The sequence below is a fragment of the Pristiophorus japonicus genome, chromosome 22 (assembly GCF_044704955.1).
Source record: "Pristiophorus japonicus isolate sPriJap1 chromosome 22, sPriJap1.hap1, whole genome shotgun sequence".
Lineage (NCBI taxonomy): Eukaryota > Metazoa > Chordata > Chondrichthyes > Pristiophoridae > Pristiophorus > Pristiophorus japonicus.
In genome coordinates, this window is record NC_091998.1 from 60,395,555 (window position 1) to 60,467,643 (window position 72,089).

Here is a 72,089-nt window from a genome sequence, read left to right on the forward strand (position 1 = left end):
GACCTCTAGTGCTTCTCCGGCCGTTCCCGCCTCAACTATGGTGGTACCGGGCTCAAGCACCTCGCCACAGGGAACCGAATTTGTCCCCAGGATGGCGCCAACACTGCGTAGGTTTCATGGATGCGGCAGGTCAGGTCCACCAGTGCCACATGAGTGAGGAGAGATGGTACAGTTGTCCAGGAGGACTGTAGACATTGGTGACCAGATCTCGATGCCTTGGGGGCATATCCCGACAGCTGACCACCATGACTGTGTATGTTCCACGGAGGCGGAGGCCTTGGAGGCAATAGCCAGGACCACTGTTCAGCGTCCATCCCCTCGTCCTCCTCTTGGTGGAGCATCAGTCCTTTCTGGCAATTCTTGTCCTCACCTGATATCTAGGTTGTGCAGCATGAAGCATACGACCACGAATTTAGCTACTTGCTCGTGGTTGTATTGTACCATCCCTCCTGAGTGCTCCAGGCATCTAAAGCGCTGCTTAAGCAATTATTGTTTTCTGGACTACTTTGCTCGTGTCTCTGTGGCTCTGCATGTATCGATTCTTGGCCTCGATGTGGGTGTCACCAGCAGGGGGGTCATCAGCCAGGAGGCTAGGCCATATTGTATTGTCACCAAGCATCCAGCATTGTCCTTGTGGCTGACTATTAAACATGTCAGGGACAGCGCACTCATGCAGAATGTGAGCCTCATCGAAGCTGCCCAGACAATTGGCATTCACTGCCATTATTATCTGGTTGTGGTCCACAACTAGTTGGACCTTCAGGGAGTGAAATCCTTCTCTTTTACAAAAAAGCTCTCAGTCCTGAGAAGGTGCCCGCATGCAATGTGAGTGCACTGTATTGCTCCCTGCACCTTGGGAATTTAGCAATGCGGTAGAATGATCCAGACCTGTCAGCCTGAGTCTCCGTGGTCATGGGGAAGCTGATAAAGTCCATCCTACACGCATACAGGGCCTCTGTGACCTGTCTAATGCAGTGATGTGTGGCATGGTGAGCCAGAGGGGAAATCTCGACCGCGGAGGCCCGAAACGAACCGGATACATAGAAAGACTGTGCCGCGATGACCTTGGCCTCGACCGACAGTGATGTTCTGATGGCAGCCTGCATATCTGGGCTGATGAGGTCGCATATTTCAGTGGTCACCACCTTGTGAAAAGGCAGTCTCCGAAGGCAGGTGTGCTCAGACAAGTCGAGATAAGACCTCTTCTCCCTGTAAGTGCAGGGTGTATATGGTCTGGGCCTCCTCCTATTTCTGGTACGCCTTAGATTTGGCACATAATGATGTGCATTAGGCGTTGTGCTATTTGCACTCTGCAGCATCAGCGTATAATCGATGCAGGCTGAGAAATGGCTGGCTCCTTTCCAATGAAAGTATAATAGCGATTGATCAGAAGCAATAATTTCCACACTAAAAGACACCTACAGTAAAACTCAATCATTCAGAGTCTGAAAAGATGTCTGTTGAGATGGTCACTTCACCTGAGAAGATCTCCAGAGTCAATCCAAACTCCCTCAAAGTTGAAGCAGCCTATTCAATGAATCGGCCTGCGATTTGAAAAATGGCGTCCACACCGCTGTGATTCCTTCAGAACAGTTCCACTTTTTCAGAGCGGTGTTTTGGGCAAACGAGACTGTGGGCAAAATGGTGAAAGTGATGCTGGGCGATTTCCTGGGTGTTAGTTTCGGCAAATGTGACCTTTACGACAAAAAAAGTGGCCGGTCGGTATTACTGAATCTCGGCATTAATTACATGTGAAAGTAATGCTGGCCGATATTATGGGAGTTGGTTTTTGCCATTCTCATGATTCCGCCCAAACAAAATGCTATAAAATGTACATGACGAAAGTAATGCTCGGTAATAAGTGTCCAACAAATGGGCATCAAATTTTGTGCCTAAATGGGTGATATCTGGGCATTATTCCCCATTTCAGCAGAAAAATGGACGCTAAGTGGTAGTTCTGCATGCAAAAATAATGACAAATCTAGTCCATTCTTACATAATGTAAACTTGAGTTCCTTGTTTCTTTCCAAGCTGTCAAACTAAAATATTCTCTCAAATAGACATACCATCCAGCCCCTTAATTATTTTATAGACCTGTATCAAGTCACCTCTAAGTCTATGCTACTTCAAACTAAATAGACCAAGGCTCTTGAGATTATCCGAGTAGCTGAGGTTCTTTAAGCTTGGAATCATTCTCATAGCTCTCCTATGGACATTTTTCAAGGCCACTTCATGACCCACCATGTTGGCGTGGAGTTCAGAACTGGGCACAGTGCGCAAGATGCAGACTGACCAGCAACCTGCATAATGTCAAAATGCTATTCTTTGAATAATACTGAAATGTTCAGTTAGTACAACACAATATCCTGCCTGCTTTATCTATCGTTTTTCTACATTGATCATAAACTTTCCGTAACCTGTGCACATTAACAGCTATATATCATTCTCTTTCAAATTGTTTCAGTACTATTTCCTGAAAATAATGTGTGTCTGCTGTGTTGGCCCTACCAACATGCAAGTCACTACATTTAACTAAATTAAACATTTTTTTCATTTTATAGCACCATCACCTAGCACATTTAAATCTCGTTTCATTTGATTGAACTCAGCAATTGCTTTAATCCTTGCACAGATTTTGGTGTCATCTGCAAATATAGTGACCAGGCTCCCGACACCACTGTCCAGTTCATTAATATGAACAGTGGCGGGCCGAGGACTGATCATCATAGAATACGAGAGGTACTTGATTTCTGATTATCAGGCATGTGCAACAACTCAGGAGCTGGAACCCAAGACCCAATTCCTGTTGAAACCCAGGTGGAAATTAGGTTCCAAAAGTAAAATACTGCAGATGCTGCAAATCTGAAATAAAAACATAACGTGCTGGAAACAATCAGCAGGGCAGGTCAAATATGTGGAGAGAGGACCCGAGTTAACGTATCAGGTAGATGCCCTTTCATCAGACTGCTGTCCCAAGTCATACATTGGTGACCATATCGAATCCGCCATCAACACAATGACATTTCCTGTTGTTACGACAAGTAAACCGATGGATTTCCTTCGGCTCTCCATCTCTGTGTCACTGAGACTCTCCCCACTGCTGAGGCTCCGGAGTCTCCTGTGGGCTCTGCTGGCCACTAAAATGTGTCGGCTCGTTAAAGCGTTGACCAGAATCAGAAGTAATCAAAACGGTTTGGAACATGTCAAAGAAATTTGACTGCTGCCCACACTGTGAAACTGTTACTTATCGAAACCAGGGATTATTACAAAGGGTGTATTCATTTGTATACAGAACAGTCCCAACAATGTTCTTCACACAGCACAGTCACAGCTCCTAGAACTACAGCCACCATTTGTTCGGAGCAATATTTCATTTTCAGCTTTTGGAAATAAATAATAATAACTTTAATTTATATAGCGCCTTTAATGTAGTAAAATGTCCCAAGGCGCTTCACAACAGTGTAACAGACAAACAGATAAATTTGACACAAGCCACAGAAGAAATTAAGGCAGATGATCAAAAGGTTATTTAAAGAGGGAGGTTTTAACGAGCGTCCTGAAGGAGGAAAGAGAGGTAGAGAGGCGGAGAGGTTTAGGGAGGGATTTCCAGAGCTTAGGGTCCAGACAGCTGAAGGGACGGCCACCGATGGTTGAGCAGTTATAATGAGGGATGTTCAAGAGGCCAGAACTTGAGAAGCGCAGACATCTTGTCGGATTGTGAGGCTGAAAAAGATAAGAAAGATAGGGACATTGGTAACATTGATTTTACATACAATTCAACATCATATGAAAATCTCACTGGCGTTTCAGACACTGGGAGCCACCTTCTGGTAAAAGTCTGCAGGAACAGCCCCAGGTACAGTCCAGTGAAAGATTACTTTTAACATGCAGCACCGAAACAGGCTATTCGGCCCAACATGTCCGGTGTTTATGATCTACAAGAGCCTCCTCCCACTCCTCTCCATCTAACCCAATTAGAATATGCTTCTTTCCTCCCTCATGTGTTTAGCTAGTGTCCTCTTAAATGCTTAAACAGGATATTCACCTCAACTACAGGCCAGCATTTATTACCCATTGCCTGCTGCAACCGCTGCAGTCAGTGTGGTGAAGGAATTCCGACAGTGAATTTGTCGTAGTGGTTTGGTACAACTGAGTGGCTTGCTCGGCCATTTCAGAGGGCAGTTATTAGTCAATCACATTGCTGTGGCTCTGGAGTCACATACAGGCCAGTCCCAGTGAAGGCAGCAGATTTCCTTCCCTAAAGGAGGTCAGTGAACCAGATGGGTTTTTATGGCAATCCGGTAGTTTTATGGTCACCATTACTGATAATAGCTTTTTGTTCCAGATTAATTTAATTAATTGAATTTAAATTCCCCAGCTGGCACGGTGGGATTTCAATGCACGTTTCCAGATCATTAGTCCAGGCCTCGGGATTACTAGTCTAGTACCTGTGCTGCCGTTCCCGACAATTGTGCTAGCGAGCTTCACATTTCTTACCGCGTTTTGGGTAAAGATGTTTCTCTTGAATTTCCATTTGGATTTATCACTGAATTTTCAATCTTTCCTAATGGGTATAACCTCTCTGTTCTGGTATCAATGATAGGAGAGATAACAAGGAGAAATAAAGTTCTAGCTAAATTCCAAAACACATTTTATAATTTCCAAAGATTCAATGTGGATTCTTTATGAAATAATACTGGTGACGTCAATAATTATATCGAAATACCAGTTTGGACGAATAATACATATTGAAAAAAATACAGAGAGCATTGCAGCAGGCTTTTCTAATGGAGAGGCAGTTGCAGATATCGCATTCTGTGGTGGAGGCAGTGTGGTAAGGAATCATAGCATTTTATATGAGAGAAGGAGGTCATTGAGTGCATCGGACCTATGCCAGCTCTCTGAAAGAGCTATTTACTTTTCCCCATGTTCCTGCCATTCTTCATAGAATGATACAGTACAGAAGGAGGCTATTCAGCCCATCATGCATATGGCAGCTCTTTAAAGAGTGCTATCCAATTACTCACACTCCTCTGCTCTTCCCCCACAGTCATGCAAATGTTTCCTCGTTCAAATATTTATCTACTCTCATTGTTAAAGCCGCCATGGATTTTGCATCCACCATTGATTCTGGCCGGGTGTTCTGAGTTCTGACGCTCCTCTGCATGGAAAAATGTAAGCCGTTTTGGGTTTACATTACCAACAGCTCCATAAGCGATGTTTGTCAAATCCAAGCATTCACCAAACTATCCTTAAAAGCAAATAGTTATCAATTTTGTGCTGCTTCATCAAAGCCTGTAATTTTCTCATACATCCCCTTAACTATTGATGGCTAAGTGGTAGCATTCTCCTCCCACCTCGAAGTCAAAAGGTTGTGAGTTCAACTCCCAATCCAGAGACCTGAGCACAGAATCTAGGCTGATACTCCCAGTGCAGAACTGAGGGTGTACTGCATGTCGGAGGTGTGGTCTTTTGCATGAAACATTTAACTGAGGCCCGTCTGCTCTTTCAGGGGGATGTAAAAGATCCCCTGGCATGATTTTGAAGAAGAGCAGTGAAGTTATTCCCAATGCCCTGACCAATATTTATCCCACACCAACAACAGTAAATCACATTATCTGCTCTTTTATTTGCTCAATGTATGTGGCAGTTTGTTGGGCACAAATGGACGGCCCTGTTTCCTACATTACAACAATGACTGCACTTCAAAAGTGTGAAGAGTTTTTGGACATTCTCACATCATGAAAGGCACGATATAAATTGTAATATATATAGCTCCACCCAGTGCAATACTGTGGCGTTGCAGCCATTGCTGTTTACAACAATAAAGAGGGAACAAGTCATGTGATTGTCTTCCTGAAGTTATCAGCCATTTTACAACCTGTGTGTTTGTGAGGTCGTACCGAAAACATAACAATGGCGATGAGGAAACGATAATCGAATAACCAAGATTAAATTTTTGTTGGTGGCTGATTCAGCCAACCGACAGAGAGACTTTGAAAACATTTCTGTTTTGATTAACAGCTAAAAATCTAAGTTAAATTACATGCACACTTGGCTAAACTGGCAGGGTCCAGATGGCCGCGCCTATGGGAACAATAGGGTGCTTGAGGGAGATTCAACATGACTGTGAAAGATTCATAAGAATATAAGAAATAGGAGCAGGAGAAATCCATATGGCCCCTCGAGCCTGCTCCGCCATTTAATACGATCATGGCTGATCTGATCATGGACTCAGGTCCACTTCCCTGCCTGCTCTCCATAACCCCTTATCGTTCAAGAAACTGTCGATTTCTGCCTTAAATGTATTCAATGCCCCAGCTTCCACAGCTCTCTGAGGCCGCGAATTCCACAGATCCACATCCCTCTGAGAGAAGAAATTTCTCATCTGTCTTAAATGTATGGCCCCTTATTCTAAGATTATGCCCTCTAGTTCTAGTCTATTCTCTCAGCGGAAACATCCTCTCTTCATCCATCTTGTCAAGCCCCCTCATAATCTTATACGTTTCCATAAGATCACCTCTCATTCTTCTGAATTCCAATGAGTAGAGGCCCAACCTACTCAACCTTTCCTCATAAGTCAACTCCCTCATCTCTCGAATCAACCTTGTGAACCTTCTCTGAATGCCTCCAAAACAAGTATATCCTTTCGTAAATATAGAAACCAAAACTGGACGCAGTATTCCAGGTGTGGCCTCACCAATACCATGTACAACTGTAGCAAGACTTCTCTGCTTTTATATTCCACCCCCTTTGCAACCAAGGCCAAGATTCCATTGGCCTTCCTGATCACTTGCTGTACCTGAATAGTAAACTTTTGTGTTTCATGCACAATACCTCCAGGTCCCGCTGTACTGCAGCACTTTGCAATTTTTCTCCATTTAAATAATAACTTACTCTTTGATTTTTTTCTGCCAAAGTGCATGACCTACACTTTCCAACATTATACTCCATCTGCCAAATTTTTCCCACTCACTTAGCCTGTCTATGTCCTTTTGCAGATTTTGTGTGTCCTCCTCACACATTGCTTTTCCTTCCATCTTTGTATTGTCAGAAAACTTGGCTACGTTACACTCTTTCCCTTCTTCCAAGTCTTTAATATAGATGGTAAATAGTTGGGGTCCCAGCACTGATCCCTTCGGCACCCCACTGGTTTCTGATTGCCAACCCGAGAATGAACCGTTTATCCCTACTCTCTGTTTTCTATTCATTAGCCAATCCTCTATCCATGCTAATATATTATCCCCAAACACGTGATCTTTTATCTTGTGCAGTTAACTTTTATGTGGCACCTTGTCAAATGCCTGCTGGATATCCAAATACACTACCTCCAATGGTTCCCTTTTATCCACCCTGTTCGTTACATCTTCAAATAATTCGAGCAAATTTGTCAAACATAACTTCCCCTTCATAAATCTGACTCTGCCTGACCAAATTTTGCTTTTCCAAATGTGCTGCTACTGCTTCTTTAATAATGAACTCCAACATTTTCCCAACCACAAATGTTAGGCTAACTGGTCTATAGTTTCCTGCTTTTTGTCTGCCTCCTTTTTTAAATAGGGGGGGGTTACATTTGCAGTTTTCCAATCTGCTGGGACCTCCCCAGAATCCAGGGAATTTTAGTAAATTACAACCAATGCATCTGCTATCCCTGCCGCTACTTCTCTTAAGACCCTAGGATGCAAGCCATCAGGTCCAGGGGATTTATCCGCCTTTAGTCCCATTATCTTACTGAGTACAACCTCCTTAGTGATTGTGATTGTTAAGTTCCTCCCCGCCTTTCGCCCTTGACTATCCACTGCTGGAATGTTATTAGTGTCCTCCACCGAAAAGACTTAGACAAAATATTTGTTCAGAGTTTCTGTCATCTCCATGTTCCCCATTACTAATTCCCCGGTCTCGTCCTCCAAGAGACCAACATTTACTCTAGCCACTCTTTTCCTTTCTTATCTACCTATAGAAACTCATGCTTACTGTTTTTATATTTCGTGCTAGTTTACTTCCCTTTCTTAATCATCTTTTTAGTCATCCTTTTCTGGCTTTTAAAAGCTTCCCAATCTTCTGTCCTCCAACTAGGTGGTGTTCCAAGCTGTAGCGTCCGCAGTGAGAGTAATGTCAACCTGAGGTCAGTGCATAAGATTTTTTTTTCATTGCGATTTATGTTGTGCTGGCGTGAGTTATTTATTGGGAATGTTTTTGGTGTGCTCCCCCCCTCCCCCCCACCCCGAGGTCTCTCTTAGGTCGCTCGGAGACCAGCTGTTTAGCTCGCAATTTTGATCTGGTCAGCCGGCCTAGAGGCCTAAAAGACATGTGCAACGTCTCCCTCAGTGCTCCACTCCAAACTCAGGGCCCAGCTGATGAATATTGCGATGGCAGATACAAACCATTTGCCAGCGCCAAATTTACCGCTCTGCCCAGGTTGACGCTGAAACCAAGGCATGACCAAATTTCCACCCCTGTGTATTTGAGACCTTTATACATTTCCTGGTTTGCCTTCTTTCTATCTTTCGGTTATTTTGCCCACTTATCATGGTGACAATGAGCTTTAGGCTGAGCGCTGAACTACCTGTCGATTCTAAATGCTGCTTTGTTATTTTGGTGAGCAGTTGCCATGAAGACAAGACGATGACACAAATTTCAGGACAGTTCTATCGAAGCTCGAGCATCGGGATAGATTTATTCCCCCAGTTATTATCCCCATTCTCTTCTCAACCTTTACTCCAAGTGCTCGTTCACCTTCATTGGCTCCGTTCGACAATGCCTCAAATTTAAAATCCTCATCCCAAAGATAGAAAGGAAAGATAGATTACGAAGGTAAACTTGTGCAAAACATAAAAACAGATAGTAAAAGCTTTTACAGATATATAAAACGGAAAAAAGAGTGACTAAAGTAAATGTTGGTCCCTTAGAAGATGAGAAGGGGGATTTAATAATGGGAAATGTGGAAATGGCTGAGACCTTAAACAATTATTTTGCTTCGGTCTTCACAGTGGAAGACACAAAAACCATGCCAAAAATTGTTGGTCACAGGAATGTGGGAAGGGAGCACCTTGAGATAATCACTATCACTAGGGGGGGTAGTGCTGGACAGGCTAATGGGACTCAAGGTAGACAAGTCCCCTGGTCCTGATGAAATGCATCCCAGGGTATTAAAAGAGATGGCGGAAGTTATAGCAGATGCATTCGTTATAATCTACCAAAATTCTCTGGACTCTGGGGAGGTACCAGCGGATTGGAAAGCAGCTAATGTAACGTCTCTGTTTAAAGAAGGGGGCAGACAAAAGGCAGGTAACTATAGGCCAGTTAGTTTAACATCTGTAGTGGGAAAAATGCTTGAAACTATCATTAAGGAAGAAATAGCGGGACATCTAGATAGGAATAGTGCAATCAAGCAGACACAGCATGGATTCATGAAGAGGAAATCATGTTTAACTAATTTACTGGAATTCTTTGAGGATATAACGAGCATGGTGGATAGAGGTATACCGATGGATGTGGTGTATTTAGATTTCCAAAAGGCATTCGTTAAGGTGTCACACAAAAAGTTACTGCATAAGATAAAGGTACGCGGAGTCAGAGGAAATGTATTAGCATGGATAGAGAATTGGCTGGCTAACAGAAAGCAGAGAGTCGGGATAAATGGGTCCTTTTCGGGTTGGAAATCGGTGGTTAGTGGTATGCCACAGGGGTCGGTGCTGGGACCACAACTGTTTACAATATACATAGATGACCTGGAAGAGGGGACAGAGTGTAGTGTAATAAAATTTGCAGTTACAAAGATTAGTGGGAAAGCGGGTTGTGTAGAGGTCACAGAGAGGCTGCAAAGAGATTTAGATAGGTTAAGCGAATGGGCTAAGGTTTGGCAGAAGGAAAACAATGTCGGAAAGTGTGAGGTCATCTACCTTGGGAAAAAAAACAGTAAAAGGGAATATTATTTGAATGGGGAGAAATTACAACATGCTGCGGTGCAGAGGGACCTGGGGGTCTGTGCATGAATCCCAAAAAGTTAGTTTGCAGGTGCAGCAGGTAATCAGGAAGGCGAATGGAATGTTGGCCTTCATTGCGAGAAGGATGGAGTACAAAAGCAGGGAGGTCCTGCTGCAACTGTATAGGGTATTGGTGAGGCCGCACCTGGAGTACTGTGTGCAGTTTTGGTCACCTTACTTAAGGAAGGATATACTAGCTTTGGAGGGGGTACAGAGACGATTCACTAGGTTGATTCCGGAGATGAGGGGGTTATCTTATGATAATAGATTGAGTAGACTGGGTCTTTACTCGTTGGAGTTCAGAAGGATGAGGGGTGATCTTCTAGAAACATTTAAACTAATGAAAGGGATAGACAAGATAGAGGCAGAGAGGTTGTTTCCACTGGTCGTGGAGACTAGAACTAGGATGCACAGCCTCAAAATATGGGGGAGCCAATTTAAAACCGAGTTGAGAAGGAATTTCTTCTCCCAGAGGGTTGTGAATCTGTGGAATTCTCTGCCCAAGGAAGCAGTTGAGGATAGCTCATTGAATGTATTCAAGTCACAGATAGATAGATTTTTAACAAATAAGGCAATTAAGGGTTACGGGGAGCGGGCGGGTAAGTGGAGCTGAGTCCACGGCCAGATCAGCCATGATCTTGTTGAATGGCGGAGCAGGCTCGAGGGGATAGATGGCCTACTCCTGTTCCTAATTCTTATGTTCTTATTATGTTCTCATCCTCGACTTCAAATCACTCCATGGCCTCTCTCCACTCACGCAAACCTCCTCCAAATCTGTAGCCGGACTGGGAGCCAATGTATGTCAGCTCGCATGGGAATGATGGATGAACGGGACTTGGTGCGAGTTAATATGCTGGGTCACTGCTTAATTTGGTTGCTAATCATAACTCAATAAGATATTTTGCAAAGACTATTAACCATAATTGTATGTGAGCTGACGATGATATTACCTTGGAGAAGTGACAGGAGCTAAATCACATTTCCTGACTATTATTCTCTCCCAGATATTTCATCAGTTCTCACTCTCAAGGTCTGAAAGAGAAAGGAGTAAATGAGACCTCACCTCTTGCCTGACAGCTCTGGAGATATCAAAAAAAAATGAAACAATGTCTTTGCGACATAATTTGTTTCACTGAGATGAAAGTTGCTCTGAAGTGAGTTGCATGGCATTAATAAAGGACAACAAAGTAAGATTGCATTTCTGCAGCGCCTTTCACAACTTCAGGACGTCTCAAAGCGCTTTACAGCCAATGAAGTACTTTTGAAGTGGAGTCACTGTTGCAATGTTGAATTCACGGCACAGCAAGCTCCAAATAAACAGCAACGTGTTAATGACCAGATCATCTGCTTTTTAGTGATGTTGGTTGAGAGATAAATATTGATCTCGGGACACTGGGGAGAACGTCTCAGCTCTTCTTCTATTAGTGGCCATGGGCACATTTACTTCTATTTGAGAGTCCAGACAGAGCTGTAGCTTAATGTCCCAGCTGAATGAAGGCACCTTCGACAGAGGAGCAACTCCCTCAATACTGCCAATTCGACAGTGCAGTACTCACGCACTACTACCCCTCCATCAGTGCAGCGCTTCTCAATACTGCCCCTCCACCAGTGCAGCACTCCCACAGTACTACCACTCCACCGGTGCCGTGCTCCCTCAGTACTGCCCCTCCGCCAGTGCAGCACTCCATCATTACTGCCCCTCCGACAGTTCAGTGCTCCCTCAGAACTGCCCCTCCAACAATGCAGCCTTCCCTCCATACTGCCCCTCTGTCAACGTGGCGCTCCCTCAGTACTGCCCCTCCGCTAGTGCAGTGCTACCTCAGTACGGCCTCTCCAACAGTGCAGCTCTCCCACGGTATTGGCACTGTGGAGTGTCATCATGGATTACGTGTTCAAGTCTCTAGAGTAGGACTTGAACCCACAACCTTCTGATCTGGAGGTGACAGGGCAAGAGAGCACATACTAAATCCACTGAACCACAACAGCACATAGGTTGATGTTTGTTCGAAACAGGAAAGCGGGATGAGGAGCAAAGATAAATGGAGTTGAGGTAGAGATCTAATTGAATTGTGCAGCACGCTCGAGGGGCTGAAAGGGTGATTCTTTTCCTATTCAACAGGCTCGCAGGGCTGAATGACATCCTCTTGTTCATATGCAACAGCCTCAAGGAGCTGATTGCGCCCCACTCCTGTTCCTATGTGACAGGCTCGAGGGGTCTGAATAGCCTCATGCTGTTCTTATGTAATAGGCTTGAGGGGCTGAATGGGCCTCCTCCTGTTGCCATGTAATAGGCTAGAGGGGTTGAATGGGCCTTATCCTGTTGCTATGAGTCAACTAAAGTTCAACTAATAGTCAGAAATATGTGGCCATTCTACATGTCTGTGACAAATTGGCTGTTTGACCATGGAGGGCAGCACCCACAAACCAAATTCTGCCTTCACTCAACCCATGCTTAACAGAGAGAATCATCAGTTACACATCACGAGAAGGAGCATTACATCTTTTCTCAGTCCTTGACCCAATTTCTGATTGAGAACCAGGATCTTGGACCTTGGCCTCTGTATTCTATGTCACACCACATGGTTCCACTGAGCCATCATGGCAGTTGCTAATTGAACTTTCCAAGATTGAAATACTAAAATATTTGTTTATTGTAGCAGTAGTTTATTCTGTCATCAAATCTGTTTTATCCATTTACAATATATCAAAAATCTTACTTCTAAAGCAACGTTTCCTATCATAATTTCCTCCATCCATTTTTACAAAAGGGACGGTCTGCACTTGGGCAGGACTGAAACTGATGTCCTAGGGGTAACATTTGCTAATGCAGTTCGGGAGTTTTTAAACTAATATGGCAGGGGGATGGGAACCTATGCAGCGAGATAGGGCGAAGTAATATGGAGTCAGAAACAGATGGTAGAAAGGTAAAAAGAAATAGTGGAAGGCTGAGTAAACAAAGGCAAGAAACAAAAAGGGCCACACTACATCATCATTCTAAAAGGACAAAGGTTGTTAAAAAAACAAGCCTGAAGGCTTTGTATCTTAATGCAAGGAGTATCCGTAATAAAGTGGATGAATTAACTGTGCAAATCGATGTTAACAGATATGATGTGATTGGGATTACAGAGAGGTGGCTCCAGGATGATCAGGGCTGGGAACTCAACATCCAAGGGTATTCAACATTCAGGAAGGATAGAATAAAAGGAAAAGGAGGTGGGGTAGCATTGCTGGTTAAAGAGGAGATTAATGCAATAGTTAGGAAGGACATTAGCTTGGATGATGTGGAATCAATATGGGTAGAGCTGCAGAACACCAAAGGGCAAAAAATGTTAGTGGGAGTTGTGTACAGACCTCCAAACAGTAGTAGTGATGTTGGGGAGGGCATCAAACAGGAAATTAGGGTGCATGCAATAAAGGTGCAGCAGTTATCATGGGTGACTTTAATATGCATATAGATTGGGCTAACCAAACTGGAAGCAATACGGTGGAGGAGGATTTCCTGGAGTGCATAAGGGATGGTTTTCTAGACCAACATGTCGAGGAACCAACTAGGGGGGAGGCCATCTTAGACTGGGTGTTGTGTAATGAGAGAGGATTAATTAGCAATCTCGTTGTGCGAGGCCCCTTGGGGAAGAGTGACCATAATATGGTGGAATTCTACATTAGAATGGAGAATGAAACAGTTAATTCAGAGACCATGGTCCAGAACTTAAAGAAGGGTAACTTTGAAGGTGTGAGGCGTGAATTGGCTAGGATAGATTGGCGAATGATACTTAAGGGGTTGACAGTGGATGGGCAATGGCAGACATTTAGAGACCGCATGGATGAACTACAACAATTGTACATCCCTGTTTGGTGAAAAAATAAAAAAGGGAAGGTGGCTCAACCATGACTATCAAAGGAAATCAGGGATAATATTAAAGCCAAGGAAGTGGCATACAAATTGGCCAGAAATAGCAGCGAACCCAGGGACTGGGAGAAATTTAGAACTCAGCAGAGGAGGACAAAGGGTTTGATTAGGGCAGGGAAAATGGTGTACGAGAAGAAGCATGCAGGGAACATTAAAACAGACTGCAAAAGCTTCTATAGATATGCAAAGAGAAAAAGATTAGTAAAGACAAACGTAGGATGCCCTGCAGTCAGAATCAAGGGAAGTCATAATAGGGAACAAAGAAATAGCAGACCAATTGAACAAGTACTTTGGTTCAGTATTCACAAAGGAGGACACAAACAACCTTCCAGATAGAAAAGGGGTCAGAGGGTCGAGTAAGAAGGAGGTACTGAGGGAAATCCTTATTAGTCGGGAAATTGTGTTGGGGAAATTGATGGGATTGAAGGCCGATAAATCCCCAGGGCCTGATGGTCTGCATCCCAGAGTACTTAAGGAGGTGGCCTTGGAAATAGAAGATGCATTGACAGTCATTTTCCAACATTCCATAGACTCTGGATCAGTTCCTATGGAGCGGAGGGTAGCCAATGTAACTCCACTTTTTAAAAAAGGAGGGAGAGAGAAAACAGGGAATTATAGACCGGTCAGCCTGACATCGGTAGTGGGTAAAATGATGGAATCAATTATTAAGGATGTGATAACAGTGCATTTGGAAAGAGGTGACATGATAGGTCAAAGTCAGCATGGATTTGTGAAAGGGAAATCATGCTTGACAAATCTTCTGCAATTTTTTGAGGATGTTTCCAGTAGAGTGGACAAGGGAGAACCAGTTGATGTGGTGTATTTGGACTTTCAGAAAGCTTTCGACAAGGTCCCACACAAGAGATTAATGTGCAAAGTTAAAGCACATGGGATTGGGGGTAGTGTGCTGACGTGGATTGAGAACTGGTTGTCAGACAGGAAGCAAAGAGTAGGAGTAAATGGGTACTTTTCAGAATGGCAGGCAGTGACTAGTGGGGTACCGCAAGGTTCTGTGCTAAGGCCCCAGCTGTTTACATTGTACATTAATGATTTAGACGAAGGGATTAAATGTAGTATCTCCAAATTTGCAGATGACACTAAGTTGGGTGGCAGTGTGAGCTGCGAGGAGGATGCTATGAGGCTGCAGAGTGACTTGGATAGGTTAGGTGAGTGGGCAAATGCATGGCAGATGAAGTATAATGTGGATAAATGTGAGGTTATCCACTTTGCTGGTAAAAACAGAGAGACAGACTATTATCTGAATGGTGACAGATTAGGAAAAGGGGAGGTGCAACGAGACCTGGGTGTCATGATACATCAGTCATTGAAGGTTGGCATGCAGGTACAGCAGGCGGTTAAGAAAGCAAATGGCACGTTGTCCTTCATAGCGAGGGGATTTTAGTACAGTGGCAGGGAGGTGTTGCTACAGTTGTACAGGGCCTTGGTGAGGCCACACCTGGAGTATTGTGTCCAGTTTTGGTCTCCTAACTTGAGGAAGGACATTCTTGCTATTGAGGGAGTGCAGCGAAGGTTCACCAGACTGATTCCCGGGATGGCGGGACTGACATGTCAAGAATGACTGGATCAACTGGGTTTGTATTCACTGGAGTTCAGAAGAATGAATGAGAGGGATCTCATAGAAACGTTTAAAATTCTGATGGGTTTAGACAGGTTAGATGCAGGAAGAATGTTCCCAATGTTGGGGAAGTCCAGAACCAGGGGTCACAGTCTAAGGATAAGGGGTAAGCCATTTAGGACAGAGATGAGGAGAAACTTCTTCACCCAGAGAGTGGTGAACCTGTGGAATTCTCTACCACAGAAAGTTGTTGAGGCCAATTCACTAAATATATTCAAAAAGGAGTTAGATGTAGTCCTTTCTACTCGGGGGATCAAGGGGTATGGCGAGGAAGCAGGAATGGGGTACTGAAGTTGCATGTTCAGCCATGAACTAATTGAATGGCGGTGCAGGCCCGAAGGGCCGAATTACCTACTCCTGGCACCTATTTTCTACGTTTCTACAATGGGAACTGACAATGTAAACATGTCACGTTGTAATTACACTCTGCTACCAGTGTTTCACGTCTCCCAGTTCGTCAGGCTGCACTGCAGGAAATCTCCCAATTCTCCAACCAACTTTGCGTCGCTGCTTCCCAGATTGCTGTTAGTTTTGCTATTTAACTATGAATGGTAATATAAAATCAAAGTATGACATAAGCAGAAGCATGCATGACAGTTAAATAGCGAGTAAATAATACCGATCTGCACTGGTCCAATTATCCTCGAACCCTGCTTCTCCTGGAGTCTACACTTGGCAAGGACCATGCTGTAAACATTCGCAGACAGGAAAGTGATTAACAAAATGAAAATTCCCTCAAACACGCACACAGGAATGAATTTGTATGTGCTGTCCTGGTGGAATATCGATCAATACTTAAAAACATTTATAATCACAATGGAGAGAACAACGACTGAAACAGTGAGGGGCAATGCTGAACGAGCACATACACAATTAAACCCAGTGACAATGATCTGGGCCGTAGCAGCACTCAACTTTGTGAGGCAACATCAGCACGCAGAAACTACATCTCATTATGTCAAGCAGTTTAAAACTATTTTTGGGTGTTGGTGACCGGGTGAGGGGCGGGCAGGGGGTTAAAGCCCTTTGGTTACTAGGAAGGTAAAGTGGAGTTCCGAATCATTCTCTTCTTCTGTGCTGTTCCCAGAGTGAGTGATTCTCATTCTTGCTGAGATTACACATTCCCATACACAGGACTCTCGTCATGCTCGCAGTTTGCGTAAATATGATGAACTTTACATGAATTGATGCAGTGGTTAGGTTTGATTTCCAGATCCTCCTCCTCTTTCTTCGGTAACAGAAAAGGAAATGAGCAGAGTGACACTCGGCATGATCTGTATTTGGTATCTTTGTGTCCAATTAGAAAATTCCTCCCACAATTGGAGCCATTGATTATTGATATTGAAGAGTGTTGGGTTTGATTATTGATACTGAATAGTTTTGGGATTAATTATTGATACTGAATAGTGCTGTAATATAAGAACAGGAGGAGGACATTCAGTCCCGTGATCTTGTTCTACCATTCAAATAGATCTCTTTCTTGACTTCATCTTTCTGCTTTGGTTCCACAGAATTTTTTGAGGATGTGACCAATAGAGTGGACAACGGAGAACCAGTGGATGTGGTGTATTTGGACTTTCAAAATGCTTTCGACAAGGTCCCACACAAGAGATTAGTGTGCAAAATTAAAGCACATGGTATTGGGGGTAACGTATTGACATGGATAGAGAACTGGTTGGCAGACAGGAAGCAAAGAGTCGGAATAAATAGGTCCTTTTCAGAACAGCAGGCAGTGACTCGTGGGGTGCTACAAGGTTCAGTGCTGGGACCCCAGATATTTACAATATACATTAATGGTTTAGACGAAGGAATTTAATGTAATATCTCCAAGTTTGCAGATGACACTAAGCAGGGTGACAGTGTGAGTTGTGAGGAGGATGCTAAGAGGCTGCAGGGTGATTTGGACAGGTTAGGTGAGTGGGCAAATGCATGGCAGATGCAGTATAATGTAGATAAATGTGAGGTTATCCACTTTGGTGGCAAAAACAGGAAGGCAGAATATTATCTGAATGGTGACATGTTAGGAAAAGGGGAGGTGCAACGAGACCTTGGTGTCATGGTACATCAGTCACTGAAAGTTGGCATGCAGGTACAGCAGGCAGTCAAGGTGGCAAATGGCATGTTGGCCTTCATAGCGAGAGGATTTGGGTGTAGGAGCAGCGAGGTCTTACTGCAGTTGTACAGGGCCTTGGTGAGGCCACACCTTGAATATTGTGTACAGTTTTAGTCTCCTAATCTGAGGAAGGACATTCTTGCTATTGAGGGAGTGCAGCCAAGGGTCACCAGACTGATTCACAAAATGGCAGGACAGACATATGAAGAAAGACTGGATCGACTCGGCTTAAATTCACTGGAATTTACAAGAATGAAAGTGGATCTCAGAGAAACATATAAAATTCTGACATGATTCGATAGGATGGATGCAGGAAGAATGTTCCCGAAGTTGAGGGAAGTCCAGAATCGAGGGTCACAGTCTAAGGATAAGGGGTAAGCCATTTAGGACGGAGATGAGGAGAAACTTCTTCACTCAGAGAATTATGAACCTGTGGAATTCTCTACCATAGAAAGTTGTTGAGGCCAGTTCATTAGATATATTCAGAAGGGAGTTTGATGTGGCCCTTACGGCTACAGGGATCAAGGGGTATGGAGAGAAAGCAGGAATGAGGTGCTGAAGTTGCATGATCAGCCATGTTCATATTGAATGCTGGTGCAGGCTCAAAGGGCCGAATGGCCTACTCCTACACCTATTTTCTATGTTACCGTTAATATCCTTGCCGAACAAAAATATTATGCCACTCAATTCTGAAATTTTTAGTTGACACCCAGCCTCAACAGCTTTTTAAGGGCAATGAGTTCCAGATTTCTACTACTCTTGATTTGAATTTTTTGAGGAGGTAACAATGAGGGTCGATGAGGGTAGTGTATTTCAAGCAGTGTTTGATAAGGTCCTACATGACAGATTGGTCACAAAAGTAAAAGCCCATGGGCAAACTGGCAAGTTGTATCCAAAATTGGCTCGGAGGCAGGAAGCAAAGTGTAATGATTGATGGATGTTTTTGTGACTGGGAGACTGTTTCCAGTGGGGTTCCACAGGGCTGAGTACTATGTCCCTTGCTTTTTGTGGTATATATCAATGATTTAGTTTTGAATGTAGGGGGTATGATTAAGAAGTTTGCAGACGATACTAAATGAAGAAAGAAGCTGTAGGCTGCAGGAAGATATCAATGAACTTGCCAGATGGGCTGAGCAGTGGCAAATGGAATTCAATCCGGAAAGTGTGAGGTAATGCATTTGGGGAGGCAAGGGAATACATATTAAATGGTAGGACACAGAAAAGTGTAGAGGAAAAAAAGGAGTCTTGGAGTACATATCCACCGATTTTGAAGTCGAGGCGTTGCTTAACCAGAAGACAATGTAGGTCAGCGAGCACAGGGGTGATGGGTGAGCGGGACTTGGTGCGAGTTAGGATATGGGCAGCCAAGTTTTAGATCACCTCTAGTTTACATAGGGTCGAATGCGCGAGGCCAGCTAGGAGTGCGTTGGAACAGTCAAGTCTATAGGTAACAAAGGCATGGATGAGGGCTTCAGCAGCAGATGAGCTGAGGCAAGGGTGGAGACGGGTGATGTTACGGAGGTGAAAATAGACGTTCTTTGTTAAGCTGTGGATATGTGGTCGAAATCTCATTTCAGGGTCAAATATGACACCGAGTTTGCCAACAGTCTGGCTCAGCCTCAGACAGAAGTTAGGGAGAGGGATGGAGTCAATGGCTAGGGAACGGAGTTTGTGGCGGGGACCGAAAACAATGGCTTCAGTCTTCCCTATATTTAATTGGAGAAAATTTCAGCTCATCCAGAATTGGATGTTGGATAAGCAGTCTGACAATTTAGGGACTGTGGAAAGTCGATATAAATAACATCCATAGACACTTCCTTATCTAGCACATTAGTTACCTCCTGAAAACATTCAACTTGGTTCGTTGGACATGATTTACCCTTTACAAATCCAAGCTGGCTCTTTCTGATCAGGTCGTATTTGTCCAAGTGCTCAGTCACTCTGTCCCTAATAACAGATTCTAGTCACCTCTTCACAACACACATCAGACTAATAGGCCTATAGCCAAGTTTTACCTCTCATCCTTCTTAAATAATGAAGTGACATTTCCAATCCAAGGGGACAGGAGCGTAGGAAATGAGGGATCGAAGGAAGGAAGGAGTGAAGGAGAGAGGAGTGAAAGGATGCAAAACCTAACAGATAATAGTGAGTCGGGATAAATGGATCACTTTGCAGTTGGCAAACTGTAATTAGCGGGATATCACAAGGATCGATGCTAGGGTCTCAAATATTTACAATCTATATTAATAACTTGGATGAAGGGACCGAGTGTAATGTAACCAAATTTGCTGATGATACAAAGATGGGTGGGAAAGCAAGTTGTGTGGAGGACACAAAGAATCTGCAAAGGGATATAGACAGGCTAAGTGAGTGGCAAACATTTGGCAGCTAGAGTATAATGTGGGAAAATGTAAGTTAATCCACTTTGGCAGGAAAAATAAAAAAGCCAATAATTATTTACATCGCGAGAGATTACAAATACTGCAGTACACAGACCTGGGGGTCCTTGTGCATGAAACACAAAAAGTTAGGACTCAGGTACAGCAAGCAATGAGGAAGGAAAATTAAATGTTGGCTTTTATTGCAAGGGGAATAGAGTATAAAAGCAAGGAAGTTCTTCTACAACTGTACAGGATATGGTGAGAACACCTAGAGTACTGCGTACAGTTTCGGTCTCATTATTTAAGGATGGATATACTTGTATTTCAGAGGTGGTCACTAGGTTGAGTGCTGAGATAAAGGGTTAACTTATGACAAAAGGTTGAGCAAGTTGGGTCTGTACTCATTAGAGTTTAGAAGAGAGGCGATCTTATTGAAACATATGATACAGGGGGGCGGGGCGGGCCTCGACAAGGTGGATGCAGAGAGGATGTTTCCACTCGTGGGGGAATCTAGAACTAGGGTGTATAGTTTATGAATAAGAGTTTGCCCATTTAGAACTGAGATGAGGAGGAATTTCTTCTCTCAGAGAGTCGTAAATTTGGAATTCTCTGCCCCAGATAGCTGTGCAGGCTGCGTCATTGAATATATTTAAGGTGGAGATAGACTGATGTTTGACCGATATGGGAGTCAAGGGGTATGGGGAGCGGTCAGGGAAGTGGAGCTGAACCCAAGATCAGATCAGCCATGATCTTATTAAATGGCAGAGCAGGCTCGAGGGGACAAATGACCTGCTCCTGCTCTTATTTTTATATTTTTAAGTTCGTATGAAGCAAGTTGGGAAGGAGGGAGAGAGGGAAGGATGCAAGGTAGGAGGGAGGCAATGAAGTATTGTACGGAGGAATGAGAGGAGGAACAGAGAGAGACGGGGGTTCGTAATGTAGACGGAGCCTCGGTTTAAGGTCTCATCCAAAATATGGCACCTCCAACAGTGCGGGGCTCCCACAGTACTGCACTGGGAGTGTGGACCTAAATTACGGGCTGCTGGACTTTTCTCGTCCCTTGTACTACAAAGATGTCCTGCACGATAGACTTGAGTCCCAAGCCCACATCTCAATAGTATGTAGAAATCTTTAGAAGGCATCAATCACGGAATCTTTCTTAATAAAGTCACAACACCAACAAAGGACGACGTTGGTGCTGGAATTGAATTACATTCATTGCATTACTTACCCGGAGCCTGTCCAACTGGTCGCTTGGGCTGAATGGCTTCTTCCTGTGCTGCTCACTCTGTATTTAATTAGAAATTGTTGATGTATCACTGCAAGTCAAATCAGGAAGTGGGCAACTAGTGAGAAAACATCACTTATTTGAAATGAAGCATCATAGTCTTGTGTTGTAAGAAAACTTGTAAGAAAGCATGACAATATTTCAGTTTAATGCTGGGCAGCCCTTGACAAGGAGTATCAATTCAATGCTCACTCCAGAGGGCGAAGCGGCTCTTCAGCAGGAGCAGATGCTGCCCAGAACCCCTGGGAGATGAGAGAGACTGCGGAATGTGAAAGGGGAGGCAGAGACTGAGGATGAGAGGGAGAGCATAAGAAGAGGAGAAAGGAGAGGATGAATGAGACATGGAAAGAGGAAGGGAATGAGACAGGCAGGAGAGTGTGCAATCCAAATTCCAAGACCACGGCTGGGAATATAACACATCAAAAGCCACTTTGCGGGCTATCTTCACAATGTCTTGCCAGGTTCTCTCTATCTGCAAGTTACTGTAACGTACATTTATAAGCATATCATTTAATTCTGGCTCTCAACCTTTGAAAAGTTGCCCCCTCCTGGCCCACTTTGTCCAAGAAGGATTTGGGGTGGGGCTTGACCCCATGAAGAAAAGAAAAAAAAGAAAGACTTGCATTCTATAGTGCCTTTCATGACCTCAGGACGTCCCAATGAACTTTATAATCCAGGCCGATACTCCCTGTGCCAGTACTGAGGGAGCGTTGCAGTGTCAGAGGTGCTGTCTTTCAGATAAAGCATTAAACCAAAGTTTTCTCTGCCCTCTAAGGTGGATGTAAAAGAGCCAACGGCCACTATTTGGAAGAGGACCAGGGGAGTTGTCCATAGTGTCCTGGGGCCAATATTTATCCGGCAACCAACATCACTAAAAATAAATGAACTGATCATTTATTTCATTGCAGTTTGTGGGAGCTTGCTGTGCGGCAATTGGTTGCCACGTTTTGCTAGTTTACAACAGTGAGTACACTTCAAAAGTATTTAATTGATTCTAAAGTATTTCTAGACATTCTGAGCTCATGAAAGGCATTGTATAAATCATAGTCATAGAAATTTATGGCACAGAAGGAGGCCATTCGGCCCATCGTGTCTGCACCAGAAAATAAACGCAAGTTATTTCTTTAGAGTGAAGATTGAAGTAAGGATTTAAAAAAAAAGTTAATCCTTTAACTCTTACTTTCTCACACACTTAAAGATTAAGAATCCAGCCAGTTCAACACTCAAAATGATTCCAGCACCAATTAATCCTACTATACACTCACTGGAGTCTCTGCCTGTAAATTAATTACTGCCGTTCAGTTTTAGAATGGTGCTCCGATGTACTTATACTTATTCTGAAATTGAGAACTAATAGCTTTATGTGTTATATCTATATATTTAATATCTATGTATTTAAGATATCTTAATGTAAACCACATTCCCAGTCACCCTCCGAGGTCACTTTCTGATTGGTTGTCTCACTGAGGAATCCAGGAACAGCAATAATCATGGGTGATTTTAACCTTCACAATTTGGACAAAGCAAATTGGCCAGGGTAGCCTTGAGAAAGAGTTCATAGAGTGTATCCGAGATAGTTTCCTTGATCAGTACGTTGCGGAACCAACAAGGGAGCAGGCTATCTTAGATCTGGTACTGTGTAATGAGACAGGATTAATAAACAATCTCCTAATAAAGGATCCTCTAGGAATGAGTGACCTTAACATGATTGAATTTCAAATTCAGTTGGAGGTTGAGAAAGTTGAATCTCTAATCTGTGTCCTAAGCTTAAATAAAGGAGACTGCAAAGGTATGAAGGCAGAGTTGGGAAAAGTGGATTGGAAAAATAGATTACAGAGTGAGACAGTTGATGAGCAGTGGCAGACAGTTAAGGAGATATTTCATAACTCACAGCATTGGCAAATATATATCCCAATGAGAAGGAAAGGCTGTAAGAGAAGGGATAACCATCCGTGGCTAACTAAGGATATAAGGGATGGTATCAAATTGAAAACAAGAGCATATAGTGTGGCCAAGACTAGTGGGAGGCCAGGGGATTGGGGATAAAAACAGATAGTAAGAGATTCTACAGGTATATAAAAAGGAAAAGAGTGGCTAAAGTAAATGTTGGTCCCCTAGAGGATGAGACTGGGGAATTAATAATGGGGAACAGGGAAATGACAGAGACTTTGAACAAATATTTTGTATCGGTCTTCACAGTAGAAGACACTAAAAACATCCCATAAGGGATAATCAAAGGGCTATAGGGAGGGGAGGAACTTAATACAATCACTATCACTAAAGAAGTAGTACTCGGTAAAATAATGGGACTAAAGGTGGACATGTCCTCTGGACCTGATGGCTTACATCCTAGGGTCTTAAAAGAAGTGGCTGTAGAGATAGTGGATGCATTGGTTGTAATCTACCAACATTCCCTGGATTCTGGGGAGGTCCCAGCGGATTGGAAAACTGCAAATGTAACACCCCTATTTAAAAAAAGGAGGCAGACAGAAAGCAGGAAACTATAGACTGGTTAACCTAACATCGGTCATTGGGAAAATGCTGGAGTCCATTATTAAGGAAGCAGTAGCAGGACATTTGGAAAAGCATAATTCAATCATGCAGAGTCAGCATTGTTTTATGAAAAGGAAATCATGTTTGACAAATTTGCTGGAGTTCTGCAAGGATGTAATGAGTAGGGTGGATAAGGGGGAACCATTGGATGTGGTGTATTTGGATTTCCAGAAGACATTTGAAAAGATGCCACATAAAAGGTTCCTGCACAAGATAAAAGTTCACGGGTTTGTGGGTAATATATTAGCATGGATTGAGGATTGGCTAATTAACAGAAAACAAAGAGTCGGGATAAACGGGTCATTTTCCGGTTGGCAAACAGTAACTAGTGGGGTGCCACAGGGCCTTAACTATTTACAATCTATATTAATGACTTGGATGAAGGGACCGAGTGTAATGTAGCCAAATTTGCTCATGATACAAAGATGGGTGGGAGGACACAAAAAAATCTGCAAAGGGATATAGACAGGCTAAGTTAGTGGGCAAAAAATTGGCAGATGGAGTATAATGCAAGAAAATATGAGGTTATCCACTTTGCCAGAAAAAAATAGAAAAGCAGATTATAAATTAAATGGGAGAAAATTGCGAAGTGCTTAAGAATAGAGGGACCTGGGGGTCCTTGTGCATGAAACACAAAAAGTTAGTATGCAGGGACAGAAAGTAATCAAGGCGGCAAATTGATTGTTGGCCTTTATTGCAAGGGGGTAGCGTATAAAACCAGAGAAGTCCTGCTACAACAGTACAGGGTACTGGTGAGGCCACATCTGGAGTACTGTGTGCAGTTTTGATCTTCGTATTGATTCCAGAGATGAGGGGGTTGACTTAAGAATGAGAGGTGATCTTATCGAAACATAAAACATAATGAGTGGGCTCGACAAGATGGATGCAGAGAGTATATTTCCACTCATAGAGGAAACTAAAACTAGGGGGCATAGTCTCAGAATAAGGGACTGCTGATTTAAAACTGAGATGATAAGCAATTTCTTCTCTCAGAGGGCTGTAAATCTGTGGAATTTTCTGCCCCAGAGAACTGTGGAGGTTGGGTCATTGAATATATTTAAGGCAGAGATAGACAGATTTTTGAGCGATAAGGGAATAAAGGGTTATGGGGAGCGGGTAGGTAAGTGGAACTGAATCCATGATCAGATCAGCCATGATCTTATTAAATGGCGGAGCAAACTCAAGGGACCAAATGGCCTACTCCTGCTCCTATTTCTTGTGCTTTCTCTGATCGTGGATGAAATGATCTGCATTCCATCGCTCAGATTCTGACACCCAGCAAAGACGAACTGAGCAGATTCAGACTCTGGATCAACTGGATTAATCAGTGTGGCAATAGCAACTCTTGGGTCTGTGCACGAGCGAGTGTGTGTACATAATTGTGAGAGTGCGCAAGTGTGAGTGTATGCAAGTGTGTAGGAGTGTGTGTTTGTATGCAAGTATTAGTTTGCATGTGTGTGTCTGTGTGTCTGCATCTGTGTTTATGTATGACTGACTGAGTGTTTCTGTGTTTCTCGATTTGTCTGTGGATATGTAACAGCTGGTGACTCCTCACTCACACAGAACTGTCACTTACTCTTACTTACATAGTTATGGCCAAAGTCTCACATAGATATTAATTTGTAGTTGGAGAGGTATGAAAGTATCTGTACACTCACATTCCAGTAATGGTTATGGCCTTCTCCACCGCTCCATGTTCATTCTCTGCCACACACTGATGTTACATCCAGGGTCGCTGGAAACTGTGTAGAAACTCCAAACACAGCTCGTTGTTCCAATTTCTCCTGTTCATTGTGACACCTAGAGGTCACCACGTCAGGTTAGAAGCTGGGCAGAATAGAGCAGAATATCACTGCAGAATTCCCTTGTTATACTGATCGATGAATTTTTAAATCGTAGCAAGAGAAGTAATGGAGATTGCGTGGTGCGTCTAAAAACAAATAAAGATCAGTTACCTTACATTGGCTGTGAAGCAATTTGAGAGATGATGAGAAGATGAAAGGTGTCACATCATCACGAAGCATGTAATCAAGGTCAACATATTAGTGCAGTAATGAGCGAGCACTGCACTGTCGGAGCGGCAGTACTGCGGGAGTGCTGCACTGTTGGAGCGGCAGTACTGCGGGAGTGCTGCACTGTCGGAGGGACAGTACTGCGGGAGTGCTGCACTGCGGGAGTGCTGCACTGTCGGAGGGACAGTACTGCGGGAGTGCTGCACTGTCGGAGGGACAGTACTGCGGGAGTGCTGCACTGTCGGAGCGGCAGTACTGCGGGAGTGCTGCACTGTCGGAGCGGCAGTACTGCGGGAGTGCTGCACTGCGGGAGTGCTGCACTGTCGGAGGGACAGTACTGCGGGAGAGCTGCACTGTCGGAGGGACAGTACTGCGGGAGTGCTGCACTGTAGGAGGGGCAGTACTGCGGGAGTGCTGCACTGTAGGAGGGGCAGTACTGCGGAAGCGCTGCAATATCGGAGGGGCAGTAATGAGGGAGCGCTGCACTGTAGGAGGGGCAATAATGAGGGAGCACTGCACTGTCAGAAGGGCAGTACTGAGGGAGCGCTGCAATATCAGAGGGGCAGTACTAAGGCAACACTGTACTGTTGGAGGTGCAGTATTGAGGGATTCCTGCACTGTCAGAGAGGCAGTACGAGGGGAACACCGCACGAGAGGTTAAAGCGAGGCCCCATCTGCCCCCTCAGGTGCATTTTACAGATCCCATGACACTATTCAAAGAGTTCTGTCCGGTGACCTGGCCAATATTTTTCAGTAAAAAGATAGATGATCTGGTCACAATCACATTGCTGTATGTGGGATGTCGCAGTGCACAAAGTAGCCTATAACGGGTAATGAAGAATAAAGGATGTCATATTTACATTACACAGTTAGTGTGAGGGTCTGCTCTGATGAAAGAGATGGATAACTGACTCTGCAGGTGAGTTTGCTCATCGTGTTTGAGTGATGGGATCAGGGTCAGAACAGAAGTATATGTCAGAGCGACGCCATACTGAGTTACACTGTTTGAGACTGACCCGGGTATGTCAGCGGCATTGACCCAGGTTAAGACAGGTGCTGTTCCATTGCACGTGGTGTTGTAGTTGACATGCTTATGTCCACATGCTTTCCGGCAATAATTCCAGCAGGGAATATTGTGGTTTTATCTGTGAAATCTAACGCACAGAGAACGGATCTGTTTTGATAAATATAACGTGAAGCATCAGTTCAAATAGAAATCACAGTCCCGTGAGAGAAAGTATTTTTACAAGGACCATACCAGAACTGAGAGGTTACAAGGGAACAGAAAAGGCTGAACAGGCTGGGGCTCTTTTCTGTAGTAAAGAGAAAGCTGAGGGGTGACCTGATAGAGGTCCTTAAAATTATGAAAGTGCTTGATAGGGCAATTGTTGTTTCACTTGTGAGGGAGACCAAAACTAGGGGCCATAAATATAGGATAGTCACTGATAAATTCAAAAGGAAATTCAGGAGAAACATCTTTTCCAAGAGAGTGGAGATAATGTTCTTTTTTTATTAATTCACATGATGTGGCATCGCTGGCAAGGTCAGCATTTATTGCCCCTGAGAAGCAGGTGGTGAGCCACCTTCTTGAACCGCTGCAGTCCCATGTGGGGGAGGTGCTCCCAAAGTGCTGGTCGGGAGGGAGTTCCAGGATTGTGACCAGTGACAATGAAGGAACAGCGATATATTTCCAAGTCAGGATGGTGTGTAACTTGGAGGTGGTGATGTCCCCATGAACCTGCTGCCCTGGTTCGTGGATTTGGGAAGTGCTGCAGAAGAAGTCCTGGTGAGTTGCTGCAGTGCATCTCGCTACAATGTGGAATTTGCTGCCACAGAGAGAAGTTGAGGCGAATGGACAAAATGAAGGGGAATCGAGATAAGTACACGAGGAAGAAAAGAATAGAAGGTTTAAAGTAGGGTGGGAGGAAGATCATGTGGAGCATAAACACCTGCATTGATCATTTGGGCTGAATGGCTAGTTTGGGTGCTGTAGCCTCTGTGTAACTATGTAAGAGAAATTATTCTCCGATTTTAAGGCTTGGTGGTGTGTCTGTCAATGCGCTTAATGCACTTTCTCTCCGAGACCCATGAATTGACAATGGTTTGATGAAAACGATCAGGAGATCCAAAAACTAATAGATCGTAACCGCAGAGCATTTCTGAGCCTCAAAAAACAACCCAACTAGGAAGCTACAAAGCAACGTTAGACGGTTCAAGGCTGAGGTCCAATAAAAAACCTGGGACCTAAAGAACAGGTGTGGATGGAGAAAGCGCAGGTGATACAACAACTAGCCGACAGTCACGACATGCGACGATTCTTCATCACAGTCAAGGCCACCTACGGTCCAAACTCCCAAGGTCACACCCCACTCCTGGCCAAGAACGGGGAAAGACTCATCAAGGACACCGAAGCTGTCAGGGTCCGCTGGAAAGAGCACTATGAAGATCTCCTCAATCGAGACTCTGCCTTTGACTCGAGTGTTCTCAACTCCATCCCGCAGCATGCAACCGCCACCACCTCAGTGAAACCCCAACGCTGCACGAGGTAGGCAAAGCCATAAATCAGCTCAAGAATAAAAAAGCTACGGTGCGGATGGAATTTCTGCTGAGGCACTAAAATATGGTAGAGAGGTGCTGTTGGCGCGGATACATGACCTCATCTTTATCATTTGGAGGGAGGAGAGCGTGCCGGGAGATCTCAGAGATGCAGCGATCATGTCTATTTTCAAAAAGGGGAACAAATCCGACTGCGGCAACTACAGGGGAATCTCCCTGCTGTCAACCACTGGGAAGGATGTCGCTAGAGTTCTCCTCAACCGTCTCCTCCCTGTGGTCGAGGAGCTCCTCCCGGCATCACAGTGCGGATTTCGTCCCCTACTGGGAACAACGGACATTATCTTTGCAGCACGACAACTGCAGGAAAAATGCAGGGAGCAGCGCCAGCCCTCATACATGGCCTTTTTCGATCTTACAAAAGCTTTGAGACTGTCGACCGTGAGGGCTTATGGAGCATCCTCCTCTGTTTTGGATTCCCCCGAAAGTTTGTCAACATCCTTCGCTGCTCCACGACGACATGCAGGTCATGATCCTTACCAGTGGATCCATTACAGACCCATTCCACGTCCGGACCGGGGTCAAACAGGGCTGCGTCATTGCTCCAACCCTCTTCTCAATCTTCCTCGCTGCCATGCTCCACCTCAGTGTCAACAAGCTCCCCGTTGGAGTGGAACTAAACTACAGAACCAGTGGGAAGCTGTTTAACCTACACCGCCTCCAGGCCAGGTCCAAGATCACCCAAACCTCTGTCGTTGAGCTGCAGGACGCGGACGACGCCTGCGTCTGCGCACATTCTGAGGCCGAACTCCAGGATATAGTCAATGTATTCACTGAGGCATATGAAAGCATGGGCCTTACGCTTAACATCCGTAAGACAAAGGTCCTCCACCAGCCTGTCCTCGCCGCACAGCACTGCTCCTCAGTCATCAAGATTCACAGCGTGGCCCATGACAAAGTGGACCACTTCCCATACCTCTGGAGCCTCTTGTCAACAAAGGCAAACATTGATGTGGTGATTCAACACCGCCTCCAGTGCGCCAGTGCAGCCTTCGGCCGCCTGCGGAAAAGAGTGTTTGAAGACCAGGCCCTCAAACATACCACCAAGCTCATGGTCTACAGGGCTGCAATAATACCCACCCTCCAATATGGATCAGAGGCATGGATGATGTACAGAAGACACATCAAGTCACTGGAGATATATCACCAACGATGTCTCGAAAGATCCTGCAAATCCCCTGGGAGGACAGACGCACCAACATCAGTGTACTCGCCCAGGCCAACATCCACAGCATTGAAGCACTAACCACACTCGATCAGCTACACTGGGCAGGCCACTTAGTTCGCATGCCAGACACGAGACTCCCTAAGCAATTGCTCTATGCGGAGCTCCTTCATGGCAAACGAGTCAAAGATGGGCAGCGGAAACATTACAAGGGCACACTCAACGACTCCCTGGTGAAGTGCGACAGCACCACTGATACCTGGGAGACCCTGGCCGAAGACCGCCCTAGGTGGAGAAAGTGCATCCGGGAGGGCGTTGAGCTCTTCGAATCTCAATGCTGCGAGCGAGAAGAGTTCAGGCGCAGGCAGCGGAAGAAGCGTGTGGTAAATCAGTGCCACCCCCCACCCCTTCCCCTGACGAATATGTGTCCCACCTGTGACAGGGTCTGTGGCTCTCGTGTTGGACTGTTCAGCCATCAAATAACTCACTTTAGGAGTGGAAGCAAGGCTTCCTCAATTCTGGTGAACATTGACAGACACAGTCAAGATATTTAGTCAATTAGAGGCTGCTTTGGGACTGAACTGGAAGGTAGCACTACATTACTGATGATCAGACGTGGCGTTCTAATAATTTGTCCTTATTGTTAACATGTAATTGCCAGTTTATGTTAGTTCCCATTGACTGTTGAATGTGAATGTTGAGTAGTTATAACACAGCACTTACCAGAAACATGAAGCCGTGTTGCAGGGAAGTCATTAAACGTATCACTGTTTGCGAATTCTATTCTGAAAAAATTAGGTCCTGAATCTTCCTGTATGATGTTGTTTATAATCAGGGAACAGTCGCCATCTTTCAGGTCTCCTGACAGCCAGGTCCGATGGTGTAACCTTTCTGACTCGTGATTACGATACTCGGAGTGAAAGGCTGCAGACGATAATGTTCATTCCTCGCTCTTAAACCAGAATTCACCTCGAAGTTGGTTTGCCACATGCAACGGATAACTGTAATGATATGGAATCTGCACACACAAACTTTCCTGTGCTGTCACATCTCGTGGAGTGTCGCCTTCCCACTCTTGGGACAATACAGCTGAGGAGAAAAATATCAATATTTAGCACTGGATGCCTTGTCGATCCACTGGACTCGCTATCCACCCCTCCATCACAGGCATACAGTGGCTGCTGTGTGTACCATCTACAGGACAACCCGAGAACTCCCCTAAGTTACATCCTCCCCTGTGACTTCCATCACCTCAAGGACACAAGCAGCTACGTGATGGGATGCCCATGATCTCCAGGTCACACAACATCCTACCTTGGACATTTATCACTATTGCTGCATCGTCGCTGGGTCAGCATCCTGGAGTTCTCAACCTAAAACCATTGTGGGACGCCTTCAGCACAAGGACGGCAGTGGGTCAAGGAGAAGGCCCACCACCTCCATCTTCTTAGGGCAACTCTGGATGGGCGAGTATATGACATCTACTACATGACCTTATCTACTCCTTCTGTTACTTCTGTCAAGCATGATCTTCACTTTTGAAATGTATTCTTTACTATATTTTCAGTTTATAGATGTATTTCTATTAGATTTTTGAGTAAAGATTTCATTATCTTTCCTACCTCTGTTGTTATTCTAATTGATCAATAGTTCCCTGGACTTGTTCTATATCCCTTTTTAAATGTAGGAATAACATTAGCTGTCTCCCAGTCCTCTAGCGCTGTTCCCTTTTCTATATATGTATAAAAAAGTGTCTCCGCTGTACCTTCCAAGCTGATTTTAGTATGCGCGGATGCATTCCATCCAGGGTTTATACTCTGAGTTTCACTATTTTATGAATTAGCTCTGTGCCCCCGCTGACCCTCCCCCAGCGCCTTTCTTTTTTAAATGTCTTGATAACTTTTTGATCTCTTTTTCTAATGTTATATCCGCCCTGTTAGTCTCCCTGCTAAATACTGAGGCAAAGTGATCCAAAAATGAATATAAAACACTGCACATCATAGAATCATAGAAACTTACAGCACAGAAGGAGGTAATTCAGCCCATTGTGTCTGTGCCAGCTTAAAGAACGATCCAGCATAATCCCACTTTCCAGCCCATGTTCTGAGCTTGTAGCGGAGTACTGGGGAGGAAGGCTTGAGCAATCAAGATTATAGTGATGCCACATGTCGAACAGACTCAGTCACATTGTCCGCGGATGCCACGCCCACCTGTATTCATGCCTTTTCCTCAGCGAGCAATGTTCTATGTGTGAAGACAACTTTTGACCCAACAGGTGGCTCCATCAGCCTAAAGGATGGAAAGGAGTCCTGGACATGGGAGTGGACAAGTTCATTCTCTGTTGGCTTAAGGACCTCAGGACCCTGTTTAGTGAAGCAATCCTTCCACCGAACACAATGCCTAAAAGATGCACCAATTGAGATATATTCTATACTGATTTGCAAGGAACAGTGGATTAGGATCCATCAGAACTCACGGCATTATCACCATCATGAATCACTAATTAGCCCAACCTTCCTGTTTGCTCTCCATGCCATCTGATTGGCTAAGCTGATTCAGTCTTCTTGGCGAATTTTGGACCCTCGTTGTCTAAGGAATCACTTTGAATCCTCATTGTCTAAAGGATTATTTTAGATACAAAACCAATATTATTGTAGGTTGATTCCAATACAGCATTATAGACTGACTGGAACCTGTGCGGAGGGGAGTGGGCAGGTCGGAAGCCTCCTCGTAGGACTGCTCCTGGGCATGGTCAAGGTGGCCATTAAACGATCCAGGCAGCAGTCGAGAGGGTTGTTTAGCCTGACTGCCTACATCTCTTCTGCGGTTACGTTCGAGCCAGGGTGTCCCTGGAGATGGAGCACACGGTGTCCGCCGGTACGCTCGTGGCCTTCTGCGAGAGGTGGGCGCCGGAGGGACTGGAGTACATCATCACCCCTGGCAACCAAATTTTAATTTGATTAAGATTATGTCAAAAGTTAATTTGTTTATTTGTCGGTTTTATTGCCCCTTTAATAAGGCAACATTTGATTTACAGATCAACTAAAATTGTTGTAGACTGCCTGGTCCCCAGCTCAGCATGGGCCCTGTTCCAGCATTGTAGACTGACTGGTCCCCAGCTCAGCACGGGCCCTGCTTCAGCATTGTAGACTGACTGGCCCCCCAGCTCAGCACAGGCCCTGCTCCAGCATTGTAGACTGACTGGTCCCCAGCTCAGCCCGAGCCCTGCTCCAGCATTGTAGACTGACTGGCCCCCCAGCTCAGCACAGGCCCTGCTCCAGTATTGTAGACTGACTGGCTCCCCAGCTCAGCACAGGCCCTGCTCCAGCATTGTAGACTGACTGGCCCCCCAGCTCAGCACAGGCCCTGCTCCAGCATTGTAGACTGACTGGCCCCCCAGCTCAGCACAGGCCCTGCTCCAGTATTGTAGACTGACTGGCCCCCCAGCTCAGCACAGGCCCTGCTCCAGCATTGTAGACTGACTGGCCCCCCAGCTCAGCACAGGCCCTGCTCCAGCAGACACTTTGAAGCACAGCAGCAAAGTGCCTCCAGCCTGAGCTCTGAATGTGTCGGAGGTGCAGCTGTGTTGGGCTCATGACTTTCACAGATGGTCTCACTATGCGTTTGTTAAACTGAACCGGACCACACAATAAACATTGATGTCAAACATCTCTTGTTCCCTGTCCTACTGCAATATTCATGGTTTCAGACAAGGATAAAAGCAAAATAATGCGGATGCTGGAAATCTGAAATAAAACAGAAAATGCTGGAAATACTCAGCAGGTCAGGCAGCATCTGTGGAGAGGGAAAGAGTTATGGTTTCAGGTCGATGACCTTTGGTCAGAACTGGAAAAAGTTAGAGATGCACCAGGTTTTAAGCAAGTGCAGTGTCAGGGAAAGGCGAGAGAAGAGGAAAGAACAAAGGGAAAGGTCTGAGATAGGCTGGAAGGTGTTTCATTACTTCATTACAATCTCCTTTTGCTTTGTAGAATCATACCTTTGTCATTTGATCTGTCCTTCCTTTCCCTCTCCACAGATGCTGCCTGACCTGCTGAGTATTTCCAGCATTTTATGTTTTTTTTTAAATTGTTGATGAGGAACTTATTTCATAGAATCAAATAATCTTACAGCATGGAAGGAGGTCATTTATCCCATTGTGCCTGTGCCAGCTCTTTGATGGAGCTATCCAGTTAATCCCAATCTCCTGCACTTTCACCATAGCCCTGCAAATTTTTACCCTTCAAATATGTATGCAACTCCCTTTTGAAAATTACTATTGAATGTGCTTCCACCTCCCTTTCAGGCAGTGCCTTCCAGATCATAAGAAGATAAGAAATAGCAACAGGAATAGGCCATACGGCCCCTCGAGCCTGCTCCGCCATTCAATAAGATCATGGCTGATCTGATCATGGACTCAGCTCCACTTCCCCGCCCGCTCTCCATAACCCCTTACCCCCTTGTCATTTAAGAAACTATCTATTTCTGTCTTAAATTTATTCAATGTCCCAGCTTCCACAGCTCTCTGGGGCAGCGAATTCCACAGATTTACAACCCTCTGAGAAGAAAAAATTTCTCCTCATCTCCGTCTTAAATGGGCAACCCCTTATTCTAAGAACATGCCCTCTAGTTCTAGTCTCCCCCATCAGTGGAAACATCCTCTCTGCATCCACCTTGTCAAGCCCCCTCATAATCTTATATGTTTCGATAAGATCACCTTCATTCTTCTGAATTCCAATGAGTAGAGGCCCAACCTACTCAACCTTTCCTCATAAGTCAACCCCCTCATCCCCGGAATTAACCTAGTGAACCTTCTCTGAACTGTCTCCAAAGCAAGTATATTCTTTCATAAATATGGAAACCAAAACTGCATGCAGTATTCCAGGTGTGGCTTCACCAATACCTTATATAGCTGCAGCAAGACTTCCCTGCTTTTATACTTCATCCCCTTTGCAATAAAGGCCAACATACCATCGCCCTTCCTGATCACTCGCTGTACCTGCATACTATCCTTTTGTGCTTCATGCACAAGTACCCCCCAGGTCCCTCTGTACTGCAGCACTTTGCAATTTTTCTCCATTTAAATAATAACTTGCTCTGATTTTTTCTGCCAGAGCGCATAACCACACACTTTCCAACATTATACTCCATCTGTCAAATTTTTGCTCACTCACTTAGCCTGTCTATCTCTTTTTGCAGATTTTGTGTGTCTTCCTCACTCATTGCTTTTCCTCCCATCTTTGTATCGTCAGCAAACTTGGCTACGTTACACTCAGTCCCTTCTTACAAGTTGTTAATATAGATTGTAAATAACAACTTGCTGCATTTAAAAAATGCTCATCTCCCTTTGCCTTGGAGCGTAATCATCACTGAACAGTGAGCCGACATTTTATTTTCAACAGCGAGTTGTTGTGATCTGGAATGCACTGCCTGAAAGAGCGATGGAAGCAGATTCAACAGTAACTTTCAAAAAGGGAATTTCAATCAATTATTGAAGGGAATTTTGTTTGCAAGGCTCTGGGGAAAGAGCAGGTGAGTGCAATTAATTAGATGGCTCGAGCAAAAAGCTGGCACAGGCACAATAGGCCAAATAGCCTGGTTCTGTGCTGTATCGTTTTATGATTCTATGAAATGTAACTGCACAGGACATCAAAGGCAAACAGAGCAACTCTCAACAGTTTAGACTTTTATAGACTTCCTGGCTTATCTGCTTTTTATCTTTAAAATGTGTTGCACCCTTATCATGGTTCTGATTATGGTTAGAATGGGCAGGAAGGGTGATGTTGAACTGACTGTTTATTCTAAGTGCTGCAGTGTTGTCATCATGGTGACTTACACTAAAATTAGGGTCTTTGTGCTCCTCCAATTCTGGCCATTTGTCCATCCATGCAGTTTAGGCAGGGAATTCTAGCGTTAGATTCTGGACGACTGAAGGCGTGGCTGCCATTGATGGCACGATGAAAATCGTGGAGGCACAAGAGAAAAGAATTGGTGGAATGCAGAGAACTCAGAGGGTTTTAGGGCTGGAGGAGGAACAGAGATAACGAGGGTGTGCGAGGCCACAGAAGGATTTCAGCACGAGGGTGAGGATGTTAAATTTATGGGGGGATAAATTGGCCTGGTTTGCACCTCCCATTAGCGCCTCCAGGGCCAGTAACTGGGCGCTAAGGGTTTACCGACTGGGTGCAGCGAAATCACCGACACACGGGAAATTCCCTGGTGGGATTGCGCCGGCTCTAAAACTTACCGCCTCGATCTCTTGCACCCCGGTGATCGTGACATCATCCGGTGCGCTGCGCCCCGGATGTAAAATTCGCTTCCGCCCCCTGCAGCATCGCTGGGCATCAACAACGGCAGCTGCATGAGGCGTTGTCACCTCGGCTGACCGCTTGGGGAGCGCTAATTAAACTCAGTGGTGGGCAGGTAGGGCAAGTTTGAATTATGTCCCCAGTGTGTTGCAGTTTTCATTTTTTGGACCCCACGATTGCTTAGCCCTGCACTTCCTCCGAGTGCTTGGGGCTGCTAGGCGTGTATTGCAGGTGCCATCGCCCAACAGACGCAGCCTTAGGATTCAATCAGCATTGGCCCTTCCCTTCAAGTGTGGGAAGGAGCCTGTACAACCGGCAGCATTGGACTGAACATCGTGCAGCACTCTGCTGATACCACCCCTCTCACTCATTTTTGCACTCAAAGGGAAGTGGTAGCGGTTGATTTCACACTCCACTTCTCTCTTCGAGCACTAAAGCAGAATTTCCAGACAGAATCAAATCTTTAGGGCCCGGCGACACTTTTGCGCTTCCACAGAAATGATCACCCCAAACAGGGCGCTACGCAATTTCTAGCCCGAGGTGTTGCCAGACAAGGAGCCAATGTATGTCTGTGAGCACATGGGTGATGGGTGAACGGGACATAGTGCGAGCTAGTACACTGGGTTACTGCTGAATCATAGCACAATAAGCATGAGCTTTTGCACAGACTATTAACCATCAAGCTGACAATGATATTACCTTGGAGAAGTCACATGAGGAAGTAAGATTTCTTGACCATTGTCCGCTCGTAAATATTCCATCAACTTCTCACTCTCTTGGTCTGAAAGAGAAAGGAATTAATGAGACCTCACCTCTTGCCTGATAGCTCTCAGGAGATTGAAACAGTTTAGACAATGTCTTCATGGACTAATTTGAATCTCTGCAGGACGTAAGGTTCTCTACATTAAGTTACGAGGATTAAAGAAAGAAAAACAAATAAATACTTGTCGTTCTTTCGTGCCTTTCACGACCTTGGCAGCTAATTTGCACATAGCAATGTTCCACAAACAGCTATGTGATAACTGGTCAGACAATCAGTATTGCCTCTCCCACAGTGCAGCACACCCTCAGTGCTGAACCACCAACAGTGCAGTACTGCATCAGTACTGACCCTTTGACAATGAAGCGCTCCCTGAGTATAGCCAGTCTGCCAGTGCAGCAGAGAGCTCTCTCAGTTCTTTCCCTCCAACAGTGCAGCAGTCCTTCAGTACTGCCCCTCCAACAGTGCAGCAGTCCTTCAGTACTGCCCCTCCGACAGTGCAGCAGTCCCTCAGTACTGACCCTCCGACAGTGTAGCGCTCCCTCAGTACTGAACATCCGACAGTGAATAAGAACATAAATTAATTAAGAACAGGAGTAGGCCACTTGGTCCTCGAGCCTGCTCCACCTTACAATATGGCAGGCAGTGACTAGTGGAGTGCCGCAAGGTTCTGTGCTGGGGCCCCAGCTGTTTACATTGTACATTAATGATTTAGACGAGGGGATTAAATGCAGTATCTCCAAATTTGCGGATGATACTAAGTTGGGTGGCAGTGTGAGCTGCGAGGAGGATGCTATTAGGCTGCAGAGTGACTTGGATAGGTTAGGTGAGTGGGCAAATGCATGGCAGATGAAGTATAATGTGGATAAATGTGAGGTTATCCACTTTGGTGGTAAAAACAGAGACAGACTATTATCTGAATGGTGACAGATTAGGAAAAGGGAAGGTGCAACGAGACCTGGGTGTCATGGTACATCAGTCATTGAAGGTTAGCATGCAGGTACAGCAGGCGGTTAAGAAAGCAAATGGCATGTTGGCCTTCATAGCGAGGGGATTTGAATACAGGGGCAGGGAGGTGTTGCTACAGTTGTACAGGGCCTTGGTGAGGCCACACCTGGAGTATTGTGTACAGTTTTGGTCTCCTAACTTGAGGAAGGACATTCTTGCTATTGAGGGAGTGCAGCGAAGGTTCACCAGACTGATACCCGGGATGGCGGGACTGACCTATCAAGAAAGATTGGATCAACTGGGCTTGTATTCACTGGAGTTCAGAAGAATGAGAGGGGACCTCATAGAAACGTTTAAAATTCTGACGGGTTTAGACAGGTTAGATGCAGAAAGAATGTTCCCAATGTTGGGGAAGTCCAGAACCAGGGGTCACAGTCTGAGGATAAGGGGTAAGCCATTTAGGACCGAGATGAGGAGAAACTTCTTCACCCAGAGAGTGGTGAACCTGTGGAATTCTCTACCACGGAAAGTAGTTGAGGCCAATTCACTAAATATATTCAAAAGGGAGTTAGATGAAGTCCTTACTACTCGGGGGATCAAGGGTTATGGCGAGAAAGCAGGAAGGGGGTACTGAAGTTTCATGTTCAGCCATGAACTCATTGAATGGCGGTGCAGGCTAGAAGGGCTGAATGGCCTGCTCCTGTACCTATTTTCTATGTTTCTATGTTTCTAAGATAATGACTGAACCTCTACCTCATCTCCACCTTCCAGCATTATACCCATATCCCTCGATTCCCTTAATATTCAAAAATCTATCGATCTGTCTTGTATATACTCAATGACTGATTACCCACAGCCTCTGGGGTAGAGAATTCCAAAGATTCACCACCCGAGCATCCTCTCTGCATCTACCCTGTCGATCCATATAAGAATTTTGTATATTTCAATGAGATCACCTCTCATTCCTCTAAACTCTAAAGAATATAGGCTTAGTCTACTCAATCGCTCCTCATTAATACAATCCTCCCTCAGTGCTGCCTCTCTGACAGTGCAGTACTCCCTCAGTACTGGCCTTCTGACAGTGCACCGCTACCCAAGTACTGACCCTATGACGTGAAATACTGCCTCAATATTGCCCCACCGACAGTGCAGCACTCACTCAATACTGCACCGTGTGCTTTGGCCTGGATTGCAGGCTCAATTCTCTTGTCCCTTGAACTAGAAAGATGTCCTTATGGCAGACTTAAGCCCAATGCTCAGATCTCAATAATTAGAAATCTTTAGAAAGCCTCAATCATTGGAATCTGGATTTGTAAATTCACAACATCAACAAAGGACGCGTTGGTTGTGGAAGTGAATTACAATCGTTGTGTTACTTACCCAGGCCCTGTCCGACTGCTTGCCTGGGGAGTGATCGCTGACACGCACAACTTGGCCTTTTCCTGTGCTTCTCTGTGTATTTAATTAGAAAATGTTGATGTGTAACTGTGAGTCAACTGAGGAAATGGGGAACAAATGAGAAAACATCACCTTGTCTTGCATTGCTGGCATACTATTAACCCTTTGTGTCCTGGCACTATGACGATATTTCTACTCAAAGCTGGCCAGCCATTGACATGGAGTTTTCAGCATGGCTCAGTGGATTTAGCACTCCCTCTTGCCTCTGAGACAGAAGGTCGTGGATTCAGTCCCCACTCTAGAGTTTTGAACCCCATAATCCAGGCCAACACTACCAGTGCTGCACTGTCGGAGATGCCGTATTTCGGATGAGACGTTAACCGATGCCCCGTCTGCCCCCTTGGGTTGATGTAAAAGATCCCACGTCCACTATTCGAAGATCAGAGGGATTTCTCCCTGGATCCTGGGCCAATATTTATCCCTCAATCAACATCGCCAAAACAAATGATGTGGTCTTTATCACATAAATACCGAAACACAGCATAATAAATAAAACTCACATATTTAAAATTAATTGAAATTAAATCTAATTAAATGTTTTAGAAAAAAAATATTTTTGGTATTTTTTTTCCATATGTTTTAATAGGTTTAAAAATAAACTTACCTTAATGAACAGGGTTTTTAATGTAAAATGAGTGTATAAATTTAATTTTTATATGTATTAAAAGTGTTATGTTGGTAAAAGTAAGCTAAGCACGTGCTTTTACCAGGCGTAAAGGTTGAAAGTACATTCGGTGGACATACGTTGGACAAATAGCCCAATCTCTCCTGCACGGATGTCCTTCTCCCAGGGAGTGGAGGATCTGTGTGGAGAAAGCTTGACAGATCAGAAAAGCCGGTATTTGGCGCATGAGCATCTCACCCCGAAAACTGGCTTTTGCGAAGCCTCAGTGGGTCCGTGCGCAATTCGTACGGACAAGGCGAGGCCGGAACTTTCAGCGCAACAACTTAAATTTATATAGTGCCTTTAACGTAGTAAAACGTCCCAAGGCAATTAACAGGAATGTTATTTGACAAAAGTATCAATTTGACACTGAGCCACGCCAGAAGAAATTTGGGCAGATGACCAACAGTTCAGCCAAAGCGATAGGTTTTAAGGAGTGTTTTAAAGGATGAAAGAGAGGTAGAGAGGCGGAAAAGTTTAGGGAGGGAATTCCGGAGCTTAGTGCCCAGGCAACAGAAGGCACAGCCACCGATGGTTGAGCGATAACAATCAGGGATGCTGAAGAAGGCAGTGTTTGAGGAGTGCAGACATCTCGGGGGAGTTGTGAGGCTGAAGGAGATTACAGAGATAGGGAGAGGCACTCACAAGCACACGCTCTCACTGTCCCCAGTCTTTCACACACACAATCTCATTCACACACTTAAACCCACTACTTACTCTCCTTCTCCCACTGTAACACAACCATCCATTCACACTCACTACCGTTCTCTCACATTCTCATTCTCTTAGTCTGTCCCACACACAGACTGACCTCACATTTTCTCACACACTCAAATGCTGCTGAAGCTCACACACACACACTTCCATTGACAGTCATTGAGCATACAATGTGGTGCTGGGCTCGGGGTCAGCTTGGCTCGGTCGGCCGCACTCTGACCTCTGACCCGAGCCTGACCTTCCCTGTGGGCAGAGTCAGCGATGGGGGTTGCGGGGGGAAGGAGGAGACTGACCCCGCAGTTCCCCATTCTCTCCGGCCACACCTGCTGTTCCAGCGTCACTGGCGTCCCTTCCATAGTTGTCCTGTGCGCCCGCTCTCCGTGTGTCCGTGCAGTGAGTGTGAGCGGGGCCGAGCGATGGGACAGGGCGGAGTGGGAGCGGCCTCACAGCCCGGCCCCGCCCTCAGGCTGAGGGGAGGGGAGATTTCTCCCGCCCTGTGTGTAAACAACACAAGCCCCGCCCCCCGCCAGCCCCTGTGTGCAAACAACACAAGCCCCTCCCACCGCCGGCCCCTGTGTGTGACACAAGCCCCGCCCCCCTCCAGCCCCTGTGTGTGAACAACACAAGCCCCGCCCCTCTGTGTGAACAACACAAGCCCCGCCCCCATCGGACCAGCAACAGCCGCAAGGTTTCCTGGGAGATGCAAAACTGCCGCCCCACAGCGCCACCGCCACTCGGAGGCTGTAATTACAGATTGAGAAGGATGATCCCAGAAAGGCGAGGGGATCCCCTCAGCAAAGGGTGAACTGGCTGGGTTCCTTTACTCTTGAAAAGAAAGACTTGCATTTAGATAGCGCCTTTCATGACCAGCAGACCTCCCAAAGCGCTTTACCGCCAATGAAGTACATTTGGAGCGTAGTCACTGTTGTAATGTGAAAAAAGGCTGGGGTGACCTAATAAAGGTCTTTACAATTATGAAAGGTTTCAATACAGTGGTTACAGAGAGAATGTTTCCATTTTTGGCAAAGAGCATAACTAGAGGCCATCAATATAAGATCGTCAGCAAGAAATCCAATCGCGAATTTAGAAGAAACTTCTTTACCCAAAAGAGTGCTGAGAGTGTGGAACTCGCCACCACAGGGAGTGGTTGAAGCGAATAGTATTGATGCATTTAAGGGGAGGTTAGATAAGCAAACGAGGGAGAAGGCAATAGAGGGTTATGCTGATAGATTTAGGTGAGGAAAGACAGAAGGAGACTCGAGTGGAGCATAAACACTGGCATGGACTGGTTGGGCCGAATGACCTGTTTCTGTGCCGTATACCCTGGATATAATCTATGTATCATACAGAGCGACATATTTACAAAAGGATGTTTACATTATAAATGTGAACACAGAAATTTACACAATTGTGGGAAAAATGTGACAACATTCCTGATGAAATGCATCCCAGAGTATTAAAAGAGATGGCGGAAGTTATAGCAGATGCATTCGTTATAATCTACCAAAATTCTCTGGACTCTGGGGAAGTACCAGTGGATTGGAAAGCAGCTAATGTAACGCCTCTGTTTAAAAAAGGGGGCAGACAAAAGGCAGGTAACTATAGGCCGGTTAGTTTAACATCTGTAGTGGGGAAAATGCTTGAAACTATCATTAAGGAAGAAATAGCGGGACATCTAGATCGGAATAGTGCAATCAAGCAGACGCAACATGGATTCATGAAGGGGAAATCTTGTTTAACTAATTTACTGGAATTCTTTGAGGATATAACGAGCATGGTGGATAAAGATGTACCGATGGATGTGGTGTATTTAGATTTCCAAAAGGCTTTCGATAAGGTGCCACACAAAAGGTTACTGCAGAAGATAAAGGTATGCGGAGTCAGAGGAAATGTATTAGCATGGATAGAGAATTGGCTGGCTAACAGAAAGCAAAGAATCGGGATAAATGGGTCCTTTTCGGTTGGAAATCGGTGGTTAGTGGTGTGCCACAGGGAACGGTGCTGGGACCACAACTGTTTACAATATACATAGATGACCTGGAAGAGGGGACAGAGTGTAGTGTAACAAAATTTGCAGATGAAACAAAGATTAGTGGGAAAGCAGGTTGTGTAGAGAACACAGAGAGGCTGCAAAGAGATTTAGATAGGTTAAACGAATGGGCTAAGGTTTGGCAGATGAAATACAATGTCGGGAAGTGTGAGGTCATCCACCTTGGGAAAAAAAACAGTAAAAGAGAATATTATTTGAATGGGATAGAAATTATAACATGCTGCGGTGCAGAGGAAACTGGGGATCCTTGTGCATGACTCTTTTAGAGTCTACCTGCAAAACATAAACATTAAACTGTGCCACCCGACCTGGGTGACACACCAGACATTTACAAGGCCCTTTTTTTCCTTTTTTTTTTTTTTGTGTTTTTCATTTTTTTGGGTTTTTTTTTGGGCGCTAAAATCACATTTTTCCAGTGCCCCCTATAAAAGGAGAGGGGGACACTAAAAGCACCGGCAATTAAAACAAATTAAACTTTAAAACGTAAAATCAAATTAAAATTTGGTTGCCGGGCGTGATGATGCACTCCAGTCCCTCCGGTGCCCACCTCTCGCGGAAGGCCGCGAGCGTACCGGTGGACACCGCGTGCTCCATCTCCAAGGACACCCTGGACCGGATGTAAGAGCGGAAGAGAGGCAGGCAGTCAGGTTGAACGACCCCCTCGACCGACCGCTGCCTGGACCGGCTGATGGCACCCTTGGCCGTGCCCAGGAGCAGTCCTACGAGGAGGCCTTCGGACCTACCCGCTCCCCTCAGCACAGGGTGCCCAAAGATCAGGAGAGTGGGACTGACGTGCAGCCAGAATTTCAGGAGCAGCCCCTTCAAATAATGGAACAGGGGCTGCAACCTCGTGCACTCAATAAAAACATGGAACACGGACTCTTCCAGACCGCAGAAATTGCAGGCGGCCTTGTGCATGAAACTCTTTTGAGTTTACCTGCAAAAACATAAACATTAAAACCATGCCACCCGACCTGGGTGACACAGCAGACATTTTCAAGGCCCCTTTTTTGTTAATTTATTTTTTTTTGGTTTTTTTGGGGCGCTAAAATCAAATTTTTACAGTGCCCCCTATAAAAGGGGAGGGGGACACTAAAAGCACCGGCAATGAAAACAAATTAAACTTTAAAACGTAAAATCAAATTAAAATTTGGTTGCCGGGCGTGATGATGCACTCCAGTCCCTCCGGTGCCCACCTCTCGCGGAAGGCCGCGAGCGTACCGGTGGACACCGCGTGCTCCATCTCCAAGGACACCCTGGACCGGATGTAAGAGCGGAAGAGAGGCAGGCAGTCAGGTTGAACGACCCCCTCGACCGCCCGCTGCCTGGACCGGCTGATGGCACCCTTGGCCGTGCCCAGGAGCAGTCCTACGAGGAGGCCCTCGGACCTACCCGCTCCCCTCCGCACAGGGTGCCCAAAGATCAGGAGAGTGGGACTGAAGTGCAGCCAGAATTTCAGGAGCAGCCCCTTCAAATAATGGAACAGGGGCTGCAACCTTGTGCACTCAATAAAAACATGGAACACGGACTCCTCCAGACCGCAGAAATTGCAGGCGGCCTTGTGCATGAAACTCTTTTGAGTTTACCTGTGAAAACATAAAACATGTATCCGTGCCACCCGACCTGGATGACACACACAAGACATTTACAAGGCCCTTTTTTTTTTGGTTTTTTTTTGTGGTTTTTTTTTGGGCACTAAAATCAAATTTTTCCTTTTTTCCAGTGCCCCCTATAAAAGGAGAGGGGGACACTAAAAGCACCGGCAATTAAAACAAATTAAACTTAAAAAACGTAAAATCAAATTAAAATTTGGTTGCCGGGCGTGATGATGCACTCCAGTCCCTCCGGTGCCCACCTCTCGCGGAAGGCCGCGAGCGTACCGGTGGACACCGCGTGCTCCATCTCCAAGGACACCCTGGACCGGATGTAAGAGCGGAAGAGAGGCAGGCAGTCAGGTTGAACGACCCCCTCGACCGCCCGCTGCCTGGACCGGCTGATGGCACCCTTGGCCGTGCCCAGGAGCAGTCCTACGAGGAGGCCCTCGGACCTACCCGCTCCCCTCCGCACAGGGTGCCCAAAGATCAGGAGAGTGGGACTGAAGTGCAGCCAGAATTTCAGGAGCAGCCCCTTCAAATAATGGAACAGGGACTGCAACCTTGTGCACTCAATAAAAACATGGAACACGGACTCCTCCAGACCGCAGAAATTGCAGGCGGCCTTGTGCATGAAACTCTTTTGAGTTCACCTGTGAAAACATAAAAACAATAAACGGTGCCACCCGACCTGGGTGACACTCCAGACATTTTCAAGGCCCTTTTTTTCCCCCCCCTTTTTTTTTTTTTTTTTTTTTTTTTTTTTTTTTTTTTTTTTTTTTTTTTTTTTTTTGGGCACTAAAATCACAATTTTTCCCCAGTGCCCCCTATAAAAGGGAAGGGGACACTAAAAGCACCGGCAATTAAAACAAATTAACTTTAAAACGTAAAATCAAATTAAAATTTGGTTGCCGGGCGTGATGATGCACTCCAGTCCCTCCGGTGCCCACCTCTCGCGGAAGGCCGCGAGCGTACCGGTGGACACCGCGTGCTCCATCTCCAAGGACACCCTGGACCGGATGTAAGAGCGGAAGAGAGGCAGGCAGTCAGGTTGAACGACCCCCTCGACCGCCCGCTGCCTGGACCGGCTGATGGCACCCTTGGCCGTGCCCAGGAGCAGTCCTACGAGGAGGCCCTCGGACCTACCCGCTCCCCTCCGCACAGGGTGCCCAAAGATCAGGAGAGTGGGACTGAAGTGCAGCCAGAATTTCAGGAGCAGCCCCTTCAAATAATGGAACAGGGACTGCAACCTTGTGCACTCAATAAAAACATGGAACACGGACTCCTCCAGACCGCAGAAATTGCAGGCGGCCTTGTGCATGAATCCCAAAATGTTAGTTTGCAGGTGCAGCAGGTAATCAGAAAGGCGAATGGAATGTTGGCCTTTATTGCGAGAGGGATGGAGTACAAAAGCAGGGAGGTCCTGCTGCAACTGTCTCGGGTATTGGTGAGGCCACACCTGGAGTACTGCGTGCAGTTTTGGTCACCTTACTTAAGGAAGGATATACTAGCTTTGGAGGGGGTACAGAGACGATTCACTAGGCTGATTCCGGAGATGAGGGGGTTACCTTATGATGATAGATTGAGTAGACTGGGTCTTTACTCGTTGGAGTTCAGAAGGATGAGGGGTAATCTTATAGAAACATTTAAAATAATGAAAGGGATAGACAAGATAGAGGCATAGAGGTTGTTTCCACTTATCGGGGAGACTAGAACTAGGGGGCACAGCCTCAAAATACGGGGAAGCCAATTTAAAACCGAGTTGAGAAGGAATTTCTTCTCCCAGAGGGTTTTGAATCTGTGGAATTCTCTGCCCAAGGAAGCAGTTGAGGCTAACTCTTTGAATGTATTCAAGTCACAGATAGATAGATTTTTACCCAATAAGGGAATTAAGGGTTATGGGGAGCGGGCGGGTAAGTGGGGCTGAGTCCACGGCCAAATCAGCCATGATCTTGTTGAATGGCGGAGCAGACTCGAGGGGCTCGATGGCCTACTTCTGTTCCTAATTCTTATGTTCTTATGTTCTTATAACAGGAGGTAACATTTTGGAGACACATATTGTGCAAAGAATTAAGATGTTTAATATAGATATATTTGTACATATTCAGTTTAATCCATTTTGTTAATAAATGTAGCATTATACATAATGCAAAGCTTCTTGCAATCTTTCACAGCATCAAAAGGTGCAACAATCAGAATGAACGTTCCTATCTGCTATTAAAGTTCACTGGTGCCACATTTTTGTTCATTATTCACTCATTTTGGCTCCACACAGTAAGGCAGTGCCTCAGTTATGTTGTGGCCATTCAGGTTTAAAAACAGGAGCTGAGTGTTGTAATTGAGGCCGTACTGCTGGCGGAAGAAATATGTCGCCAGCACTCACCATCTGGGGCGATGCTCGATGTACAGGTATCTCTGCAGGATCTGAAGATGGAAAGTCACAGCCTGGGTGCTCACGCACACCAGCGCTTGACTGCCATCCCTAAGCGGGAGACTCAGAACCACAGCAGAGACCCAATACTTCCTGTTGTCCCGGAAGAAGCCGATGAGCTTCTGCTGTATCTTGGTGGCAAATGCAGGGAGAGGGATCAAAGTGACCAACCGGTACCACAGCATAGCAGCCACCAGCTGGTTTAAGATTAGCGCTCGACCCCTGTAGGACTGCACTCGGAGCAGTCCTGTCCAGCGCCCTATGCAAGCAGTGACTTTGGCCTCCAGCTCTTGCTAGTTCGCCGGCCAGGCTTCCTCGGCAGGGCTAAGGTAATGCATCCCTTACCCGAAAGCACGCAGAGTCCAGAAAAGATATTCATGATCCACCCTGTCGAACACCTTCTCTTGATCGACGGAATGGAAGGCGACCGAGAGACCAGCCCTTTGGAAATGGTGGACCAGGTCCCGGACCAGATGGATGTTATCATGCATAGTCCGGCCGGGACCATGTAGGATTGGTCGGGGTGGATCATATGGTCCACCATGGAGCCAAGGCGAGCAGGCTTGGCTCTGGCAAGAATTTTGTCATCCATGCTGAGCAGGGAGACCAGGTGCCAGTTCTTAAGCAGGCAGAGATCACCCTTCTTAGGCAGCAGGATGATGACCGCCCTGCGCCATGAGAGGGGCATCTCCCCGGTCACCAGCCTTTCACTCAGGACCCGAGCATAGTTGCCCCCCAGGACATCCCAGAATGCCCTGTGTAACTCCATGGTCAGCCCGTCGAGCCCCGGGGACTTGTCCCTCGAGAGTTCATGGAGATCATCGGTCAGGTTCGCCAGACCTAGCGGAGTGTCCAGATTTTCGGCGCCCTCCGGGCCATCCTTCATCAGCTCCTCCCATGAAACTCTGTGCACTTCCTTGCTGGATAGATCCAGAGAGAATCGACCTGTGTAATATGTTCAGGCTCTGGCACTGATGCCTTCCGGCTCCAAGACCAGATATCCGTCGTTGGCCACCAGCATCAAGAGTTGCTTACGGACCCTCCATCTTTTTTCCAGCGAGTAGAAGAAGACGGAGCCATGGTCCAGGTCCTGGACTAACCGGATCCGTGACCTCACGTAAGCGCCTCGGGACCCAACGAGCTGCAGGTCCTTCAGCGCATCCTTCTTCTCTTCATACAACGTCCACAGTATCAGGTCCTGGACAACTTGACCGAGACGGGACTCCAGCTCGAGCATTTCCTTCTCCAGGCACCCAAACCTGGACTCCCACCTCTTGGTTGACCCCTTCACATACTCTTAGAAACAGAGAAAATAGGTTCAGGAACAGGCCATATGGCCCTTCGAGCCTGCACCACCATTCAATATCATGGCTGATCATGCAACTTCAGTTCCACACTACTGCCTTCTCTCCATACCCCCGATCCCTTTAGCTGCAAGGGCCACATATAACTCCCTTTTAAATATATCCAATGAACTGGACTCAACAACTCTCTGTGGTAGAGAATTCCACAGGTTCACAATTCTCTGGGTGAAAAAGTTTCTCCTCATCTCGGTCCGACATGGCTTACCCCTTATCCTTAGACTGTGACCCCTGATTCTGGACTTCCCTAACATCGGGAACATTCTTCCTGCATCTAACCTGTCCCATCCCATCAGAATTTCATATGCTTCTATGAGATCCCCTCTCATTCTTCTAAATTCCAGTGAATATAAGCCTCATCGATCCAGTCTTTCTTCATATGTCAGTCCTGCCATCCCGGGAATCAGTCTAGTGAACGTTTGCTGCACTCCCTCAATAGCAAGAATGTCCTTCCTCAGATTAGACGACCAAAACTGCGCACAATACTCAAGGTGTGGTCTCACCAAGGCCCTGTACAATGGCAGCAAGACCTCCCTGCTCCTATACTCAAATCCTCTTGCTATGAAGGCCAACATGCCATTTGCTTTCTTAACTGCCTGCTGTACCTGCATGCCTTCTTGACACCCAGGTCTCATTGCACCTCCCCTTTTACTAATCTGTCACCATTCAGATAATAATCTGCCTTCCTGTTTTTGCCACCAAAGTGGATAACCTCACACTGCATCTGCCATGCATTTGCCCACTCACCTAACCTGTCCAAGTCACCCTGCAGCCTCTTAGCATCCTCCTCACAGCACACACTGCCATCCAGCGTAGTGTCATCTACAAACTTGAAGATATTACATTCAATTCCTTTGTCTAAATCATTAATATATATTGTAAATAGCTGGGTCCCAGCACTGAATCTTGCGGTACCCCACTAGTCACTGCTGTGACAGAAGACACGGACGTGAGCATTGCCCACATCCCACCATAGTCCCAAGGAGGGGAAGCCCCCCTGCTCCCTTCTCCAGTCGACCCAGAACCGATGGAACGAATCCTGGAATCTCTCATTCTCCAGCAGCAAGTTGTTAAAATGCCTGCACATGGACCCCACCCACGCGTGGAGCGAAGCAAGCTCCGCTCATACCAGGTGGTGGTCTGAGCACGGCACCGGATGCATGGAACGCAGGAGACGTATGCCCAGGAAATGTTTAGGCAGTCGATTCTGGACTTTCCTCTTTCAGGCCTCACCCAAGTGAAGGTGCTGGAGTCGGGATGGAGATTTTCCCATATATCCACCAAGTCGAAGGACCGATAAGGGATTAAGGGGTTATGGGGAGCAGGCAGGGAAATGGACCTAAGTCCATGATTGGATCAGCCATAATCGTATTAAATGGTGGAGCAGGCTCGAGGGACCGTATGGCCTATTCCTGCTCCTATTTCTTATGTTCTTATGTTCTTGAGACCCGACCAGGTCTTTAAACTACTGCATTGCCGCCAAGCTCTGCGGGGGCACCGTAGCAGTCCCTCGCCTCGAGGGTGCAGTTAAAATCCTCCCCGAGAACTATGCAGTCACTGAAATCAATGGAGCCTAAAAGGGTGAACACTTCTTCAAAGAAGCGCACTTGCTGTGACTGGGCTGAGGGGCGTACACGTTCACTAAATGGAGCACCATGTCCACTAGGCGACTGTAACATTCAGACCCTCGAGCATGTTACATAGGAACAGGGGCAGGCCATTCAGCTCCTCAAGACAGTTTAATAGGAACAAGAGTGTTATGTATTGAACCCCTTGTAACCTGTATTACACTACCACCTGAGGGTCTACCTGTTGGAGTCCCAAGTGATCCCAGCATGCCTTGGGAGCAGGGTATATAAGCAGGCAACCCATGAGGTACGTGCACTATGGAGTCTTATTAAAGGAGCTAAGGTCACACTTGCTCACTGTACACAGTACTCAGTTTCATCCTTTATTATGAATGTATCAATTGCCGACGAGGTAACAAACAACCGCACGAAAATGCAAAAAATAGTTGGTATCCTGGAGAAGTTCTCAGAAGGGGACGATTGGGAGGCCTTCATGGAGAGACTCGACCAATACTTTGTGGCCAATGAGCTGGAAGGGGACAGGAGCACTGCCAAATGAAGGACGGTCCTCCTAACTGTTTGTGAGGCAACAATCTATGGCCTCATGAAGTATCTCCAGGCCCTCGCAAAACCAACGGCTAAATCCTATGAAGAATTGTGTACACTGGTCTGGGAGCACCTAAATCCTAAGGAAAGTGTTTTAATGGCAAGATAATAGTTCTTCACAAGTCAACGGTCGGAGGGCCAGGAAGTGGCGAGCTATGTCGCCGAGCTAAGGCGCCTCGCAGGACATTGCAAATTGGAGGGATTCCTAGAACAAATGCTGAGAGACTATTTTACACTGGGCATTGGCCATGAGGCAATCCTTCGCAAACTGTTGACTGTAGAAACCCCGAATCTAGGTAAAGCAATAACGAAAGCCCAGGCATTTATGTCCACCAACGACAAAACCAAACAGATTTCGTAAAGTAAAGAAGTTTCGGCCAGTATTGTGCATAAGGTAACGTCGTTCTCGAGCAGGAATATACATGGCAGAACGCACATGCTGGCTGCTACTGCCTGACCTCAGATGGCCCAGAGTCAGCCATCAATCGTTAATGCGAGGCAGTTAACCTCTTATTTGCCACTGTGGAGGTGATCATCGGCCCCATCAATGCCACTTCAAGCACTATACATGCAACGGTTGCAGAACAATGGGACACCTCCAGCTAATGTGCAGGCGAGCTGCAAACCCTGCAAACCACCATGTTGCAGAGGAAGATCGATCCACTATGGATCAGGCTGAATTGGAGACTCCTACCGAGGAGCCAGAAGTGTACGGGGTACACACATTCACCACAAAATGTCCACCAATAATGTTGAAAGTTGAACTGAACGGAATTCCACTCTCGATGGAACTGGACACGCGTGCAAGTCAGTCCATAATGAGTAAAAAGGCCTTTGACAGGCTGTGGGACAAAAAGGCACACAGGCTCAAGCTCAGCCCCATTCACACCAAATTAAGGACTTACACCAAGGAACTAATCCCTGTAATTGGCAGTGCAGAAGTCAACGTCTCCTATGATGGAGCAGTACATGAACTCCCGCTGTGGATTGTGCCAGGGGATGTCCCCACATTGTTTGGCAGAAGCTGGCTGGGAAAAATACATTGGAACTGGGACGACATCCGAACACTTTCGTCCGTCGACGACGCCTCATGTGCCCAGGTTCTGAGCAGGATTCCATCGTTGTTCGACCCAGGCATTTGAAGCTTCTCGGGGGCAAAAGTGCAGATCCATTTGGTCCCCGGTACCCAACCCATCCACCACAAGGCATGGGCGGCATCATATATGATGCGTGAGAAAGTGGAAATTGAGCTGGGCAGGCTGCAGCGAGAAGGCATCATCGCGCCAGTGGAATTCAACGAGAGGGCTAGTCTGATTGTCCCGGTACTTAAAGAGGACGGCACGGTCAGAATTTGTGGGGACTATAAAGTAACGATTAACCGTTTTTCGCTATAGGACCAGTACCCGCTACCCAAGGCAGACGACCTATTTGCGACACTGGCAAGAGGGAAGATGTTCACTAAGCTGGACCTGACCTCGGCCTACATGACGCAGGAGCTGGAGGAGTCTTCGAAAGGCCTCATGCAAAAAGTTATTTTCATCTACAACAGGTGCCCGTTCGGGATTCAGTCGACTGTGGCAATCTTCCAACAAAACATTGAGAGCATGCTAAAGTCGGTCCCTCGCACCATAGTTTTCCAGGACAACATACTGGTTACAGGTCGGGACACCATTGAGCATTTGAAGAATCTGGAAGAGGTTCTTAGTCAGTTGGATCATGTGGGGCTCATTTTGAAACTCTTGAAGTGTGTTTTCCCGGTGCAGGAGGTCAAGTTCTTGGGAAGAAGAATCGCAGCAGATGGCATCAGACCCACCGATGCCAGACGGAGGCCATCAAGAACGCGCCTAGACCACAGAATGTGATGGAGCTGCAGTCGCTCCTGGGACTCCTTAACTATTTTGGTAATTTCCTACCTGGGTTAAGCACCCTGCTAGAACTCCTACATGTGCTACTGCGCAAGGGAGACGACTGGGTATGGGGGAATTCACAAGAGGCTGCCTTTAAGAAAGCCAGAAATTTGTTGTGTTCAAACAAACTGCTTGTCCTGTATAACCCTTGTAAAATATTAGTGCTAGCTTGCGATGCGTCATCATATGAGGTCGGGTGTGTGTTACAACAGGCTAACGAATCGGGGATTTTGCAACCGGTCTCTTATGCGCCCAGGAGTTTGTCCAAGGCCAAAAGGGCCTACTGCATGATTGAAAAAGAGGCTCTAACGTACTTTTACGGGATAAAGAAAATGCACCAGTATTTATTTGGCCTTAAGTTTGAGCTTGAAACTGACCACAAGCCGTTCATATCGCTGTTCTCTGAGAGCAAAGGGATTAACACCAATGCCTCCGCCCGCATCCAAAGATGGGCACTTACGTTGTCGGCATACAACTATGTAATCCATCACAGACTGGGCAAAGAGAACTGCGCAAATGCTCTCAGTCGGCTGTCATTGCCCACCATCGGGGTGGAAATGGCACAGCCAGTGGACTTGCTCATGGTAATGGATGCATTCGAAAATGATAAGTCCCCCGTTACAGCCCACCAGATCAGGACCTGGACCAGCCAGAATCCTTTACTATTCCTGGTTTAAAAAAAGCTGTGTCCTTCATGGGAGCTGTTCCAGCGTCCCAGCGGAGATGGAGGAGGCGATTAAACCGTTCCACCGATGCAAAGACGAAATGTCCCTACAGACGGATTGTCTGTTGTGGGGCAATCACATGGTCTTGCCCAAGAAAGGCAGAGATACGTTAATTTGTGAACTGCACAGCACTCACCCAAGCATTGTAATGATGAAAGCCATAGCCAGATCCCATGTGCGGTGGCCTGGCATCGACTAAGATTTAGAGTCATGCGTGCGCCAGTGCAACACTTGCTCTCAGCTGAGCAATGCACCCAGAGGGGCACTGCTCAGTTTGTGGTCATGGCCCTCCAAACCGTAGTCGAGGATCCACATGGACTATACAGGCCCATTTCTAGGCAAAATGTTTTTGGTTGTCATGAACACTTATTCAAAATGGATTGAATGTTCGATAATGTCAGTAAGCATGTCCACGGCCACTATTGAAAGCCTACTAGCCATGTTTGCCACGTACGGCCTGCCTATATCCTAGTCAACGACAATGGGCCGTGTTTCCCCAGTGCTGAATTTAATGAATTCATGACCCGCAATGGGATCAAACATGTCACATCTGCTCCATTCAAGCCCGCATCCAACAGCCAGGCAGAACGGGCAGTTCAGATCAAGCAAAGCCTGAAATGCGTTTCGAAAGGCTCCCTGCAGACCCGACTATCCTGAGTGCTGCTCAGCTACCGCACCAGATTCCACTCACTCACTGAAGTTCTCCCAGCTGAGCTGCTCATGAAAAGGGCACTCAAAACAAGGCTCTCTCTTGTCCACTCTGATCTCCATGATCACGTGGAGGGCAGGCAGCATCAACAAAGTGTGTACCATGACCGCGAAAATTTGTCACGCGATATTGAGATCAATGATCCTGTGTTTGTAGTCAATTATGGACATGGTCCCAAATGGCTCGCTGGCACGGTCATAGCCAAAGAGCGGAGCAGGGTTATTCAGGCCAAATTGGCTAATGGACTAACGCACAGAAAACATTTGGACCAAATCAAATTGCGGTTCACCAACAGCTACGAGCAACCCGAAGAAGACACCACCAACTTTGACCCTCCAACACACACACAAGTGGCAACTGACATCATAGTTGACCACAAAGCCAAACTCACCATCCCCAGCAGCCCGGCAAGGCCAGCTGTCCAGCAGCCCAGTGAAGAACTAACCAACTCACCCACACCCGCATTTGTACCGAGACGATCGACAAGGGAGCGAAAAGCCCCAGATCGTCAAACCTTGTAAATAAGTGTACTACTGACTTCACGGGGGAGTGATGATATGTATTTAACCCCTTGTAGCCTGTATTGCACTACCATCAGAGGGTCTACCTTTTGGAGTCCAAAGGGAACCCAGCATCCCTTGGGAGCAGTGTATATAAGCAGGCCACCCACGAGGTACCTGCACTCTGGAAACTTAATGAAGGAGCTAAGGTCACACTTGCTCATTGTACACAGTACTCAGTTTCATCCTTTATTATGAACATATCAAAGAGGAGGCCCATTCATCCTCTTGTGCCTGTTGCATACAAACAGGAGGATGCCAATTACCTCCTTGAAATTGTTGCATAGGTACAGGAGACAGGAGGAGGACCATGCAGGCACTCGAACCTGGTACATATGAACAGGAACAGGCTATTCAGCCCTTAGAGGCTGTTACATAGGAATAGGAGGAGACGATTTATCTCCTCAAGACTGGTGCATAGGAACAAGAGGAGACCCATTCAGCCTTTCGATCCTGTTCCATAGGAACAGAGGGGGCCATTCAACCCCTCGACCCAGTGAAGAACTAACCAACTCAGTTTCATCCTTTATTATGAACATATCAAAGAGGAGGCCCATTCAAGAGGAGGCGGCACTTTCAGCCATTCAAGCCTGTTAAATAAGCACAAGAGTTGGCCATTCAGCCCTTCAAATCTGTAACATAGCAACAGGAGGAGGAAATTCCACCACTGGAGACTGTTAAAAAATAACAGGAGACCACCATTCAGCCTCGCGAGCCTGCTCCATAGGAAAAGCAGGTGGCCATTGAGCCCTTAGAGACTGTTGCACAGGAACAGGAGTAGGCCAATTTTACACCCGGGCCTGGTACATCTGATCAGAAACATGCCATTAAGCCCCTAGAGGTTGCAACATGGGAATAAAAGGCGGCAATTCAGCCCCTCAAGATTGTTATACCGAAACAAGAGGAGGCCAGTTAGTGCCTCGAGCCTGTTGCATAGAAATAGGGGGAGGCCATTCAACCCCTTGAGTCTGTCCGGTAGGAACAGGAGGATGTCATTCATCCCATCGTGCCAGTTACATAGGAACAGGAGGTGGCCCATTCAACCCCTTGAGCCTGGTATATATGAATAGGAATAAGCCATTCTGTCTCTCGAGCAAGTTGCACAGGAACAGGAGGAGGTCCATTCAACCCCTCGAGCCTGGTACATAGGAACAGAGTGAGGCCATTGTACACCTGAGCTTGGTACTTAAGAACATAAACAGCACATTCAGCCCCTCGAAGTTGTTACCTGAGAACAAGCGGAGGCCATTCAGCCCATCAAGACTGTTACAGAGGAAAAGGAGGAGGCCATTCACCCCCTTGAATCTGTTACACTGGAACAGGAGGAGGCCCTTCAGCCTATCGAGTCTGTTACAAAGGAACAAGAGGAGATCATTCAGCCCCTCGAGCCAGTTATATGGAAATATGATTAGGCCATTCAGCCCCTTGAGGTTGATACACAAGAAGCGGAGGGGGCCACTAAGCCATTAGAATCAGTTGTATAGGAATAGAAGTTGGCCAGTTAAGCGTCTCAAGCCTATTGCATAGGAACAGGAGGAGGACCATTCAGCTCGACAGACCATTACATTGCGACAGAAGGAGGTCATTTAGCCCCTTGAGCTTGCTACATAGGAGCAGTTGGTGAACATTCAGCCCCTCGAGCCTGTAACATAGGACAGGAGGAGGCGCATTCAACCACTTGAGCCTGTTGCATAGGAACAGGTGGCGGCCTATTCTGCCCCTAGGGCCTGTTCCATGGGCACAAGAGGAGGCCATTCAGACCCTTGGGCCTGTTACATAGCAACAGGAGGAGGCCATTTATCCCCTCGAGCCTGTTACATACGAACAGAGCAGGGCATTCAGCCATCGAGACAGTAAATTAGAAACAGGAGGCCCTTGTTCAGTCCATCGAGGCTCTTGCTTGGGATAAGGGGAGGCAAGTCTGCCCTTTGCGCCTGTTACACAGGAACAGCAGGAGGACATTCAAACCCTCGAGACTATTAAAAAGTAACTGGGGTAGGCCATTCAGCTTCTAGAGCCTGCTACATAGAAAAAGGACATTCAGCCCCTAGAGCCTGTTGCATAGCAAAAGGAGTAGATCAATTTTCCCCCCTTGCCTGGTAGATCTGAAAAAAATAAGCCATTCAGCTCCTCGAGTTTGTAACATGAGAATAAGAGGAGGCAAATCAACCCCTCAAGACTTGCCACCCCAACGAAACAAGAGGAGGCCAATTAGTGCCTCGAGCCTGTTACATAGGAATAGGAGGAAGCCGGTCAGCCCCATGAGCCTGACCCACAGGAACACGAGGATGTCATTCATCCCATCGAGCCATTTACATAACAGAAGTAAGGCATTCAGCCCCTCGAGCCTGTTAAAAGAAACACAATTTTGCTATTCAGCCCTCGAGCCTGTTACACAGGATCAGGAGTAGGCCATTCAGCCCTTCAACGTTTACATAGAAACAGGAGGAGGCCATTCATCCCCTCGAGAGAGTGTTACAAAGGAACAGGAGGCAGTTGTTCAGTTCCTTGAAATGATTGCATAGGAACACGAGGAGGCCCATTCAGACCCACCAGTTTGTTAAGAACATAAGCAATAGGAGCAGGACTAAGCCAAGTGGCCCCTCGAGCCTGCTCTGCCAATCAATAAGGTCATGGCTGATCATCGACCTCAGCTCCACTTTCCAGCTCAATCTCCATATCCCTTGATTCCCCATCACTCCAAATATCTATCTCAGCATTGAATATATTCAGCGACTTAGCATCCACAGCCCTCTGGAGCAGAGAATTCCAAAGATTCATAACCCTCCGAGTGAAGAACTGCCTCTTCAGCTCAGTCTTAAATGGCCTACAGCGCATCCTGAGATTGCACCCGCTAGTACTAGACACTTGCCTGACTTATTGCTTGCTGAACCTGCATGCTCACTTTCTGTGCTTCATGCACAAGGACACTCAATCTTTCTGAACACCAACATTTAAAAGTTTTGCACCATTTAAAAAAGAAGCTGTTTTATTCTTCTTCCTACAAAAGTGAATAACCTGACATATCTTTACATAATACTCTATCTGCCACCTTTCTGCCCACTCATGTAGTCTATCTATATCCCTTTGCAGACCCTTTGTGTTCTTCTCACAACTTACTGTCATGTATTCAACCAGCATTGTAACCTTGGGCATTTAAACCATTTTACAGGCGCAGGGATGAACTCCCGATTCAGGCAGATTGCCTACTGTGGGGAAACTGTGCAGTCATGCCCCAGATGGGCAGAGAGGTGTTCATCAGAGAACTCCACAATGAGCACCCGGGCATTGTCATGATGAAGGCAATTGCCAGGTCACACGTTTGGTGGCCAGGGATAGATGCAGACCTGGAACTTTGTGTTCGCAGGTGCAACACGTGTGCTCAGCTGGGCAACGCAGCCAGGGAAGCCCCCCTTAGCCCCTGGTCCTGGCCCGCCAAGCCATGGTCACACATTCATGTGGACTACGCAGGTCCTTTCATGGGAAAAATGGTTTTGGTTGTAGTAGACGCCTACTCCAAATGGATCGAGTGTGACATTTTAAATTCAAGCACATCCTCTACCACGGTAGAAAGTCTACGGGCAATGTTCGCCGCCCATGGTCTACCGGACATCTTGGTCAGCGACAATGGCCCGTGCTTCACGAGCACTGAATTCCAGGACTTCATGGCAGGCAATGGAATTAACCATGTCAGAACGGCACCATTCAAGCTGGCCTCAAATGGCCAGGCAGAACGAGCAGTGCAGATAATCAAACAGGGGATGCTCAGAATCCAAGGGGGTTCCCTACAAAACCGCTTATCACGCCTCCTGTTGGCCTACAGATCCTGACCACACTCGCTCACAGGGGTTCCACCCGCAGACCTGCTAATGAAAAGGATGCTCAAAACCCGGTTATCCCTTATACACCCCACCATGAAAGAAATTGTCGAGAGCAGGCGCCAGTCACAACATGACTACCATGATAGGAATGCGAGGGCACGATGTATTGATGTAAATGACCCTGTTTTTGTCCTCAACTACGCTGCAGGGCCCAAATGGCTCGCAGGCACTGTGATTGCCAAAGAGGGAAATAGGATTCTGGTAGTTAAACTTACCAATGGACAAATCTGCCACAAACATGTGGATCAAACAAAAAGGAGGTTCAGCAACCCCATAGAAGAAGCAGAGGAAGAACACGATAAAGGTGACCGAACACAGGAACCAAAGGGAGGAGAGCCCAGTCACTGTGGACAGTCCGGACAGGCCTGAGGCACTGCAAACAGCAGACACTCAGGCCAGCGCCCAAGAACTGGAGCCCCAACTCAGGCGCTCTACAAGAGAGCGTAAACCACAAGAGACTCAATCTGTGATCCCAATAAGACTTTGGGGGGGGAGGTGATGTCATGTATTCAACCAGCATTGTAACCCATGTATAATCTGACCTAAGTTGTACACTGTGAGAACAATGACCACCAGGTGATGAACTTGTGGGAGACACTCCTAACCTGGACCTTCAGAAATAAAAGGGCAAGCTCCACCCACTTCCATCACTTGAGTGCTAAGGAATAAAGGACAGGTCACAGACTGACCTTCTCTCAAGCATGGGCCTCGTGTGCATTTATACTGTATAGTAAGGACGTATCACTTACTGTCCCACCTAGCTTTGTATCATCAGCAAACCTGTATACTTTACACTCTCCCTTCATCTAGGTCATTAGTATAGATTTTAAATAACTGAGGCCCTAGCACTGATCTTCAGGCACCCCACTAGTTACAGCAGGAGGCCCATTCCATCCCCAGAGCCCATTACATTGAACAGGAAGAGGCTTATACAACCTCTAGAGTCCATTGCATAGAAACATGAGGAGGCCATTCAAACCATCGAGCCTATTACTTCAGAATAAGAGGAGGCCACTCAGACTCTCACACCTGTTGCATAGGAATAGGAGGATGCCCTCCAGCCCATAGAGACTGTTACAAAGGAATCAGAGGAGGTCATATGACACATCGAGCCTGTCACCTAGGAACAGGAGTAGGCTATAAATTGCTCGAGCCAATTATATTGGAGCATGATTAGGTTATTCAGCCCCTCGTGCCTGCTGCACTAGAACAACAGGTATCTCACTAAGCCCCTCAAGCCTGGTACATAGCAACAGGAGTAGGACATTGTACACCCCGAGCCTGGTACTTAAGAACATAAACAAGGCATTCAGCCCCTCGAGGTTGTTACATGGGAACAGGAGGAGGCCGTCCAGCCCATGGAGACTGTTACAAAGGAACAAGAGGAAGTCATTAAGCCCATTGAGCCTGTTGAATGGGAACAGAAGGAGGCCATTCAGCCCCTTGGGCCTGTTACACAAGAATTGGAGGAGGCCACTAAGCCACTAAGCCTCCAGGGAAAATGTAGGGAACAGCACTAGCCCTTATACATGGCCTTCTTTGACCTTACAAAGGCCTTTGACACTGTCAACTGCGAGGGTCTATGGAGCGTCCTCCTCCATTTCGGATGCCCCCAAAAGTTCGTCACCATCCTCCGCCTGCTCCACGATGACATGCACGTCGTGATCCTTACCAACAGATCCATTACAAACCCAATCCAAGTCTGGACTGGGGTCAAACAGGACTGCATCATCGCCCCAACCCTCTTCTCAAGCTTCCTCACTGCCATGCTCCATCTCACAGTCAACAAACTCCCCCGATGGAATAGAACTAAACTACAGAACCAGTGGGAACCTGTTCCACCTTCGCCGTCTCCAGGCCAGCTCCAAGACGACCCCAACCTCTGTCGTCGAGCTACATACAGAGGCTCAACTCCAGGACATAGTCGACATATTTACTGAGACGTACAAAAGTATGGACCTTACGCTAAACATCCGTAAGACAAAGGTCCTCCACCAGCTTGTCCTCGCCGCACAGTACTGCCCCCCAGTCATCAAGATCCACGGTGCGGCCCTGGACAACGCGGACAATTTCCCATACCTCGCGAGCCTCTTATCACCAAGAGCAGACATTGACAATGAGATTCAACACCGCCTCCACTGCGCCAGTGCAGCCTTCTGCCACCTGAGGAAAAGAGTGTTTGAAGACCAGGCCCTCAAATATGCCACCAAGTTCATGGTCTACAGGGCTTTAGTAATACCTGCCCTCCTGCATGGCTCAGAGACATGGACCATGTCCAGTAGACACCTCAAGTCGCTGGAGAAATACCACCAATGATGTCTCCGCAAGATCCTACAAATCCCCTGGGAGGATAGATGCACCAACGTTAGCGTCCTCAACCAGGCCAACATCCCCAGCATTGAAGCACTGACCACACTTGACCAGCTCCGCTGGGCAAGCCACATTGTTCGCATGCCAGACACAAGACTCCAAAAGCAAGTGCTCTACTTGGAACTCCTTCATGGCAAACAAGCCAAAGGTGGGCAGAGGAAACATTACAAGGACACCCTCAAATCTTCCCTGATAAAGTGCAACATCCCCACTGACAACTGGGAGTCCCTGGCCAAAGACCGTCCTAAGTGGAGGAAGTGCATCCTGGAGGGCGCTGGGCACCTCGAGTCTCATCGCTGAGAGCATGCAGAAATCAAGTGCAGGCAGCGGAAAGAATGTGCGGCAAACCTGTCCCACCCACCCTTTCCCTCAACGGCTACCTATCTCACTTGTGACAGGGACTGTGGTTCTCATATTGGACTGATCAGCCACCTAAGGACTCATTTTAATTGTGGAAGCAAGTCTGCCTCGACTCCGAGGGACTGCCTATGATGATGATGAGAATCAGTTGTATAGGAATAAAGTTGATCACTTAAACATCTTGAGCCTGTTGCATAGGAACAAGAGGAGGACCATTCAGTTCCACGAGACTGTTACATAGCACAGAAGGAGGTCACTTAGCCCCTTGAGTTACTATATCGGAACAGTTGGTGTCCATTCAGCCCCTCGAGCTGGTTACATAGGACAGGAGGAGGTCCATTCAACCTTTCGAGCCCATTATATAGAAACAGCAGGAGGCCATTGAACTCCTTGAGGCTGTTACAAAGAAACAGGAGGAGGCCAATCAGCTCCTCGAGCCTTTTGCATAGGAATAGGAGGAGGCTGTTCAGCCCCTCTAGCCTGTTTCACAGGCACGAGGTGGCTATTCAGCCCCTTGAGCCTGTTGCCTAGCAACTGGAGGAGGCCATTCAGCCTCTCGAGCCTGTTAAATAGGAACAGGATGAGGTCATTCAATTCTTCGAGATGTTACACAGGAACAGAAGGAGGTCATTCAATCCCTTGAGCCCGTTGCATATTAACAGGAGGAGGCCATTCAGCCCCTCGGGCCTGTTAAACAGCAACAGGAGAAGGCTATTCAGTCTCTTGGGCCTGCTACATAGCAACAGGAGGCGGCCATTCAGCCCCTTGAGCATGTTACATTGGACAGATGAGGTCATTCAGTCATCAAGACTGTAAATTAGGAGCAGGAGGTGGTTGTTCAGCCCTTCAATCCATTTATATAGGAACAGGAGACCACCAGTTCGAGCCTGCTACATAGGACAGGATGAGGCCCATTCTACCCCTCTAGCCTAATACTGTACATAGAACAGAAAGAGGCCCATACAAGCCCTCAAGCCTGTTAGATAGAAACAGGAGGCGGCCCATTCAGCCCCTCGAGCTAGTTGAGGAAGACATTCAGCCCCACTGAGCATGTTACATAGCAACAGGAAGAGGCCATTCACTCACTCGAACCTGTTACCTTGAACAGCAGGGGCCCTCCAGACTATTGAGACTGTTACGAAGGAAGAAGAGGAGAACATTCTGCCCCTTGAGCCTTTCGAATGGGAACAGGAGGCTATTCAACCTCTCAAGCCCGATGCATACAACAGAAAGAGGTCCATACAACCCTTCAAGCCCTATTACATAGGAGAGGAGGAGGCCAATTCAACCCCTCAAGCCCATTAGGTAGAAACAGGAGTAGGCCATTCAGCCAGTCATGCCTGTTACATAGGAACAGGAGACGACCCATTCAGCCCCTCAAGCCTGTTACATAACAACAGGAGCAGACCATTCAGTCCCTCTAGCCTGTTACATAGGAACAGGAGGAGGTCTATACAACCTTTCAAGACTGTTAAAAAATAAGGTGAGGAGGCCCATCCAGCCTCTCGAGCTTGCTACATAGAAAAAGCAGGAGGCCATTCAGCCCCTAGATTATGTTGCATAAGAACAGTAGTAGGCCAATTTCCCCCCCGAGCCTGATATATCTGAACAGAAACAGCCCTTCGAGTTAGAAACATGGGAATAAGAGGGGGCAATTCAGCCACTCAAGACTGTTTCATTGGAACAAGAGGCCAATTTGTGTCTTGAGCTAGTTACATAGGAACAGGAGTAGGCCAATCAGCTCCTCGAGCCTGTTGCATAGGAAAATGATTTGGCCATTCAGCACCTTGAGCCAGTTACATAGGACAGGAGGAGACCAGTCAACCCCTCGAGACATTTACAAAGGAACCGGAAGAGGACAGTCAACCCCTCGAGACATTTACAAAAGAACCGGAAGAGGACATTCAACCCCTCGTGAGTGATGGAACAAGAGGCGGTTGTTCAGTCATTAGAGCCGGTTGCATAGGAACAGCAGGAGGCCCATTCAGCCCCGAGAGCTTGTTGCATCAGAACTTGATTAGGCCGTTCAATCCCGCGAGCCTGTTACATAGGACAGGAGAATGCACATTCCACCCTTGAGCTATTATATAGAAGCAGGAGGAGGTCATACAGCCCCTCAAGCCAGTTATAAAATTCTGACGGGTTTGGACAGGTTGGATGCAGGAAGAATGTTCCCAATGTTGGGGAAGTCCAGAACCAGGGGTCACAGTCTAAGGATAAGGGGTAAGCCATTTAGGACCGAGATAAGGAGAAACTTCTTCACCCAGAGAGTGGTGAACCTGTGGAATTCTCTACCACAGGAAGCAGTTGAGGCCAATTCACTAAATATATTCAAAAGGGAGTTAGATGAAGTCCTTACTACTCGGGGTATCAAGGGGTATGGCGTGAAAGCAGGAAATGGGTACTGAAGTTTCATGTTCAGCCATGAACTCATTGAATGGCGGTGCAGGCTAGAAGGGCTGAATGGCCTGCTCCTGCACCTATTTTCTATGTTTCTATAGAGGAACAGGTAGAGGATATTCAATCCCTCAAGAGTATTACAAAGGAACAGGAGGAGGCCATTCAACCCATCAATACTGTTACAGAGGAACAGGAAGAGGCCTTCCGGCATATCGAGACTATTGCAAAGGTCACTCAGCCTCTAGAGCCAGTTATATAGGAAGAAGAATTGGTCCATCTCGAGACTATTGCATAGGACAGGAGGAGGCCCATTCAGATGTTCCAGCCTGTTACATTGGTCCTCCTCCTGTCCTATCAGCACCTCAAGGCCATTACAGAGATACAGGAGGAGGATAATTAACCCTTCGAAACTGTGACAAAGCAACAGAAGCAGCCCATTCAGCCCTGTGAGCCTGTTACATAGGAACTGGAGGAGGCCTTTCAGCCCCTTGACCCTGTTAAATAGGAACAGTAGTAGGCCATATTACCCCACAAGCCTGGTACTTAAGAACAGTAACAGGCCATTCAGCCCCTTGAAGTTGTTACGTGGGAACAAGAGGAGGCCATTCAGCCCATCAAGACTGTAACAGAGGAACAGGAGAAGGCCATTTACTTTCTCGAACCTGTTACATAGTAACAGGAGTAAGCCCTCCAGCCTATCAAGACTGTTATAAAGGAACAAGAAGAGGCAATTCAGTCACTCAACACTGTTTCAACAGAACAAGATTAGGCCAATGAGTGTGTCAAGCCTGTTACATAGGAATAGGAGGAAGCCAGTCACCCCTCGAACCTGTCCCACAGGAACAGGAGGAGGTCATTCATCCCATCGAGCCGGTTACGTGGGAACAGGAGGAGGCCAATTCAGCCCCCTGAGCTTGTTGCATAGGAACATGATTATGCCATTCAGCCCCTCGAGCCTGTTACATAGGTTCAGGAGTAGGTCATTCAGCCATTCAATCCTTTTACATAGGAACAGGGCAAGGCTATTCAGCCCCTCAAACCCATTACATTAGACAGGAAGGGGCCATTCATGCCTTCGAGCCAGTTACATCAGAACAAGTGGATGCCATCCAGACCTTCGAACCTATTGCATAGGAACAGGGGGCGGCCATTCAGCCCCTCGAGCCTGTTGCATCGGAACGGGAGATCCGCATTCAGCCCCTCGAACCTGTTACTTCGGAACAGGAGTAGGCCATTTTACCCACCAAGCCTGGTACTTAAGAAAAGAAACAGGTCATTCAGCCCCTCGAGGTTGGAACATGGGATAAAGCGGAGGTAATACAGCACATCAGGACTGTTAGGAGCAGGCCAGTCACCCCCTCGAACCTGTTACATAGGAACAGGAGGAGGCCCTCCAGCCTATCAAGACTGTTACAAATGAACAAGAGGAGGTCATTAAGCCTGTTGAATGGGAAGAGGAGGTCGCCCATCCAACCACTCGAGCCCATTGCAGAGAAACAGGAGAAGACCACTCAGACCCTCGAACCTGTGTATAGGAACATGATTTGGCCAATAAAGCCCTCGAGCCTGCTACATAGGAACAGGTGGTGACCATTCAGCCCCAGGATACTGTTACATAGGACAGGAGGACGCCCATTCAACCCCTCGAGCCCATTACATAGAAACAGGAGGAAGCCATTCAACCCATCAATACATTTACATGGGAACAGGAAGAGGACATTCAACCCCTGTGGGTTTTACAAAGGAACAAGAGGCGGTTGTTCAGTCGTTCGAGCAGATTGCACAGGAACAGGAGGAGGTCCATTCAGCACCTAGAGCTTGTTGCATAGGTACGGGAGGAGTCCATTCAGTTGCTCTAGCCTGTTGCATCAGAAAACGATTATGCCATTCAACCCCTCTAACCCATTATGTAGGACAGGAGCAGGTTCATTCAACCCCTCAAGCCCATTACACAGGAAAGGAGGGGGCTCATTCCTCCCACGATCCATTACATAGAAACAGAAGTAGGCCATTTAGCCCCTTGAGCCTGTTACATCACAACACGAGGAGACCACTCAGACCTTCGAACCTGTTGCATAGGAATAGGAGGAGGTCATTCAGCCCCTCAAGCCAGTTATATAGGAACAGGAAAAGGATATTCAACCCCTTGAGAGTATTACAAAGGAACAGGAGGAGGTCATTCAGCCGATCAATACTGTTAGAGGAACAGGAGTTCCTCTGCACTGCATCAAATCTGTTACATAGGAACAAGAGGAGTCCATCCTGCCTATCAAGACAGTTACAAAGGAACAAGAGGAGGTCAGTCAGCCCCTCGAGTCTGTTACATAGGATAATAAATAGTCCATTCAGTATCTCGAGCCTTTTATATCGGAACATAATTAGACCATTCAACCGCTTGAGCCTGTTGAATGGAAACAGGGGGAGGCCATTCAGCCCTCGAGCCTGTTACACAAGAATAGGAGTTAGCCACTAAGCCTCTAGAGCCAGTTATATAGGAAGAGGATTTGGCCAGTTAAGCACCTCGAGAGTGTTGCATAGGAACAGGATGAGGACCATTCAGCTCCTTGAGCCTGGTACATAGCAACTGAAGGAGGTCATTTAGCCCATTGTGACTGTTGCATAGGGACAGGAAGAGGCCCATTCAAGCCTGTGAGCTTGTTACATAGGACAGCAGGAGGCCCAATCCATACCTCGTGCTCATTACATAGATACAGGAAGAAGATATTCAACCCTTCGAGACACATACAAAGGAAAAGAAGACGGCCACTCAGCCGTTCGAGACTATTGAATGGGAATAGGAGGAGGCCATTCAGGCCCTTGAGCCTGTTACACAAGAAGCGGAGGAAGCCACTAAGCCTCTAGAGTTAGTTGTATAGGAATAGAAGTTGGCCACTTAAGCATCTCGAGCCTATTGCATAGGAACAAGATGAGGACCATTCAGCTAAACGGGCATGTTACATAGCACAGAAGGAGATCATTGATCTTGCTACATAGGAACAGTTCGTGACCAACAGCTCTTTGAGACTGTTACATAGGACAGGAGGAGGCCCATTCAACCACTTTAGCCCATTACATAGGACATTAGGAGGTCCATTCAACACCTCGAGCCCATTACATAGGAACAGGAGAAGGCCATTCAGCCCCTCGAGCCTGTTATATAGGAAAATGATTAGAACATTCAGCTCCTCGAGCCTGTTACATAGAAACTGGAGGTCATTTAGCCCCTTGAGCTTACTACATAGGAACAGGTGGTGACCATTCTGCCCCTCCAGCCTGTTGCATAGGAATATGAGGCAGTTCATTTAGACCCTCAAGTCCATTACATAGGACAGGAGGAGGCCCCTTCAACACCTCGAGCCCATAGCGTAGGACAGGAGGAGACCCATTCAACTGCTATTGAAGAAAGGAGGGACAGAGAAAGCGGGAAACTATAGACCAGTTAGCCTAACATCTGTAATTAGAAAAAATGCTGGAGTCCATTATTAAAGAACTGGTAGCAAGACATTTAGAAAATCATAATACAGTCAAGCAGTCAGCATGGAGTTATGAAAGGGAAATCATGTTTAACAAATTTGCTGGAGTTCTTTGAGAATGTAACGAGTAGGGTGGATAAAGGGGAACCAGTAGATGCTGTGTATTTTGATTTCTAGAAGGCATTTGATAAGGTGCCACATAAAAGGTTACTGCACAAGATAAGAGCTCATGGGGTTGGCAGTAATATATTAGCATTAATAGAGGATTGGCTAACTAACAGATAACAGAGAGTTGGGATAAATGAATTATTTTCAGGTTGGCAAACTGTAACTAGTGGAGTGCTGCAGGGATCGGTGTCAGGGCGTCAACTATTTACACTCTATATTAATAACTTGGATGAGGATACCAAATGTAAAGTAGTCAAATTTGCTGATGACACAAGAACAGGTGGGAAAGCATATTGTGTGGAGGACGCAAATAATCTGCAAAGGGATATAGATGGCTCAGTAAGTGGGCAAAAATCTGGCAGATGGAGTATAATGTGGGAAAATGTGAGCTTATTCACTTTGGTACGAAAAATAAAAAAGCAAATTATTATTTTAATGGAGAGAGGTTACAAAATGCTGAGGTACAGAGGGATTTGGGGGTCCTTATACATGAAACACAAAAAGTTAGCATGCAGGTACAGCAATAATCAGGAGGGCCAATGGAATGTTGGCTTTTAGTGCAAGTAGGATGAAGTATTAAAGTAGGGAGGTCCTGCTATAACTGTGCAGGGCATTGCTGAGACCACACCTAGAGTACTGTGTACAGTTTTGTTCTCCTTATTTAAGGAGGGATATACTTGCATTGCAGGCAACACAGAGAAGGTTCACGAGGATGATTCCTGAGATGAAGGGGTTGTCTTATGAAAAAAGGTTGAGCAGGTTAGGCCTATACGCATTGGAGTTTAGAAGAGTGAGAGGGGATCTTTTTGAAATATATCAAATAGTGTAGTGGCTTGACAGGGTATATACAGAGAGGATGTTTCCCCTCATGGGGGAAGCTAGAACTAGGGGGTATAATTTCTGAATAAGGGGTCGTCCATTTGAAACGGAACTGAGGAGAATGTTTGGAATTCTCTTCCCCAGAGAGCTGTGGAGGCTGGGTCTTTGAATATATTTAAGGTGGAGATAGTCAGATTTTTGAACGATAAGGGAGTCAAGGTTTATGGGTGCGGGCAGGGATATGGAGTTGAGGCCAAGCTGAGATCAGCCATGATCCTATTGAATGGTGGAGCAAGCTCGAGGGCCAAATGACCTACTTCTGCTCCTATTTCTTATATTCTTATGTAGCCCCTCAAGCCCGTTACATAGGATAGGAGGAGACCTATTCAACCCCTAGAGCCCATTACATAGAAGTAAGAGGAGGCCATTCAACCCCTCGAGAATGTTACGAAGGAATGGGAGGAGGCCTTTCAGTCCCTTGAGCATATTGCATCGGAACAGGAGGAGGACATTCAACCCCTCGAGACTGTTGCAAAGGAACAGAAGGCAGTTGTTCAGTTCCTCGATCCGGTTGCATCAGAACAGGATGTGGCCCATTAATCTTATCGACTATATTCAAAAGGAACAGGAGGGCAGTCAACCCTCGAGCCTGTTGCATAGGAACAGGTGGTGACCATTCAGTCTCGAGTCTGTTGCAAACAGGATGAGGCCCATTCCACCCCTCGAGCCAGTTACATATGAGAAGAGGAGGCCATTCAGCCCCTTGAGCCTGTTGCATAGGAACAGCAGTAAGCCATTTTACCCCCCGATCCTGGTACATAACAACAAAAAAACAGGCCATTCTGCACCTCATGGTTGTTACATAGGAAGAAGAGGAGGCAATTCAGCCCATCAAGAGTGTTACAGAGGAAAAGGAGCAGGCCATTCACCTCCTTGAACAAGTTACATAGGAACAGGAGGAGGCCAATCAGCCCCTCAGGCACGTTATATATAGGAACATGATTAGACAATTCAAGCCCATGAGCCTGTTGAATGGAACAGAAGGAGACCATTCAACCCCTCGAGCCTGTTACACAAGAAGCGGAGGTGGCCACTAAGCCTCGAGAGTCAATTGTATAGGAACAGTAGTTGGCCATTTAAGAACTCAAGCTTGTTGCATAGGAGCAGGAGAGCATCACTTAGCCCCTTGATTTTGCTACATAGGAACAGGTGGTGACTATTCAGCCCCTTGAGCCGGTTACATAGGAACAGGAGTAGCTCATTTTTCCTCTTGAGCCTGGTACACTTGAAGAGGAGCAGGCCATTCAACCCCTCGAGGCGGTTACATGGAATCCATTCAGTCCCTCAAGACTATTACAGAGGAACAGGAGGAGAGCATGCAACCCCTCCAACCTGTTGTGTAGCAACAGGAGGAGGACATTTAACCGCTCTAGACTGCTAAAAAGGAACAGGAGAAGGCCATTCAGCCCCAGGAGTTTGTTGCATCAGAACAGCAGGAGGCCATTTTTCCCCGGGCCTGGAACATAAGAAAAGAAACCGGCCATTCAGCCTCTTGAGGTTGTTCCATGGGAACAAGAGGAGGTAATTCAGTCCCGCAAGACTGGTACAGATGAACAGGAGGAGACCATTCAGCCCCTCAAGGCTGTTGCATAGGAACAAAAGGAGGCTATTCACCCACTCAAACCTGATACATAGGAACAGGAGGAGGCCATCCAACTTAGAGACTGTTACAAAGGAGCATGAGAAGGCCAATCAATAATGCGAGCCTGTTATGTAAGTGTAGGAGGAAGCCATTCAATCCATCCGGCCTGTCTCACAGGAACAGAAGGAAGTCATTCAGCCCATCTAGCCTGGTACATAGGAAGAAGAAGAGGCCATTCAGCACCCTTGAACCTGTTGCACAGGAAGAGGAGGAGGCCATTCACACCCTTGTGCCTGTTGCAATAGGAACAGGATGTCACTCAGCCCCCGAACATAGGAACAGTAGGAGGCCCATTCAGCAGCTCGAACTTGTTAGATAGGTACAGGAGGATGCCATTCAGCCACTAGAGACTGGTCCATAGGAACAGGATTAAGCATTTATCCCTCTGAGCCTGTTACATAGGAAGAAGAACAGGTCATTCAGCACCTTCAGGCTGTTACATAAGAACAGGAGGAGGCCATTCAGCTCCTTGGACCTGTTGCATAAGAACAGGCCATTCAGCCTCTCGAGGCTGTTACAGGAGAACAAGAGGAGGCAATTCACACCCTTGTGCCTGGTTGGGAATAATAATTCTAGAGACCCCTGGATGTCTAGGGACTTACAGGGGAGGATAAAGATAAAAAGGGATGCTCTTGTCATATACTAACGGCTAAATACTATAGAATCTTTACAGGAATAGAGAAAGTTAAGAGGCAAAATTAAAAAAGATATTAGGAATGCTAAGAGAGAGCACGAGAAATTCTTGGCTAGTAAAATTAAGGAAAACACTAAGATGTTCTATAAATATATTCAGACTAAGAGGGTAACTAAAGAAAGGGTAGGGCATATTCGAGACCAGGAGGGTAATCTTTGTGTGGAGGCGGAACATGTTGGTAAGGTTCTTAATGAATACTTTGCATCTGTTTTTCCACAAAGAAACGGGGTAATGCAGATACTGCTATCGAGGAGGAGTGTGAAATCTGGAATGAAATAAATATAGTGAGGGAGTAAGTATTAAGGGATTTAGCAGCTTTGAAAGTAGCTAAGTCCCCAGGCCTGGATGAAATGCATCCCAGGCTTTTCAATGAAGTAAAAGAGGAAATAGCAGAGGCCTTGATCATTTTCCAGTCCTCTTTGGATTTGTGCATGGTGCCGGAGGATTGGAGGACTGCTAATGTAGTATCCTTTAAGAAGGGAGAAAGGGATAGGTTGAGTAATTACAGGCCTGTCAGCCCAACATCAGTGGTGGGAAAATTATTGGAAAAAATCCAGAAAAACAGGATAAATCTACATTTGGAAAGGCAAGGATCAATTAGGGACAGTCAGCATGGATTTCTTAAGGGAAGATCGTGTTTGACTAACCTGATTGAATTTTTTGAGGAAGTAATCAAGAGGGTCGATGAGGGTAGTGTGTACAATATAGTGTATATGGACTTTAACAAAGCTGTTGATAAGGTCCCACATGGTAGAGTGGTCATGAAGGTTAAAGCCCATGGGATCCATGGCAAAATCCCAAGTTGGATCCAAAAATGGCGTGGAGGTAGGAAGCAAAGTGTAATGGTTGTTGGAGGTTTTTGTAACTGGAAGGATGTTTCCTGGGGTTCCGCAGGGCTCAGTACTGGGTCCCTTGCTTTTTATGATTATATATAAGGAAACGGTATACACATTAAGTGGTAGGCCACTTAATAGTGTAGATGAACAAAGGGACCTCAGAGTGCCTGTCCACAGATCCCTGAAAGTAGGCCAGGTTGATAATGTGGTTAATAAGGCATATGGATTGCTTGCTTTTATTGGCTGAGGCATAGAATATAAGAGCAGGGAGGTTATGCTTAAATTGTATAACACTTTGGTTAGGCCACAACTGGAGTACTGCGTGCAATTCTGGTCGCTGTATTATAGGAAGGACGTAATTGCACTAGAAAGGGTGCAGCAGAGGAGCTTTACTAGGATGCTGCCTGAAATGGAGAATCTTAGTTATGAGGACAGATTGGATAGGCTGGGTTTGGTCTCATTGAAACAGAGGAGGTTGAGAGGAGACCTCATTGAGGTGTACAAAATATTGAGGGGCCTGGACATAGTGGATAGTAAGGGCCTATTTCCATTGGTGGAGGGGTCTATTACGAGAGGGCATAGTTTTAAGGTGGTTAGTGGAAGATTTAGAGGGGATTTGAGGGGCGGTTTCTTTACGCGGAGGGTTGTGGGGATCTGGAACTCGCTGCCTGGAAGAGTGGTGGATGCAGAAACCCTCACCACTTTTAAGAGATGGTTGAAAGGGCACTTAAAGTGCCGTAACCTGCAGGGTTATGGACCTAGAGCTGGTAATTGGAATTAGACTGGATGACCTTTTCTTGGATGGCGCAGATATAATGGCAAGTACTGCAGGGAATCGAATATGGCCAGGGTGATCGCTCGTCTAGATGGGTCGGAGAGGAATTTTCCCAGATTTTTTCACCCGAAATTGGTTTGGGTTTTTACCTCTCCCAGGAGATCATGTGGCTCTGGTTGGCATGGAGTGTCGAATGATTCAGTATAAGTGGTGTCGCCGTTGTGTGAGGCGGGCTGGTTGAACTGGGTGTTCTTTGCCTTTCCGTCTTTGTTCATAGGTTTATATGTAACCTTCAGGGCTGCTGACCAAGGACCGTACGGCTCTTTGTCAGCCGGCGTGGACACGATGGGCCAGAATGGCCTCCTTCTGCGCTGTAAATTTCTATGTTTTTAATTCAGTCCCTCAAGAGAATTAGAGAGGAATAGAAGACGATTCATCCCCTCGAGTCTGTTGTATAGCAACAGGAGGAGAACATTTAAGTCCTCTAGATTGCTAAAAAGGAACAGGAGAATGCCATTCAGCTCCCTGAGCCTACTACATTGGAAAAGCAATAGGCCAATTAGCCCCCGGAGCCTGCTGCATCGGAACAGCAG

The 72,089-nt window shown here is 46.4% G+C and overlaps 1 pseudogene; it reads right to left on the reverse strand.

The window, feature by feature from the left end:
* Window positions 1–3,173: 3,173 nt before the first annotated feature.
* Window positions 3,174–40,669, reverse strand: LOC139235077 (sialic acid-binding Ig-like lectin 13; annotated as a pseudogene).
* Window positions 40,670–72,089: the final 31,420 nt, after the last annotated feature.